Raw genomic sequence first — 62427 nt, 5'->3', positions numbered from 1 at the left:
TCTTTCCTTCCTTAATGGCTTGCAGGTACTCTAGGAAGCTTCTCTTCCAATGTCCTATCTTATGGCAGTGGTGGCACTCTGCCTCCTTTGGGTTAGGGCATGGCTTAGCAGGATCAACTTTGGTCCCACTAGAAGAGGCACCATCTCGGGCTTTAACCTTACGATAGTTCTTAGACGAAGCCTTCCTCTTCTTTCCCTTTCCTTGACCAATAGCCAAGACAGGAGCAGCGGGTGGATTGGGAGTTGGTGCAACAGACTTGTCTTTGAAGTTGCTCTCAGCGACCCTCAAGAGACCTTGGAGTTTGCTTAAGGTGACCTCCTCTTTGTTCATGTGGTAGGTCATCCTAAATTGATTGTACATCAGAGGCAAAGAGTGAAGCACCATGTCGATCGCCAAGTCTTCCCCAAAGTCAACATTTAACTTGTGAAGGCGGTCGACATACCTTTGCATCTTTTGCAGGTGCACGGTAAGAGACTCTCCATGACCCATCTTAGCGGAAATCATGTTAGTGAAAATCTCATAACGCTCTTGTCTCGCGTTTTGGTGGTATCTCTCCAATAAGTCTTGATGCATCTCGTACGGATACATGTCCTCGTAGGACTTTTGGAATTCGGAGTTCATGGTGGCTATCATGATGCAATGTACTTTCGTTGCATCGCGCTCATGAGTTTCAAAAGCGGTAATTTCAGCCGGGGTAGAGATTTTAGGGTTGATTTTCTCGAGCTTCTCATCGAGGACATACTCCTTATTCTCATAGCGAGCAATGGTGCGAATGTATCTTATCCATTCGCTAAAGTTCGTTCCATCGAAAGTGACCTTTTGGCAAAGGCTCATCAATGTGAAAGAACTAGCAGCAGCGTTGTTTGTGTTTGACATCTACAAATAGAAAGGGACAAAGATAGGTTAGAATATGAATCCCTAATTATCACCCAATAAGAAAAATTAGGGCTAGGATCCAGCAACAATATTTACATATTAGAAAAGGGATGCCGTAATCTAACATGCAAATAATATGAAGGTAAGTGAATGACGATTCACTAATTCTCCACCATAAAACCTAACTATAAGTCCTAAATGTATTGAAAATTCCTAGGTTCGGATGAGATTCATTGAAACAATTCAATGGCATGTTTAAATCTTGATATGCCCCTCTTGTTTGTGACTGGGATACCGAGGATCACAAAGCGGGTGTGAATTACCATGCAAATTCACATGGTGCCTTCATTGTAACGATCACCTATTCGATGTGCCGGTAAACCATACACGCTCCATCGAACTATGATAAACAATGAATCAACCTTTGCCACCTTTTCTTAGAACCAATTAGTGTGCCGGTAAACCACACACGCACCACTAACTTCTTAGCAAGGGTGCAAAGTGTAATTTCATGGGACCGCATCAATTCACTTTTCCTAAAGTAACTAAGATTGAGAAATTTAAAAAAAGTGTAGTAACTTTGTATTACTTATTATACTTTTAATGAGAGGATGAGGTTGCCCTATCCTACCCGTTCGGCTAACGACCCTCCACCGATCAAGCAAGCGGTGGGTGTGAGTGTACACCCATTAAGCGCCATTTTATAGGCCGCAACCTTATACCCACCTTATAGATCGGCTTCGTGAATGAGGCCTACTAATTGTAAGACTAGCATTTTAGTTATACATATATATATATATATATATATATATATATATATATATATATATATATATATATATATTAATCTTGTAATATTATATTAGTATAGGGTTGTATTTTAAACTTTTAAAAATCTAGGGTTTGAAATTTAAATTGTCAAAACTAAAACTTTTAATCACAAAACATAAATTTCAAAACTTGAGGACAAGTTTTAAACATTTAAAACATGGAGGATCAAATAACAAATAATTTTAATTAACAATTAATTTCCTAATTATCTATATTTGATTTATTCAAGATTTCTTGTAAGATAATTACCAAATAAATCAAAATAATTAATCAATTATCATATAAGGAAATTAAATATTTTATTAGTTGATAAATATCTTTAATTAGATCAAGATTATAGTCATATATATCAAAAAATCGGATTAGGGTTGATCTAATATGATTAAGGTAACTTTCCTTAAGATAATCATGAAGAAATCCCGAATCTGGCCATTCCTGACGCTTGGACTCGCCGAGTGCAGCAAGTGACTCGCCGAGTCAGGCCAACTCGCCGAGTCCATGACTCAAAAACACAAAAATCGAATTTTGCAGTTAAGTTTAAAACAAATAAGCAACAATTTAATGAAAACCAAGCTAGTCTCTGATATCACTGATGGGTTTTAGCCATAAGAACTTTCCTATGTGCGCATGCAAAACCCTAATGCTTGGATTTAGACTTTCTAATTAAACATGCTTTGAATCCAAGACTTCTAATGACTAATCAGGTATAAGAACAATACTAAATCAGATCCAGAATCATACCTTTGAATCTCTTGTTTGATCTTGTTGTCTTGAAGCTCTAGAGTCACAATTGTCACTCCTCTAATGGCTTACAAACACCAAATAGCAAGGAGGATGATTTGAGAGAGAGGAGAGAGGAGGAATTCGGCCAGGGGTTCTCTGTTGGATTAGTGTCTAAGTCCATAACTATTTTGGTATGTACTTGACCCGATGGTGCATGGTCCTTTTGGGTTGCCTTCACCAAAGCAACTTGATTGGAGAAATAAATTAAGAGAGAGGTTATTATGATTTATTAATATGTTATAAGAATAATATATTAAAGGAGAAATCAGATTTGTTTAATTAATATTGGTCAATAATTAATTAAGAATTAATTTTGTGATCAAGTGTAATTAATTAAACTAGAGGGGCTGAATTGTAATTATGTGATAGTTACAAAATAAGGTAAGGATTATCTTATTAATAGGTTGGACGAATTTAAGGCGATAAGGCCTTAGAATTCGACTATGATAAGGATTCAAGGATTATCTTATGGGTTGCTTGGTGGACAAGCAACTAGATAAGGATAATGACTGAAACCCTATCTCTACACCTATATAAACACCCCTTAACTCATGAATTCGGCCAGACCTTCCCTAAGGCTTCTTAGGAACGAATTCAATACCTCCCCTCTCTCTTTATACCTTCTCCATTTGCTCTTGGTGTTTGTAAGCCATTAGAGGAGTGACACTTGTGACTCTAAGCCTTCCAAAGTCAATTCAAGGAGGAATTGGGATTGTTATTGCTACATAACAATCAAGGTAATACCTTAAACCTAATTATATGTTAATATCGATGTCCATATGCTAGAATTAAGGTTTATAGTCTTGGATTCAAAGCATGTACAATAGAGAAACCTAGATCCAAGCATTAGGGTTTGTATGAGCACATAGGATGTCTTATGACCAAAACCCATCATTCTCTACTTTAGATCAAGTGCCGATTTCCCTTTGCCATAGGGTCTATTTATACTTGTAGACTCCTTAAGGGTTACAACTTAAACCCTAATTGGATAATCTTCTCTTAAAGCAATCCAAATCCATTCCTTAGATAGCCTTGGACGATTTTAAGCTATCCTTAGCTTCTAGAATTCGTCCAACCCATATCCAATATGGATTTACAGTCTAAAGTTTAACTATCAAACAATTGACAGTTTATACCCTCTTATTTAATTAATCTCTTTAAGTCACCAAATTAATACCAATTAATTTATGACTTATATTATAACAATATTATTATTCTTTATATTATTCTCATAATATATTAATAATATTTATTCTCTCTTAATAAATCATCCTATCAAGTTGCTATGGTGAAGGCAACCCAAAAGGACCATGCACAACCGGGTCAAATACTTGCCTAATATAGTTGCAGCCTTAGACACTATTCCAACAGTATCCTCCCATTTCCATAACGGAATCTCCAACGGTTGCATCTTGTCGTGAGGTCGTCGATGTTCGGCCTTGACCTTCCTGCAGGTCAAGCACCGCTCTACATACCATGCCACATCCCGCTTCATGCAGGTCCACCAATAATCAGGACGAAGATCACTATACATCTTCGTCGCCCTGGGATGGATGGAGAAGCTTGACTTGTGAGCCTCCTCCATTAGAATCTGGTGCACGCCGCCCCAATACGGAACCCAAACTCTTCGATGCAGAGTCAACAATCCACAACTATCATAATCAAAGGAAGCCACCTGACCCACAATAAGATCGCTCTTTTGGTGCTCTTCCTTCATAGCCTCGACCTGAGCCTCACGAATCCGCTCCAATAATAGAGTAATCACGGTCATCCTCAAACATATATCTCTGATCAGAGTTGCGACCGTCTTGCAGCTGAGAGCATCGACCACCACATTAGGCTTCCATGGGTGATAAAGGATCTCGCAATCATAATCTTTCACCACATCCAACAACAGTCACTGCCTCATATTCAAATTCGACTGATCCATCAAGTACCTCAGGCTCTTGTGATCTGTGTAAATAATATAACGGACCTCATAGAGGTAATGCCACCAAATCTTGAGGGCGAAAACCACGGCCCCCAACTCCAAATCATGTATCAGATAATTCGCCTCATGTGGCTTCAGTTTCCTCAAAGCGTAAGCGATCACGCAACCCCTCTGCATCAAGACTGCCCCAAAACCTATGATCGAAGCATCACAATAAACCACAAAATCATCAACACCCTCCGTCAGGGTCAGAATCGGCGCCTCACATAACCGTTGTCTCAAAGTCTCAAAATTTTCCTGCAGCCCAGACCCCCAACGAAAAGTAATCGTCTTCTTTGTCAATCAGGTCAAAGGAACTGCTATCTTGGAGAAATCCTGGATGAATCTTTGATAATAACCCACAAGCCCAAGAAAACTTCGAATCTCGGATGGAGACTTCGGAACCTACCACTGCATCATGGCCTCAACCTTGGCGTAATCGACCAGAATACCATTATGGTTGACAAGGTGCCTCAAAAACTGCACCTCACGCAACCAAAACTCACACTTTGAGAACTTTGCGAATATTTTCTCCTCCTCAACGTATCTAGAATTTCACTCAAGTGCTCCTCATGTTGCTCTTGATTCTTGGAATAAACCAAGATAGCATCAATGAATACTATCACAGACCGATTCAACATCGGTCTGCACACGTGGTTCATGAGATCCATGAACGTGGATGGAGCATTGGTGAGCCCAAAATGCATCACCACGAACTCGCAATGACCATAACGAGTCCGAAAAGCTGTCTTTTGCACATCCTCATCCCTTACCCGCATATGATGATAACTTGATCGGAAATCAATCTTGTAGAACCAAGATGTATCCTGAAGCTGGTCAAAAAGATCATCAATCCTCGGGAGTGGATAACGGTTCTTCACCCTTACCTTATTCAGCTCCCAGTAGTAGATACACATACGATGAGACCCATCCTTCTTCTTTACAAACATAATCGATGCTCCCTAAGGCGAATTGCTCGGTCGAATAAATCCTTTATCTAACAGCTCTTGCAGCTGTGTAGACAACTCCTGCATCTCGGGAGGAGCCAACTAATATGGTGCTTTGGATATCGGAGTTGCACCTGGAACCAGATCAATCCTGAACTTTACCTGCCTATCCAGAGGCACCCCAGTAAAATCCTCCGGGAATACATCCAAGTAATCCCGCATAATCGGCACATCATCCACGGTCACCTTACCTTTATCTCGCGTATCCATAACATAGGCGACATATCTGTAACAAACCTGCTGAAAATAGTGTATGGCCCTCGTTGTTAAACACAAAACCGGCCCATGCTGAGATCTCTCCCTATGAACCACTAACTCTCCCCCACTCGGAGTCTGAACCTGTACCAACTGATGCTCACAATTGATCATTGCCCTATTATGGCTCAACCAATCCATGCCCACAATAATCTTGTTCCCACATAACGAAATAGGAACCAAATCCAACAGATACTGCTCACTGAACAACTGAAGAGTGCAACCCTGATAAACTCTCGCAACTTGAACAGACCTATCATCAATCTCTACATCAAGAGGACAATTCAGCTCCCACGGAGCCCCATCAAATCTCTTGCTAAGCATAAATGATACAAAAGATTGGGTAGCCCCCAAATCAAACAATACCAAAGCAGAAATACCGTTCACAAGGCACGACCCTAAAATAAAACACATAAACATAAGCAAACAATTCAATATAATTAAAAAGGTGAAGAGAATATACATACCCGTCACCACATCGAGAGTTGTACACACCTCCTTGGCCATTAACCGGAAAGCCATGTTCTTCGCCACAGGCGCGTCTACCTAGCTCTGGTGGCCGTCGGTAATCCGGAGAGTTGCAGGAGCGGGTGCTGACACCGGTCCTGCTGCAGCCAAACTTAGACAATGGGCCTTCCTGTAGCCCATATGATTGCAATCAAAGCAAATTAGATCAGATCCCTGGGTGGTGGTAGCAGTACAATCCCTGCTATAATGACCCGTACGGACGCACTTGAAGCAACTAGAACCACCAACCCTACATGGTCCCTCGTGCGATCTGGCGCACTTCCCGCAGTGGCTCCGACCCTGATGGCCCCACGGTCTAGACTTAGATACCTTGGTCCACTTGCCAAACCCTCAACACTCGACACATAATTTGGTTTTCTCTTCTTCTCCGTCTCCAGATCAATCTCCTTCTCCCAAGCTCACGCTATCATATCCTCCAGCGTCTTGCAGCTGGACCGGCTCACAAACTGCTGAATGTCACTCCTCAACATCTCATGATATCAGGCCTTCTTCATCACCCTCATCCACCACATACAATGGAACCAGAAGTGCCCTCTACCGAAACATCGTAGTGATCTCAATCACCGTCTCTGTAGTCTGGCGGAGATCCTGAAACTCTCGCACCAACTGGTGCACCTCAATCACTGGTGCAAACTCAGCTTGGAACCTGGCCGAGAAATCATCCCATGACATCACATCAACATCATCATCACCCACTGCACGTCCTACCTCCTCCCACCAGTCTCATGCCTTGTCCATCAAAAGGCAGAAAGCTAGTTTTACCTTGTCCCCCTCGTGACAATGGATATTGAGGAAGGTGTTAGCAACATCTTCTAAATACCGTCTACTCATTATGGGGTCCTTCACCCTGTGATAGTTCGGAGCTCCACATGCCCGAAACTCCCTGAAGGACAAGGCTCCCAACATTAGATCTCATCCTAGGTTTTCCTAGGGCAAACTCCACACCACTCTCCGACATCAGTTACAGAAGGAACTCCCACTAACTCCCTTTAACTAGCTCATGAATACAATTACATATAACTAAAACCAGATAATTCTTCGAATGAGAGGTCTCACACAACAATGGTTGGACTCACACACCAAAATGGACACAATGAGCTCAAAACACAAAGGAAAGGTTTAGGGTTTCGTGTATGTGGCTATAAGGATTGTGGAGGCTGAGAAATGAGGGTTCCATGAGCCATAAATGTGTTTATATAGTTTCTAACCCCGAAATTAGGGTTTTCATTAAAGTACATGTACGCCTCACGTACATGGATGTACACCTCACGTACATGGATGTACGCCACGTATACGTATCCGAAATCCCGTCATGGCCTCGCATGAGTACGCTAAGCATACCATGTAGTACACCTCGCGTACTCGCTTTACAGCTTGTATCTCCCGCGTACTCGCTTTGCAGCTTGTACGCCAAGTGTACCATGTGGTACGCCCCACGTACTACACAAGGACCAAATTCAACTTATAAATACACAAAGGGCAAAAATGAAACATACCAGGATTCAAGTGTTACATAAAGTTTGTATATATAGAATACCCAAAAATATAATTTACATAGTGTTTTGATCAAAATAACTTTAATAACTTTGTAACCAAATTAATAAGATTGTATATATATATATATATATATATATATATATATATATATATATATATATATATATATATATATATAGTGTTTTGTTGTTAAAGGTTTAAGAGTTTTATTATTGCATGAAGAACTAGCATTCTAATTTAAGTGGTTATTATTGATGTGAAGCTATAGAGGAGTTCTATTTTGTGTTTTTCATGTCATCACTCTATCAACTTCCAACCACCCATTAAGGAATCAAAAACTTCAAATGTTATAATTTTTTCATATGGTTGTGTTAATCTTTCTATATATGGAATTTAATCATTGATGACTATAAAATAGTTCTATATTATTCAAGTTTTAAATGCTTTCGTTGTTATATTTATTGTTTTTGAAACTACAATTTTGAATAAAACCCAACAGATATACAATGAAAACCTTTAATTTTTTGGGATCTACAATGTAAAACTTCGGAAGGTAACTAATGTTACTTTGCCTTTATGACTTTTATTAGAATAAATAGAAAAATTACAGGTACAAACTGATCGAGAGTAATATGAGTACGAGCTATTGAGAGTGTTCAAGTGTACGTAAGTGGGTAATCCTGTGTGAAGATAAATTAACTTGACTTTTTTTATACATGTATAACCTAACTAATTATACTAAATATTCGGGATCATCATTTATTCTTTCTTAACAATGTATTTTGGGGAGACTCGACGTTTATTCTCATTGACCTCGTGTTTGATTGACCTGGTTTATACCTTGTGAAATAATCTTTTAATCTTGCATCACAAAATATAAATATACAATAACAATTCCAAGATGTTGGTTTCCTTAGTATCTTGGATCATTTAATATACTAGTCAATGTTTAAGATGTTAAGTATAAAAGAATAAACAGAAAATATCACACATAAACATAACATTGTATTTATATATAACATATAGAAAACTATAAAAAAAAAAATAAAAAAAAAAATAATTCGTACACAACAGTTTTTTGTCATACACAATAACTTATGCATTATATAGTTGTACAATACACATTTTAAAGCACCGATTGTTATGTATGGATAAAAACTATTGTGTACAAATCAGTTCCCCTATAAAAATGATTTAATTACAAAAGGGAAATGATATGAAATACATTCATAAATTTGAAAGTACATTCATGTGTTGCGAAATACATTGCGCATTGAAAATATTAGATTACACGATATTTCTAGTTTGTAAAAAAAAATGAATATATCATTCTGCACATTATGAAATAATATTTTATTCTTGCATCACAAAATATAAAGATACAATAATAATTCCAAGATGTTGGTTTCCTTAGAATCTTGGATCATTCAATATATTAGTCGATGTTCAAGATATTAAGTATAAAAGAATAAAGAAAAATTATCAAACATAACACATAGTATTATATTTATATATAGACAAAACTGCAAGATTGGTCCCTGTGGTATTCAAAAAACTTTGGATAGGATCCAAAAAGTTTCTTACTTGCATAGAAGGTCCAAAATCAAGGATTTTCTATGTTTTTTGTCCAAAAAAACTTAAAATGACGATTATACCCTTTATTTTCTTTTATATATATATATATATATATATATATATATTAAGTTTTCAAATACTATTTTAATTTAAAAATAAATAGAAAAGGAAATAATTCTCTCTCTCTCTCACTCTCTCTCTCTCTCCCTCCATTGGTTTGAGACTTTTACAATACATATTCTTATAACTTCATCTTCCCCAAAAAGCCAAACCCACTTTGACCTTGAATAATTATCGTCTCCATCATATTGGACAAAGAACAGACAAACGAAAGGCTAATTGACGGGAGCTGAGGTGTAAATGGGAAATCGCAAGGAGGGGTAAGGGGGTCTGTCAAGACCGACGACCCTTTGTGGGTTTACTCTTCGTCTTCACTAATTGGGAGAAGTAAGAAGGAACACAAATAGAAGCAGTCAAAGTGGTGATCTGTTGGTCAAACAGACCGCGAGAAGGAGTCGATATCCGATGAACTCCCCAAGGTTCTTCACTTGTCGTCGGCGGCCCCAAATCGAGGGGGAAAGGGAACCGACTGGATCGAATGGAGAAAGAAGAAGAGCAAAAGCAAAAAATGGGTGGTTCAATTTTGTCTATCGCCAAAATAAAAGAAGAAAACGAAGGTGGCTTACGCTGTTGGGTGACTATTACAACGAGGGGGCTGCTCCGGTGGCCTCCTTGGTTGTTCTCCTTCTGTTCCGTTGGCAAAACACGAGGGGTAAGGGGAAAGAAACACTGAAGTAGCAGCCGAGGGAAGTGACAATACTCAGGGGTGTTTGGTTATTTCCGATTGACAGGAAGGAGGGGTGGAGGAGGGTTGCCGGTTCCCTCTTTTTCTCACCGATGGTGTAAAAACGAGAGAGAGAGAGAGAGAGAGAGAGAGAGGGTGGAGGAGGGTTGCCGATTCCCCCTTTTTCTCACCGATGATGTAGAAACGAGAGAGAGAGAGAGAGAGAGAGAGAGAGAGAGAGAGAACTATTTCCTTTTCTATTTATTTTTAAATTAAAATAGTATTTGAAAATTAAAAAAATATAAAAAAAAGAAATTAAAAGGGTATAACTGTCATTTTAAGTTTTTTTAGACCAAAAACACAGAAAAACCTTTGGACCTTCTATGCAAGTGAGAAACTTTTTGGACCCTATCCAAAGTTTTTTGAATACCACATTGACCAATCTTACAGTTTTGTCTTATATATAACTTATAGAAAACTTTAAAAATGATTTAATTACAAATGGGAAATGATGTGAATTACATTCATAAATTGGAAAGTACAATCATGTACTAATAAATACATCATGCATTGAAAAATATTTGATAACACGACATTTCTAGTTTGTAAAAAAAACGAATATTTAAAAAATAATTAAATTTATGTATGCTTTTACAAACCTGTATGCATAAAAATGAATATGTACAAAAAAAAAAGTTTAAAAAACTACAGAAAAAAAATACTGTTAAAACGAATATTTAAAAAAGTTGTAGCAAAGTAATTTTGTAAAACCGAATTCGTGAAAAAGTAAATTATAGAGTAATATGTAAAAGAAATTAGAAAAATATATAAAAATAAAGTTGAAAAAACCTTGTAAATTTTTTGTTAAAAGAGTTTGGACAAAATTCAAAAAAAAAAAAAAAAAAAAAGGGGGGGGGGGGGGGGGGGGGGCCTAGTTGAGCCAGAATTTTTGGCGGGTTAGGTTTTAGACAAAATTGCAAATTTGGTCCCTGTGGTATGTCCAAACTAGCATGTTTGGTCCAAAATGGGTTTGGCTTGCAAAGATGGTCCAATAGTTTCTATTTGTTGCGAGTTTAGTCCAATGGCTTAACAGCCGTTACCAAGCTCCCGTTAATTTACCCATGCCCATCTCACTTAAGGGTATTTTAGTCCATTAATCCCTATAACCGTTCCCGCTAAAGCTCAATAAAAGCAGTTCGTCTCCTCCTCAATAAAGTAGACCGTCGTTCTTTACCAAGATCAATAAAAGCCCTAGACACAAAATCAGTTCTGTTAGTTAAGCTGCGATTTGTAGAGATTATCGGTGGATGAACATAACAATGTGGAACGTAAGGTTGTTAAACACACCCTTCAACCCCAAGGTTGTTTATGGTACGTAATTTGGCCTTTTTCATCTTTTGATTTCTTGATTTTTTTTTAAGTAAGTCCAACTGAGGTGTTTTTTTTCTTGTTTTGAAGATGGACACCCAACATTGTTTACCATTAAGTTGTACCATGGAGGTGAGTTCACCAAGTACCCTGATGTTCGTTACATTGATGGAACTGTAAACTATGTTGACATGGTAGACATAGATGAGTTTTCAGTTCATGAGCTCGATGCAATCATGAAGGGTTTTAGATATGGGGTTCCTCCTGTTATATACTACCTTTTTCTTGTGCCTGGTGGAGACTTCCACTTTGGTCTTCACCCTTTAGGAAATGATCAAGATGTTGCAAACTTTTCTCAATATGTCAGTGAGCACAAAGTGATGAAGGTATACACAGAGCATGGTGAAACAAGACTACTCACCTATTTCTTGAATCCTAAGCCTGTTACCAAGGTTACCCTTGTACAGTTAGATGAACCACATGAGGATGTGCAACACATTGATGAAGCTCCTGAAGACCAATCAAAGGAAACACCTGTGATGACTACACCTACTGATAATTTAGTTGATGTGGTGCCCACTCAAGCAAACCAACCTGAAATCCAAGTTAATGAAATAGTTCAAGTCGTATCCTTATCACCTGGATATAATAGGAGAAGGGGTATGAGCAAGGATGGAGTGATGAATACAAGGAAGGTGAGAGCTGCAACAACGAAGTTTATGTCCAAACAAATCATGGATCAAGTAGAATCCAACCCTACTATCCCAGTTAAAGCTCTCCAAGAACAATTACAGAAGAAGTATGGAGTGGGCTTCTCAATCCATAAAGTTTTTAGAGCTAAAGCAGATGCAAAAAAGATTGTAGTGGGTGATTACAAAAAAACAGTATGAAGTTCTGAGAGACTATATCCTTGAGTTGCAGTCAACCAATCCTGATACCACAGTCAAATTAGAACTTGGAGATGTTTCAGAATCTAATTTGGTGAATTGCACTTCAAGATGTTTCAAAAGAATTTATGTTTGTCTAGGGGGGATGAAGAAGGGATTCAAAGCTTGTTTAAGAGATTTCTTGGGGCTAGATGGGGCTCATATGAAAGGCCCTTATCCAGGCCAGATCTTAACTGCAGTTGGATTAGATTCAAACAATGGCATATACCCACTTGCATATGCCATTGTAGAGATTGAAAACTGCGAATCTTGGAAGTGGTTCCTTGAATGTCTTGGTGATGACTTGGATCTACATGCTATGTATAATTTCACTTTTGTTAGTGACAGACAAAAGGTAATGGTTGTTTATTTATTATTGTTAATGTTTATTTTGTTAATCATGTGTAATTTGTTGCCAGGGTTTGCTACAAGCAGTTAGTCAACTGTTCCCATGTGCTGAGCATAGGTTCTGTCTCAGACATATACATGAGAACATGAAGAAACAGTGGAGAACTAAGGAATATAAAGATCACCTTTGGGATTGTGCCACAGCTACAACAGTGCCAGAGTTTAACCATTTCATGCACCAATTCAGTTTATTTGACAAATCAGCATATGAATGGTTGAAGTCAATACCACCACAACATTGGGCAAAAAGCCATTTCACAGGTAAGCTATTATGACCCTTTTACCATTTTACCCTTCACATAACATTATGACACTTTTACCCTTTTCTATATAGGGAGAGCAACCACAGACATGCTGTTAAACAACCTTTGTGAGGTGTTTAATGGCAAGCTAGTTGATGGGAGAGACAAACCAATTATTAGCTGCTTGGAGTTTATTAGGGAATATATGATGAAGAGGATATGCAATGTCCTCAGGGTGCAACAAAAGTGTTTAGGCCCACTCACCCCAACAGCAACAAAGATCATGGAGAAGAATGAAGCAGCTGCTACTCAGTACATTGCAGAATGGTGTGGTGATGAAAAATACCAAGTCAAAGGCCCATGGAATGATCAACATGTTGTTGATATGCATGAAAGGGTATGCAACTGCAGGAAATGGGAATTAACAGGTATCCCTTGCAGACATGTGATTTCTGTGTTGTATAACAAAGCAGATCATGGTGAGTGTGTACAAGAGCTCCATACTTATGTCCACAAGGTGCACTGGCTACAAACTTGGAAAACTGCATATGGGTACAAGGTGGAACCAATTAAAGGTCGGGCAATGTGGCCTAGAAGTGAGTGTCCAATGCAGATCACACCTCCCCCACACCGTAATCAACCTGGGAGACCCAAGAGGAAGAGAAGGCAATCCATGGAGGAGAAAAGTCAAAGCAAGAGTCAAAGTCAGAGTCAAAGGTCAGATGTTGGTCCCAGTGAGATTCATGGTCATGGTCCACATGGTGGTGGGAAACTAACAAGAAAGTTTGTTAGTGTGACTTGTAGTAAGTGTGGAAACAAAGGGCACAACTCCAGGACATGCAAAGGTCAGGGAGGGACTTGATGGTCTATGTTGGTTTTATCTTTTGGTTTGACTGTATTGAACAACTTTGGTTTGATTCCTAGATGCAGGATGTCGTTTGTTGCAATAACTTTTTTTTCAATTAACTTATGACATGTATTTTGAAGATGGTAATATGTATTATGTCTTTAGTATGCTTTTGTGTTAACTACATATGGATGCATTATATGTTATCTTTAGAAGGTTATGTATGAACAATAGAACAAATCCATAATTGGTCAATAGATACCAAATTTTCATTAACCATTACTTTGCATTACAACAATGTTCCACATTAGCAAAAAAATACTTAAACCAGACACATATACCCCTATCCTATTACAAAAGATAACCACAATCAACCTGTGGACTTACAACAAGAACAGCAACACAACAACAAAAAAAATCCAACTATAGACTAGGTAATACTTCAACATAGTTGCTTGTTCTTTGATCTTCTCCATTGCTTTTTCATGCTTGCTTGCTTGTTCTTTTATATCATCCATTGCTTTTTGTAGCTTATTGATTGTCCTAAGCAACCCTGGTATTATAACTTTGGAACGAGCACACATGGGTTCATCATACCACCCAATAAACCCACATGATGAATTCTTGAAAAAAAGAAGAAAGAAACATTAGATCATCAGGGAGTAGTCTTCAAAATAAAGTTTAACACACTTACCAGGTCAGGACATCCCCAAAATCGGCGCCCTGGGTTGTTATCTGTCCACGATGTCCGAACTATCGCCCACTTTCTGCAGACGCACATCACCATTGTCGATGGAGAAGATGAAATCACAGGGGGGTGATCGATGGAGAAGATGAAATCAGAGAGGGAGTAACAGTTAGGGCTTGTTGCTGGAGACGAGAATAGAGACGTTGTAGTCTCTTTATGGACTAAATAATAATAAAATAATAAAGGGGCTAGATGAATGGACTAGAATACCCTTAAGTGAGAGGGGCATGGGTAAATTAACGGGAGCTTGGTAACGGCTGTTAAGCCATTGGACTAAACTCGCAACAAATAGAAACTATTGGACCATCTTTGTAAGCCAAACCCATTTTGGACCAAACATGCTAGTTTGAACATACCACAGGGACCAAATTTGCAATTTTGTCTAGGTTTTATGTTCGTTGGGTCGGGTCAAGGTCGAATCTGAGGCAAGGAGAGTATTGCCTGCTGGCATAAGATAAAAAGAAGACATGGGCTAGGACTAGGACTAGGACTAGGAGTCGTACTCCCCACCTCAAGTTTAGAGTTAACACGCTAAACTAGCAAGACAAACTTGAATCATCTTTAAACATTGGCACAATATATTATAAAGTAAACTTAGAAAGTTATTTTTCATACTTTGTTAATCTAAGAGTTATATAACTATAGAAAGTTGTCATTAGTATTTATTTATTTATATATTTTTAATCTTATTTATTGTAGTCTCGGTTCAATTTGAACAATATTTATATTAAATTTTTGGATCAAAAGAAAAAAAAATGTTTGTTAAGACCGGTTGAAATAAGTAAAATGTCATAAAAAATATTAAAAAAGTAGTTTTTTATAATTAATAAAAAGTATATTTGAAAGAATTAAAAAAAAAATAAAATTAAAAAGCTTGTTGAAAAGCTAGTCTGAATAACTTTTAGAAGGTTAGCTTATAAGCTATTTTTTGGTTTATCAATTCCAAAACTCAAAAAGTATAAGTTTGCTCAAGTAGTTGTCCGATGTCAAAGATAGCCTAATTAGCTTGTAACAATTATTAGAGAACGAAGGGTGTAATAATAGTCATTAATATATGGAATTCTTTCTAACACTCCTGTTGATTTTGATAAATTAAATAATGAGGTGATGTTGAGTCGTATTGATTGATCTTTGGAGTTTTTCTCGTTTGCGATATGTTTTCAAGTTCAAGTGATATTTTTCTCTCATGTTGGCACTTTGTTTGGTTCTTCTATTTAATGGACATGGCACACTATAAGTTGACACACAATCTATGTCCTTCCTACTTGCTGCTTTTGCATTTAGCCCAATTAGTCGGCGAAGCCCATTTGTCAAGATAGACTGATGATAAAGTGTCCCTTCACATGGCCCACTTAGTGATTCAAATTAGAGAGCGTTTTTGACCTTGGAGCACAACTGCATCTGCATGTGTTGTGATAATGACTCTGAATTCCAATAAAAAAATATGTAATTTAATAACGTGCTGATGCCATCAGATTGTCATACCATAAGGATATTTAATTATCGGTAGTAACACACACTGGGTACTGAGATACATGTATATAATTGAAATAATAATTTCTTAAAAGTACTGTGATTATCGTATTGTTTTTGATAAAAAAAAGTCTAATAAAAAATGCTTGTTTTAATTTCTTGCAGAAGTTAAAACCATACAATATGATTTCATGTTGATCCAGTTTAATAGTCTAACTTAATTAAGCGGATAGATTAAGTTGAAATCTTGGAAGTTGATTCACAAAATGATAATATAATTGATCATATTAATGTTAATAACAACAGTCTTTTGGGGAAAATAAATAATTATAATGGAATTCAAATCGATGGAGTTCATCATCCCATGACAAAAGCAATGACATTTTTGTTTAATAGAATTTATAATTCCGAAACATTCAATTCCATGGAAATGGTGAAGACGATCGAGCATGAAACTTGGTAAAATGAAAGGAGTGATTGCATCCGGCCTTTTGGAACATGATTTCTGACTTTCTGTATCTTCTTTAGAACAATTTTCAAATGCAGAAGGTGTTGCTGATCGGATAGGATCGGATCGGATTGAATTATGATGAACCTTAGAGAGAGAGAGAGAGAGAGAGAGAGAGAGAGAGAGAGAGAGAGAGAGAGAGAGAGAGACAGAGCTTGTGTTTATTCGAATTGACGAAAAAAGATAAGTTGATTAATCAACAAACCCTAGCAGCAGAAGAACTAGAAAAAGGCATCTTCGATCCTCTTTTTAGAAGCATTAATAGCGTGAACATGTTTCATAGGTGTAGGAGTGACCTGCATGAACAGATAATTACCAGCAAACAGATCACCGAAATGAGATTGACTTTCCTTAAGCCTCTTCAAAACCTTCTCCAATGACGCCATTACCACCCGAGCTTTTCGCCTCATGAACTTCCTCAAACTTGGGATCTTCATCTTCAGCCTCTTCCTGATGTGCACCTTCTTCAACCTCAACGACCATCGGATTCTCCCCTTAATCTCCCTCTCAATTTCCTTCTCCTTATCGCCGCCGCCTTCGTTTCTCAGCCTCTGGTACGAAAATCCGGTGGCCTCCATCTTGATTTCGATCGAACAAGCAAGGAGAGAATATTTCTGGTGGGATCAGATAAGGAAGAAATAATACGTACGTGTTCGTGTTGTTTCCATTCCGACGTCTTTGTTGATGTGGATGGTAGGGTTGGGTGGTTTATGGAGTTTGTCAGCTGTTGGCGAGTAGAGCATTCAATACATCAATGGCGGATAGTAAGGAAAACGCTGTTAATGTTATTTACGGTTCCTTCCCAGAAGTTTGTTTCTTTTTATTCAAGACACGAAACCTAATTAAAACATGGTTTCTTAATTCTTATAGTATCTTTAGTTATTTTATAGGTAATAGGTTTTTATACGAGTGTTTTGTTATGATTCAAGACAATAGAGAGTGGGGGGAAATTTTCAATAATACGGATACATGATTAAAAATCATAGTAGGAGTGATAAGGGAAATTTAAGTAATGGTACAATATTAGAAAAAAAAAATCAAAAATTTTTGCAGACGTTGTTGGTGTCACTACAGACACCCATACAAAACCGACCCCGATTGTTTCTATTACTAGCGGAAAGAATGAACATAACAATGAATACATGACTTAACCAATGCTAACTAACTTGAACAGCTTTTAACAACTTATACAGCTATAAAGCCGTGTGACAAAATACAAGATGATCAAACTAACATCTTTTAAGCTAATAGTATTTGACTATAAACTTAAAACATAAACTCCTAAACGTTTATGTACATTCTTTAAAATACAAATGACATAAAATGTGTTTTTAAATAAGTTTTACTTTTTCTTTGTTTAATGTTTTAAATTAATCAATTTTGTTTATGTAGTCTGGTTAAATATATGATAGCATGGTTAAAAAAAGAAAAAAAAATCATGTGATATATTTAAAACTTAGTGACTTTCTAAGTAGTTGGAACTAAGAACGAATATTGCAACTTTTAACGTCGTTTGGATCACTTAAATGTACCAGATGTGAATTCAATTCTTATGTTGTTCTACCCAAAAAAAACATATCAATATTATCACGTAAATTATAAAGAATGTTTTGTTCAACAATCACCATCACGACCACATCGAAAAATACAAGCATATGGACACTTGATCTTTACAAATTGTTGGCTATTTCAACTATTGTTTATTTGTTTTCATGGCCACTTGCTTCTATAAAATTGTCATCATCGATAATGGTATTTCATGTTTTACATTTTTGAACAAGATAAGCGTACCTTCATGTCAAGCATCTTAATCTCAAGTTGAATTATCATATTTGCATGTTTTCCAAACCCACTAAGGCCCATGTCATAGAAATCATTATCATATTTGTATTTTATTTGACATGCATTGCACTCACACTAGAACTAACTTCAAGGTGGCATATTAACTTGCTCTCAATTCTTTATTTTTATTAAAAGACATAAATACCCTTCTTATCCCATGCTCATCACCATAAATAGCCTAAAAAGCTTTTCTTGTCCAGTATAACCAATGGAGTTAAGAGAGCACTTTTCCACAATATAACATCTCCAATATAAGAACATCTCCAAAATTTATCAATAAATAAATAAATAACAAACACATGAATTGATTTACATTTTATAATTTAATTTACATATCCAAAATCCAAATTAAAGACAAATAAATTAATAACAATATAACACATCACCACTCTGAAATTGTAAGACTTGAGCCACTAACCAAAACAAATTATATCCAATAAAAAAACCCAACGTTAATACAACTTTATTCTTGTTTGAATCTCACTCCTACAAATCGGACACAACTTGAGTGTTTGTCCACAGTCACAACATGTCTGCAACATATCATATCATAACACATTATTATTATTATTATTAAACTCTACTCATAAATACAACACACAAATAGAAATTCAATAACCATACCTGATGTCCACAGCCAAAGGCCATATCCTTTGGGTTAGTTAGGCAAATAGGGCATAACTGTAAAAAAAATACACACAAAATATAAACATCACCAACTTCTCATAAATACAAAACACAAACCATACTTTTGTTAGAAAGTACTGGACTTGACAGAAAAAAATTAAAATTATGTCCCATCTACTTCACATCAGTGTAAGTCTTGGTCCAATGGGCCCTGTCTTGTCCTTGTCTCGTACTGTGTAAAAAAATGGGGCATTTGTGTAGCATCAAAAAATAAATAAATAAATAAACGGACCTGATTTTCGTAAGTAGAATTTGGGACAGGTGGCGCCGTGCGATGTACACCACTAGTCGGAGGATAATAAGGAACAGCAGTAACAGGGGTAGTTTCGTCATAATAAGATTGTGATGGTTTTGAGCTGATAAAAGATGGTGCAACATGAACCGGAGGAGGAAGGGCGACCCTTCGTGGAGAAATTCCTTTTCGGCTACTGTTAATTCGAAAACAAGAAGGTCAATGCAAGGTCAAACTTAACTATGGTTGGGTCAAAGGTAGGTGGACTATAAATTACCCGAGTATATTGAGTTCGATTGTTGCTTTATATTGAGTAGGAATTTCCATCAATGCAGCAAGAGCAAATTCTGTCTCCTTACGAATTGGAGCCACATTTTTTGTCATAATTTCCGTGAAGTTCACAAACTGATGAGAACACATAATATGATTACAGGGAGAAGTATCTCACAAATAAAATGTTGAGAAATAGCCTTGTGTATTTTACCTGGAAATTGTCAAAGCTGCGGGCAGGGATATTATCGTCAAATTCCCTCATTGTGTCCCAAGGCCCATCTCCAACCCCAACTAATACAATAGAGAGTGGAAGCTTACTGTTGATGACAAAATTAATCTTTTTTAGAGACCATAATACAGTTTTCATATCATTTATAGATATTTTCAGATGATTAAATTAATTACCTTGCTTCAACTATAGCATCTACAGTTTTCTGTTCTTGTGGACTCAATCGACCACGTTCAGTATCCACACTTCTTGTCACCTATATATAATTACACGATATTAATTTTATATACACTACTAAATGACAATTTTATCCTTACATTCAAAAAAGAAACAGAATCCTACCTGGCCATCAGCAATGATAACCAAAACATGATATTGGCCTCCACTTTCTTCAACGGTTGTCATGGCCTTTTCAATGACAGGGGCGAATGATGTAGGGCCTGTGTAAAAGTAAAAGTAAAACATATATTAATATATTTAATATGCACCCAAAAACTAAAAATAAAAATAAAAAAGTTGAATTAGTAAGAAAATGATTTCTAGACCTGCAAGCTTTAGATGGGGTAGAATCTCTCTGTACCTACTCAAGACTTCCTCAAATCCATTACAACACCTCTCTTCCGGATAAAAACTGAAAACATCTTGATCATGTGTGGATGCTGCAAGTTACAAAAAAAAGACTTAAGATATTTATTTTAGTGTCTTTAACCATTATAAAGTATAAAGAGTAGCTTTTCAAAAACTATACCATCTCCAAATCCATAACAGGGAATCAAATTATCCTCATCAAAAGCTGCTAGGGTTTTTCCAATAATAGTGATCGCCTGTTCGTAGGGATTCATACCATCTCCGATGTGATGTAAGCTTTTTCTGTGGAAGGATCTTGAACCTGTTTAACCAAACTATGGTTAGCATGTTCTAGAACTTCAGTAAAACATTGAAACAAGTGTCAAGGATGATAATATCACCTGTCCACTCATTGCTCTTGGTGAAGTCAATACCAAGAATGAGGTTAGAAGATTCAAGTCCTGCACGTGCAAGAGCCTCACTCACCTGAACAGAAATTAAATCTCTCATTTAATTAACAACAGACTTTCTAAAAGAACCAGGAAAAGGAAGGAGTTAACAAGAAATTCACATCAATTTTGTAAGACGTGTTCCAGAAAAAGATTGACATACACAAAGGGATCATAGTATTAATAAAACATATGTCACGATCAACAAGTTCAGAATTCAATAAGATACTGTATTTGATGATACCTGTTCCAACGAATGGTAACTATCAGCAATCGTTGAATACCTCCTGTCAAACTTATTTTGAGGTCTATGGGGTGGTGGACCTCCATAGGCAGGGGCTGGAGCCGGGGTTGCAACTGCAGGTCTGTGGGGTGGAGCTGCATAGATTGGGGCTGGATCTGCTGCAGGTGCAGGTGCAGCCGGTGGATATGCTGGATACGCCTCCTGAACAGGGTAATTTTGTTCGTATTGGGTAGGATACGAATAAGACGGTTGAGAATAACTGCTCTGTTGATTTCCAGAAAAAGATGAAGATGGTCGATAAGATGCAGAATTGTAACTCGCGTCCTCCTCCCTTGACGTGTTGGCACCCATCCAATCGAATTCAACCAATTGATACGCAAGGTTCCAAGCTAATCTTTTCTAAAACAACCTTCTGTAAGGTAAACCCTGATGATTTAGACACAAAAGCTTAAAAATTGTATATATCACAGAACTATTCAACTCGATAACAGGATACAGAATAACACGAAAAAAAATAATAAACGTCGTTGTTTCTAGGAACCTAAGAACTAAGAAGGCGGTTAGAGAGGAAACTTCTCCGACGCTAGATTATCGGTGGAGTTACTTATCCCTGTGTATTTCGTGTAGCAAATACAAAAGCTTTTAGATAAACAATCTTTCCAAACAAGTATGTCAACACACGGCACCGGAAAATAAATTATTAATATCTTGTTGCTACAGTCAAAAAAGTAAATTGAATTCAGGAATCATGGTCAAACTAGATCAGCGAAATTCGGTAATTCAGCTTAAATCTGGCACCCCGCCTAGAACGGAGGCGGCGCGGCTTATATTCGTAATTTTGATCTCTGATTCCCACATAAACGGACGTAATCTGTAATTAAGCCTATTCAGAATACAAGATCAGATGAACTAATGATTCAAAGAGACAAACCTGATTAGATCTTGTGATTGTATATACTTAAAGAGATTCAATGGAGGAACCTGATTCCGAACTTTTTCGATTAGGAATGAAGTCTACTGGATGGTCTTTCTAATAATTTTGATTTGGGATGAGTGCGGAATCACATGAGTTAGGTGGATGTTGGGTATGCGTGGGGGAATACACGTCAGCAAAGATATATGCTTTCATCCTTAAATTATGCAGCGGGAAAAAATTAAGCATGTGCAAGTAGATGTTTATTTTGTCATTTTTTACTTTTTGAATAGTTCGAAAATGTAGTTTTAAATTAAAGGGTAAATTACACCGTTGGTCCCTCGTGCACATGCCAGAAAGCATGTTTAGTCCCTATTTCCAAAATTTAACTCGTGCAGTCCCTCGTTGTTATTTATCTTGCACGGTTAGTCCCTATGCACGTTAACTGTTAAATTCTTCCGTTTAAGCTACCCACGTGCCTTGCATGTAGGGGCATTTTCGTCTTTTCAGGGTTTGTATACATGAACCAGTATGGCGCGACTTCGATAACCGATCATTTCTCATTTCATCCTCCGTCGACCCTTAGCATTGCACAAGAAAACCCTAGTTTTCTACGATGGTGAACTGGAGGATTAGGCAAGAATGGGAGGAATATGATCTCCAAAGCTCATACGGTAAAATTTTCTACATTTTCAGTTGATCATCCATTATACGTTCCTAAAATGTAATTTTTTTTTTGGGTTCGCAGCTGACAATCCATCTATGTTCTCGATACGATTGAACTATGGTGGAGTTTTTACGAAGTTTCCAGGCCGCAAATACATAAAGGGGAAGATGAAATATATTGATGGCATTGATAGTGACTTGTTCTCGGTGCATGATATGGACGAGGTAATGGAATTGCTTGATTGTGTGGAACCAGGTAAAAGTATTTATTATCATTTCAAACGACCAACCTGGGATTTAGATTTTGGGTTGTATGATTTGGGTTGTGATAAAGATATAAACCACTTTAGGTCATACGTGTATGAACACAAGGTGATAGAAGTGTATACAGAGTTTTGGGAAACCAAGCTGCATACGTATCAAATGTCCCCAAACCCTGCAAAGATAAAGATACACGAAATTCCTGAGTCCCTTTGTCGTAAAAGCTTGTTATTGACATGGTCAAATTCAGGGGATTGTCCTAGTGAAGAAGCCCCTGTTTTTGAGAATGTAGAAACTATGGACGAACCCCCTAGTACATTACTTGAAACAACCTTGGAACAACCGCTTGTTACATTGAGTGAAACAGTTGAGTCAACCCCTGCCTATATACCAAGAATTGAAAGCCCTTTGACTGAACCAATGATAGGAAGCACATGTCGTAATGTTGATGGTTGGGATGATACATTTGAATGGTGTGAACCTTTTGGTGGGACTCCTATGGAACAAGATGAACCAAATAGTGAAAAAGCAGGTGAAGACAGTCAAGCTAGTAAAGACAGTCATGACAGTGATGACAATGAAGATAGTGAATACAGTCAAGATAGTGATTACATAGTTGATGAAGATAATTTGTTAGATGATCCAGAGGTTGATATGAAGAACTTTCACCTCAACATTGACAAAGAGGTGGAGTGGGTTGGAAGTTTTCCTGATGATCGAGATGAAGCAGTAGAAGGTGATGAAGAATTAGAGGTTATAAACACTGAAGAATTTGTATCTGCATCTTCATCAGATGAGGGTGAAGCTAGTAAAAAAAGGAAGAAGATAAGAGATTTACGAAGAGCACATAAGAATGAAGCAGCTGCTGTCAAAGATCCATTTTACATCCACCAGACTTTTAGCACAGCCAAGGAAGTTAAACAACAAATTTATCTTCATTCCATATAGAGTAGAAAGGAGTTAGACTTCGTCAAGAATGACAAAAACAGGATTATAGTGGTTTGCAAAGGGACAATACCAAACCTTGGGATATTAGAAACAGGTGGGACCAGCAAAAGTAATGACAAAGTGGGACCAAGTCAAAAGAAAAAGAAAGTAAAAGATGGTTCTATTCATAAATGCCCATGGGTCCTACTAGTGAGTAAGTGGAAAAAAGACATTAACTGGACTGTTAAGACCTATGAAAAGCAACATACATGCCTTCAAACAAGGAAAATTAGGGCATGCAACTACAAGTTTCTCTCTGAACAGATTGTTGACACAGTGGAGGCAAACCCAGAAATACCACTTAGAGCATTACGTGAGATGCTTGAGAAGAAAATACCAACTTGGATTGTCAGACATGAAAGTTCATAGGGCGAAAACGAAAGCCCTGGAATCAATTAGGGGAGATTTTGCTGCTCAGTACTCATGTCTAAGAGACTACTTACAGGAGGTGCAGAGTAGAAATCCAAACACCACAGTCAAACTTCAAGTGCAAAGTGAACCATGTTATGCATCTGAGACCAGGGTATTTGAACGAGTATACATTTGTCTTGGTCCACTGAAAAGTGGATTTGCAGCAGGGAAAAGAGATTTACTAGGGCTTGATGGTTCATTCATGAAGGGTCCATACCATGGTATGATCCTGACAGTAGTGGTATGTGCATAATCATATTTTAGTATTGATTAATGTTTGACCATAGTTAATTGTTTGCTTATTACTATGTTTGACATGATAATTCAGGGTTTAAATGGGAACAATTGCACATACCCTTTGGCATATGCAGTTGTTGAAGCAGAGAACTTTAATTCATGGACCCGGTTTTTAACTAACTTAGGAGATGATCTTGGTTTGTATGCAAACTACAACTTCACTTTCATATCAGATAGACAGAAGGTAAATAAAGTTCTCCATTCATTTTCACATGCATGTTTTACAATTCAATAAGCAACTTCACTCTTTTGATGATTTAGGGGTTATTGCCTGCACTTTAGAAACTTTTCCCAGCAGCAGAGCATAGATATTGCCTAAGGCATCTTCATGAGAACATGAAATGTAAATGGAGGGGCAAGGAATTCAAGGATTGTCTTTGGAAATGTGCAACATGTACCACCATACCACAATTCAACAGTGCCATGGAAGAACTAAAGAAACTTAACAGTGAAGCATATGACTGGCTTAATTCTATTCCACCTAAGCACTGGTCCAGATCCCACTTCTCAGGTATATAATATTATGTTTATAAGTGTATAATTTTTAAATATAATCTAATACAATTGTGTTTTATTAAGGAGGGCACATTGTGATGCTTTGTTGAATAATATGTGTGAGAATTTGAATAACAAGATAGTGAAGGGTTGTGATAAGCCAATTATCAGTTGCTTGGAGTTTATTAGGGAGTATATCATGAGGAAATTGTCATGGTTCAAAAAGAAATTGATAAAGCTAATGGCCCATTAACTCCTACAGCCACTAAGACCCTTGAAAAAATTAAAGAAAGGGCAGTACAGTGTAGGGCAATGTTTTGTGGCAATGGGAAGTACCAGGTTACAAGTGAAGGTACTAATCAGTATGTGGTTAATATAGACCAACAAACTTGTTCATGTAACAGGTGGGAACTGACAGGCATACCCTGCAAACATAGTATAACAACTATATGGGATATGAGGCTCAACAATGAAAATGTTGGAATACCTGAGACATGGGTACACCCAACTTATTGGCTCAAGACTTGGAAAGAAATGTATGTCTTCAAAGTTGAACCTATTAATGGGAGGCTTTTGTGGGAAAAAAGCACATGTCCTACCAAGTTGATACCACCAAAGTATCGTGTCCCTATTGGCAGACCAAAAAAAAAGAGAAGAAGATCTGCAACAGAAGATGATGGAGTGTCCACAAAATGGAAATCTGTAACATGCACAAAATGTGGAAATGTGGGCCATAATGGAAGGACTTGCAAGGGACAATCACAGACTGGGAATGGAACAGGAGAAGGTGTAGCAGGGAATACAACAGGAGAAGGTGCAGCAGGTAGCAGTGGTGGTGTACAAAATGGAGTTGGGAACAAAGGAAAAAGCCCCATGCTTTGAGAATTTGTAGTTTGGTATCATGATCATGAAGGATAACTATGTTTTTGTTAGGCATTTATTGCCATATTACATTGTTGTTATGTTTTGTATTTTGATACTTTGTTGCTATCTAGGATAACTATTTGTATGCCATAACACTATGTTGTTATTTTGGATGTCCCTTTATGTTAATGGTCAATGGTTATCTTGGATATTTTAATTTTTGTCCTTTTTTATTGTTATATTGGATGCTACATGTATTGAATGGTATATTGCATATGTTGCAAATACCACATTTTCATTAAATTTGAACACCAACTGATAACACCACATTATGATTACACAATATATTGTAACTAAAATTGAAGTTTTTTTGTTAATACAAATAACATTACAAAATACACATACCAAAATACTAACAACTTCATTACTAAACCTACACTTTATATATAAGGACTTAAACAAAAAAAAACCCAGCTAATAACTAGGTAAAGCTTCAATTTGCGATTTTGTTCTTCAAGTTTCATCATAAACGCCATACAATCACAGTCCTGGTCATAATCATTCACTCATCCTATGAACTTGCATAATGGTCCCTGAACCAATTAAAGTAGATGAAGAATTAGGGCAAAATTAGAGAAGACGAAGAACGAAATTGAAATCATTAACCTTACCTTTACTGTACAAGCATAATAGAGTTTCCCAGGGTTTCTTTTGCTATAAGATGTGCGAATCACTGCAGTGGCTCCACAATTGCATTTAATATCGATCATTGTTATCTGTTTGGAAGAAATCGATTGAACGAGGGGAAGAGACGAACGAGAGGATAGCAGAGGAAAAGAGGGTTGCAGTATTTTATAAGATTTAAGGTGTAACGGCATTAAGAATGGACACAAACCCTGAAAAGACGAAAATGCCCCTGCGTGCAAGGCACGTGGGTAGCTTAAACGGAAGAATTTAACAGTTAACGTGCATAGGGACTAACCGTGCAAGATAAATAACAACGAGGGACTGCACGAGTTAAATTTTGGAAATAGGGACTAAACATGCTTTCTGGCATTTGCACGAGGGACCAACGGTGTAATTTACCCTAAATTAAATAATAAGGTATTTTCAAAGTTTTTAGGAATTGTAGCTTTTAAATTTCTAAAAGTTAAATTAAAAAATCGTCTGAAAATGAGTTATAAAGTTTTATTAAAAAGACTTCTATGTGTTTCGAATAATTCAATGCTTTGTTTATTGCTATGTATGTAAATTAATAATTATATTTTTAAAAATAAAATTGCATGTAATTCTAATTCATTAAACCGTTAAAATTCAATAATATAAAATATAGTGTTTTGACCATTGTTTCGAAAACATGAAGAACAAAAATAATCAACATACAATACTTTAGTAACTATTAAGGTGTTGTTTGTTTTTTGGAAAAAAGCTCTTCAAACCTCTTATTGTTGCGTGGCGCAGCACACACGCAACACTTTTCATCACGCAACACTTTTCATCTCGCAGTTGTTTGTTTTTTTAGAAGTCTTCTGAGTCAAAAACCTCTACGCGTGCTCTGTTTGGCGCAACACTTTTACTGCCTCTTCCAACATCTTCTTCTTCTTTTTTTATTGCTGAAATTTTGATTATATGTTGTTAAAATTTTATTTCACTTTTTTTTTTTCGTTTATTCTTGTTGAATTTATTTTTTGTTTTTTTATATTCAATAATGATAATTTCTTGATGAAATATCATTATTTTTTACTAAAATGTCTTTATTTTTTGTTGAAATATCATTATTTTTTACTGAAATATCATTAATTTTTACCGAAATGTTATACATTATTAAATTTTTCGTATTAAAAAGCTATTTTCGGTTTATAAAATTAGTTTATTTTAATTTTTTAGTATCTGTAGCAGTATGCAGATGTTAAAAAACAAACACGCTTCTTATTACAGTCTGCAGCCGTTTGGTCCACCTCTTCTACTGCAGAGGGTTGCAGAGGTGGTCCGTAGACTTCATGAATTTTTGCTTCAGAAAATCAAACAGCACCTAAGTCTAAAACTGGTTCTGATATGAAAGTGGGGTTTGATGAATATAAAGCATACTCCTTCGATAAAGGAGATGACAATCGAGATTGATTGGTGCAAATCCAGCTAACCACTAGACTTTAAATTTTGAAAACCCACCCCATTAGTAAGGTTACGGGGGAGTGGCGCGGTTTTACCGTACATTAGCCATAGTTTTAAGGAGGAACACAACCATCTGACCACGGTTTCGAGTGCGGTTTGACTGCATCTGATACATGGAAGTCATAGTCTCTCTCTCCTCCTTTCTTTTCTTCCAACATTTAACGGTCTTTTTTCTCTCATATAAAATAACCTCACAAACCTTATTTATCCAAACATAAATTCAGTTCTTATATCTTTCTATATCTATTTCTCTCTAAATCACTAGAAAATGTCGTCATCTTCATCTTCCGAAGAATTTCAGTTTATGTTTGATGTTGTTGTCTGTGCTACTAAAATAGTGGAGTAAATGTATAACGCTTTACACAACGATGAAGCCACAAGTGCGGAACAGAGAACACGAAGATATATTCAGAGCGACCGTGAAGCAGCCCAACAACGTTGGGAGCAAGTCTACGTTCACGATAATGCCACTTTTCAAGGATACTACTTTCGAAGACGTTTTCAGAATGTTCAAACCTTTATACGAATGTATAATCGAAGATTTAACGAGGGAGTGTATTTTTTTCCAACAACGTCTCGATGCTAGAGGTACACCCGATTTCACTCTCTTATAAAAATGCACATTTTCACTTCGTTAATTAGCATATGACACCTCTCCTGATGTGTTGGACGAGAATTTAAGGATATCCGCCAGGACCTCATGAGATAGTCTACATTATTTTTGCAAGTATGTGATTAGGATTTATGGTCTAAAATATTTACGTAAGCCTACACACAATGACATCTTACAATTGCAAGTTCATCATGCTAGCGTACATAGCTTTCCTGGAATAAAAGAAAGTTTAGATTGTCTATATTGGCCATGGGAAAATTGTCCTACCTCATACCATGGTCAATTTACTCGATGTGATCATGGTCAACCAACGGTCATACTTGAAGTGGTGACTTCACAGGATACGTGGATTTGGTATGTTTTTTTTGCTTTCCTTGGTTTGCTTAACGACATCAACGTTCTTAATCCTTCACCTATATTTAACAACACATATGATGGTCATGCATCATATTCTTCATTTCAAATGCATGGAATGCCATATAAGTATCGTTATTATCTTGTTGATGAGATCTATCCTAAGTATGTTGTGTTTGTTAAATCATTTTCATGTCCACATGATTTCTAGACACAATAAATTCAAGAGAGTTCAAGAAAGAGCTAGGAAGGATGTCGAACGGGCCTTTGGAGGTCTTAAGAAACGTTGGTACATACTGAAAAACCAACAATTATTTTCAGCGAGTGAAAACTTAAAGAAGTCATGTACGCATGTATCATATTGGATAATTTGATTATTGAAGATGAAGGAAGACCGATGTGTGCATATGACGAGCATAAAACCAACCCCGAGACACAATCAATAAAAATTAGTAGTGAAGAGTACATGGATAGGAGAACAGAGATACATACCATTGAAACATTTCACAATCTTCGCATGGACTTATTGGAACACGTCTACGGGATTCAACACATTAACCTCAATTTGGATCCCCTGGATGACTCAGAAGATGAGCCCTCGAATGAAGACTTCATGTAGTATGTTTTATTTTAATTATAATATATTTTTTCTTTATTTGATGTGTTTTTTTTAAGTTTGTAAGTTTATTTCTAGTTTTTTTCTAAGCGTTTTTGATTTTTTTAATGTAATGTTATGTTTTTTAAGTAAGACAATGAAATGTTTTTTTTTTTATTTTGAGTAATGGTATGTTATGTTTTTTTTTATTAAAAATGAAGTATTTATCTGAATTAAACTGTTAAAAAAAATATGGCACCACTCGTTGAGTTTGACAAAGAACCACACTTTTGTAGTAAAATCCAACATGAGGTTTACATGGTTGTGGATGGAGTGTCGTAAGAATAACGTCACTCAATCCATATTAATTAACTAACACAACACAAGGTATTTTCAGATCATATATTTTAAAGTATTGGAATCCTTCCATGTAGCAGATGATCGAAATTGATTACCACAATATGTATCCATATGAGCAAATCCAACTATCCAATGGACTCTCAACAAATTGTCGACCACAAGAGACATACGGATGAGGGAGTTGTCAAAAGATAGGAAGGAGAGATTAGTGTTTGTCATTATGTTTCTTCTTTAATTAATGACCACAAACATCCCTAGAGATTAGTGTTTGTCATTATGTTTCTTCTTTAATTAATGACCACAAACATCCCTTAAATATTTATATTGTTGGGTAAGGTTTTTTAAGTCTATTCGAATCAACTAATAAAGTAAACTTAGTCCATTAATAAACAACAATATTATTTTTTATTGTTTTAGTTAATAAATAATATATTTATCGTAAAAACATATTATTTATTTTGGATTTTTTATCTTTTAATATGTGACCCTATAACATCACCGATTATTAGCAATATTTTCAACAAAATTAGGTATATAACCACAAAGGTTTCAAAAACTATTACATTATCTATCGATTTCATTCGGTGTTGGATAACAGTTAGGCTGGACGGAGAGGGGTGCGGGGAGAGAGGGCGGGACTCTTCCCGCTCACCGGAACACCATATCGTCAGTGGGGGAAAGGGTGTGCGAGAAGGAGGTGGAGGAAGGGCTGCCGCAATCTCTCTCTTCCTCCTACCGGTAAGAATCCGATTTTTTGTGACTTGACCGTTTTTTAACGGTAGGAAATTAAAACACACACACACACACACACACACACACACACATATATATATATATATATATATATATATATATATATATATATATATTTGGTTTCAACGGCTATATGCCAAATTTATTTATTTTTTAACCTCTACAACATCTATAAATACCCATACCTTCAAACCCACACTTTTTTCTATCAATTTCTCTCTACTTTCTTCAAAAAATGAATTCCGACAATCAAACTTCAATCTCTGATAGAAGGAAAAAACCCAATGTTTCGATTTTAAGCACCCCAACTTGAAACATTTTCACTGTCGATTCATCACAAGGGGTTTATCGTCCCAAACTCGATGCTCCCATTCAATATCCACTACAATTCTGATACCAAAATGTTAGGCAATATTACCCGATCCAAGTTCCAAATGTAACTCCTAACATGTTCTCAAACTTTGTTGTTTTGCTCAATCAATATTCGCCTAATCAACCACAAACCCAAATCTCACTCTTTCAATATCAAACCCAAACCCAAACCCAAACCCAACCCCAATACCAACACAGAACTCTCTCAATCTCAACCACAATACGAAAACATCGATGAGTTGGATGAGAGATTGTACAGGAAACTCAAATCACACCAACCCCCAACGCTGCAAAGGAAAAAAATGCAGGGGGGTGTTACACAATCGGGAAGATATAGAGCGATACCATGACTTCCACAAGAAGAGCTAATTGTGGTAAAAGCTTGGATTGACATTTCAGAGGATTCGAAAATTGGAAATGCACAACCGGCAGATCATTTTGGCTTTGCATTCTAGAGAGGTTTCGGGCGGAGATGGGAAAAGGTGACGAGTACCGTACCAATCATCAATTAAATTCAAAGTTTCGAGATATAGCGAATGCCATTTCAAAAATGAACAAGCTATACAACAATCTAAAAACCCAACGGATAAGCGTCCAAGGAGATGAAGAAATACTTCAAGAAACTTTGCATTTTTATCTAGAGGAAACGAGAAAATCATTCAAGTGGCACGATTGTTGGAAAGTATTGATTAAAAGTCCTATGTGGAAAAAATACGAGCAATGGTTTATATTTGGAGTACAACAATAAAAGTAAATGAAAACGGGCTCTAGTAGTTACACAAATTCTTCCGATGCTCGGGTCGGTCTAGATTTTAAATGAGGAAGACGAACTCGAGCTAGAAGAAATTGTCTGGCCAATGAGTAGGGACAAAGCAAAAAAGAAGGGAAAGGGGACTTCTTCAGGTGCATCGGATTTCAGCATGGACGCGGACAAGATGCGGAAATTATCGGAGACATTTGATCGATATAATCTTAATTTCGCTGAACGTTTGGCGTTCGACAAAGAAAAAAGGAGCGCGCAGAGAAACAAGAAATTGAGGATATGAGGTTCTTGTTGGAAAACACCGATCATATATCAGGACCGGCTCTCAAGCTCGTTTTGAAGAAGAATGAGAAGATTATGAAAAAAATATTTTCTGTAGATCATTATGTTTTTTTTACAATGTAATTAGTCAGTTTTTATTTTTTTTTATTATTATTTTTTTGTGTGTGTGTTTTTCTAGTTCTTTAAATCTTAGTTGTTTTATGTAATTTGTATTTTAATTAATGAAGTGGTTTTGTAACATCCCAAAACTCAAGGCCAAAAATTTTGTTTTTAATTAAGTTATTACATAAAACCCAAGTATCAATAATCAAAGCATTTTATCATAAAACCATATGAGAGTGTAATCCCAAAGATCTCATATGCGGAAAACATAGTGTGATGCACTGCAATCGTGTCGGCTCCTTTCCTTTGCAAACAAAGTACCTGAAACCAAAACTGTAAACCGTAAGCACGAAGCTTAGTGAGTTCCCCCATCATACCACATACCACATAACACCATCGGTATCTTTCAACCGGTATCTGCCATCGGTATCTTTCAACCGGTAACCGAGGACTATTTCACCCCTACCACCATCACATAATCATATATCATAAACATACTGATCACATACTAACATCATAACATATCGATCACATACTAACATCATAACATAATGATCACATACTAACATCATAACAAACAGATAAGCATTGCCTGGGTTCTGAATACCCCTTCGGTATCTTTCAACCGGTAACTGCCATCGGTATCTTTCAACCGATAACTGTCATCGGTATCTTTCAATCGGTAACCGACATCAGTATCTTTCAACCGGTAACTGTCATCGGTATCTTTCAACTGGTAATTGGGGACTATTTCACCCCTATCAACAAGTCATAAACATATTGGTTCCATGATAACATAACATAAACATATTGAATCACATAATGACATATCATAACCATACTGGTCACTTAATAACATATCATACATGGGTTATGTTTACCTCTTCGATATCTTTCAACCGGTAACGGCCTTCGGTATCTTTCAACCGGTAAATGGGGACTATTTCACCCCTACCACTATCACATAATAACATATCATAATCATACTACTAGGCATGCATGGGTACTATCTACCCCTTCGGTATCTTTCAACCGGTAACTATGGGCTATATCACCCCTACTACTACTAACACATATGTCATAGCATCCTAGCACATAAAGCATATCAGATAACAACACACCAGATAATTATCACAAAGATAATCATCTAACAAATAACTCATACTAGTGGGTCGGCATTGTGGCCGTAGAACCACTCATACTGGAAGGTAACTCACCTCGCACTATTGAAGTCCCGAAGACTCAACCCCACACTGCTGACCTCCCGTAGACTCAACTCCAGCTGCTGGATGACAGATTCCCGGTCTGTCAATATCAAAACGTTACCCAATTAATAATTGGGTTCCACTTCATAACCATAAGTACATGCTTTAGGTAATTACTACATTACCCCTATCTTGGCTTATTTAAGCCCAAAGCCCAATCCAAAGGCCCAAAAGTCCAATTATGGCTCAAAGCCCAACATATGGCCTAATTTTCCAAATTGGGCCCAAACCTTTACATGGTCTCATTCTAAGGCCCAACATCATATAATCATTAAGGCCCAAACAATGACCCATCTATGGCCCAATTTTCCAAATTGGGCCCAAACCCCTTACATGGACCTTAACCTAGGCCCATTAAATATTCTAGTCCATTTGTTTGACTTTGGATGGCCCATTAATAGCGCAATTATCAAGGCCCAATAGAAGGCCCAACAATGCACCCATGTGAAATTAGGGTTTCACATGAAATGACGATTAGGGTTAAGTGTTTCTCACTAAACCCATTAAGGACTTAATCCATTAAGTCCATCATTCTTCTAATTAAGTCATATGGTGTGATTGGGCTTAATCACACAATTCCATTATTCCAATGGCTCACAAGTGGGTCTCAATTAGTCCAAGCCCATAAATCCAATATTAGGGTTTTCTAAACCCTAATTAAGGTTTCCAACCCATCTTAGCCCAATAGGCCCATTAGTTAAGTCCTTAGACCCATTAGGGTCCATTAAGCCCATTAGACACATGTTTGGGCTTTTATGCCCATTAAGCCTCATTGGGCCCATTAGGTTTTAGTCCCTTGAACAAACATCCCCAACTAGCAATCCCAACACAACTAAGCACACCGCCACCCGACACGGCGGCTGGTGGCGGCAGCCACCACCCTACGGTGGTGGTTTGAGTTCCACTTCATTATTCCAAAATTTACAATTTACAATGAAATACAAATGAGCACACACTACACTAACTAATACACATACACGACGGTGCATGGCAGCAGCCACCACCTCACGGTGGTGGTGGTGACTTTTCTGTGAGCTCTGGCTAAACACAACACCCAAACACATATTGTTAATGGAGATACAACCACACACACCTAATCACGAAGTAAAGCACGCACACAGCCGCATCCCACGGTGGCTGGTGGCAGCAACCAACGACGCAGTGGAAAACCCGACAAAACAGTTGCAGTGGCGGCGGCTACCTGGCAAAAGGGGCGGAGGAACACGTCCGAGGGTGGCAGCGTACCGCCATGGCGTCGTCTACAACACCCTTGGCCTCGTCAACAGCACCAGCAACGACGATGGTGGTGGTTTACAACCACCACAGCAGCAAAACCCACTCGATGGCGGAACATCGAGTCCTTCACGATGGCAGAAGGCAGGAGGAGGAGAAGAATAAGAAGATACAGTGGGACGGTGGCGGTGACACTGACATGCTTAAAGTCTGATGACGATTCACGGCTTCACCACCCGCCGGAGAAGGCAATAGCAAGGTGGAAATGGCGGGGTCTAACGGCCGGAGATGGCGGCTGCAACTTGCTTCTCTCCGCTATTGACTGAACCACATCATCACACGATGGTCTCCGTCTTCAGCAGCGACAGAAAGACGCCATGGAGGCTCGGTGGTCGGAGAAACAAGGGGGATAGGGTAGTGGCCGGCGGTGGGAGGCATAAGGGGGGAGAAATGGCGGCTGCAAGATGGGGTGATGCTTTTAGGGTTAGGGTTCTCTTACTCTTATATACCAGCTCTCACACGAGTTTCCCATAATGGCGAAAACAACCCCTCACTTCCCTTTTTGTTTAAAAAACAATCCAATATTTACCCTTTCAACCCCAGCATTATAAATCCATTACAACTCAGGTCCAATATTTACCAAACATCCCCTTAGCCCCAAAATCTCTTTCAAAAGAAGTCCCAACAATTACCCAATAGCCTCACTATCCTATAACTCACCGCCTTCGATCCTTCCTCAACCCTCTTCGTCTCCACCGCTTCTCCCTTTTTCTTCATTACCCATTCATCTTCTCCATTTGATACCTTCATCGACATCCTGCTATTTGGTCGTGAATCGTCTTCATCGACATCTAACCCCCGATATCAACACCGCTTCTGACTCTGTTCATCTTCTTTGGTTGCAGCAGTTTTACTCTACCCATTGTCTTCCATAGAACAATTTCTTCATTGAGATGTTGGATGAGATCGAGAGGGAAGAGGGAGAAGCAATAGCGCACGTCGGCTTCAACGTAGTCGAAGCCTAAAGATAATAGTTTTTTGTGGGGGAGAAGCCTGAAGATAATAGTTTTTTGTGGGGGGATTGGGCTTTCCATAGAACACCACCACTTCGTATCTGTTTCGTGCCCTACCCATCGCCGTCGTGCGTCTCGGTTGGAGGAATCGTCTTCTCCTGCCCGTTGTCCTCAATTATAATCACATACCTGAGATTTGCTGCACCGATTGGAAAATGAAGCAGATCGTAGGCGCTTATGTAGATAGATGAAGGAAAGATAGGAGGTGAAGCGGTGGGCAGTGGGGATCGAAATTGCAGAATAATAGAATTAAAGGTATAGGATCAAACACGTGTCTACCAGTGTCAGAAGCAAAAACGGAAGGAAGATGCACGTGTATAGGTATGTGATTATAATTGAGGACAATAGGCAGGAGAAATGGATAATTCACTATGTGGAGTCAGTTTCTTTTTTCTCATATTCTAGAGTTTGTCTCTTACTTAGTTGTTCGACACGAACAGCTACCGCCATTGCACCAGGGAGGGGAGCAGGTGAGGCTGGTGGCAGAGATGGTTCAACCGGCCGGAATGATGGGTGAATAATAGGCTCACATCCCCACCTTTTTCTACATATGTTCGCTCAAATTCTCGCTGCCATCATCACAGGAAGTAGTAATACACACCAAGGTATCCCCTTTTGCAATTTTCCCAATTTCGTCTCCCCCATTTCGTCTCCTTTCTGCCTCTGGTTGTTGATGAGAGTGATTCGCAATCAGCATGAAAGAGGGCCAACTTCTTACGCAACAGTAGTTACCAATCTCGCTCAGGTTCGTCGCGTTTTCCAATCTTCCTCTATTTTCCTTGAAATTATTCGAGAAAACAGATTGAATTTCAGGAATATGCTTTCATGTCGTTGGAATTTTTAGTTAATTTGTACTTAGTTAACATTATCGAAGATTTTGAGTTACAATTGGTATTTTTCAATATGAATATGGAAACAAATTAACCGATGTATTTGCATATGGGCTGATAACCTCACTTCTAGGTAAAGTCATAAGTCGTTGTCTTCATATTTCATATTTCGCATGGGAAAGTACCGGTTTCCAAGCTTTGTTCCATGAAAAGGTTATCAGCCATAGGTTGGCGTAAAATATCTTCCAAGGTATGTAATATGTTCAGAAATTGTTCTAAACAAAAACTGTTTGTCATGTCATATATCTGATACAGATTGTTGGACTCAATTTTGCAGGACAAGCCAAGTAGTTTTGAAGTTTCCTTCAAAACCGTTAGTTTCTGCATGAATCAACATTGTTGCAGCAAAAGAAAAAAAAACAAATTTGATTTTCCTTGATGTTTTGGAAGACAAGGTTAAATAGATTATTACAATCTTTTATGAGAAATGTAACACCCAAAGTCAGATAGGCCAAGAAAGGAAAGGAAACCCTAAGTTTAAGGGACGACTCGTCGAGTCCAAGGAGGAACTCGGCGAGTCCGAGCGGGATCTGGGTCAAGGAGTAAGTAACCGACTCGGCGAGTCGGCCAAGGAGACTTGGCGAGTCTGGTCTGAACGAGGAAAACCCTAAATCCGGGACTTGGAGCCTATTTAAACGTCTCATTCTCTCCCCTAGGGTTCCTTTACTGCCTCTTTCACCCAGAACACCGAACCCTAAGCCCCATTGTTGCTCATTCAAGCTTCCAAGCCATTTTTGGGTGATTTGAAGGAAAAAGGAAGAGGGGAATCATTGAAGCTTCAAGGATTGGCCTTAGATATGGAGTTTGTGGAACCTTTCTGAGTTATTGAAGGTACTAAGTCGTCTCCTTCATGTAGATCTATTCTAGTTGGGAGTTTTGGGGCTTTTTAGCCATGATTAGTTATCCATTTGAGTTAGAAGCCAGATCTGAAGTTGCTACTTCGGATCCAAGCATATTTTGGCCTTGTGAAGCATAAACTAACTGCCCTTGGGCTGATTATGGAGCCTCCTTGCCTTAAACCCTAGTTTATGGTGTATTTAGCCTAGATCTCCTTCTCTACACGTAAAGTTTGCAACTTTACGTGAGGAATAGGCTTGGGAAGGGTAGATCTATAGTTTGGAGTCCATGCATAACTCAAAAGTCCTCTGCATGTATGAAGATCTGAATGGACACGGTGAGTCCTTTGAGTGGACTCGGCGAGTAGCATGAAGATTAGGAGCAACTCGACGAGTGGGATGAACAAATCGTTGAGTCGGATGAAGATTGCCTTGTACTCGACGAGTCTGTTCTTGGACTCGGCGAGTCAGGACGCAAAACCCCCACACCCTTCGAGTTGAGACTCGAATCAGTAAGTCGAGTGGAGACTCGGTGAGTTGGACAGGTCAGGACTCGGAAATCGGTAGACTCGGCGAGTCGAGTCGCGAATGGAAGGATTCTGAGCATATGAACTCGGCGAGTCAGTGGGTTGACTCGGCGAGTAGGGTTGACCTGGAATGTTGACCTTGATCAGGACTTTGACTTTGACCAGCATTGACTGGGTTGACTTTTGGGGGTCAATTAGACTAAGTGTTGTATTGATATTGGTAGCTCGGGGAGCTAGTGGAGCAGGAGTTCAGGAAGTTGTCGGGATCAGCTAGAGGGGCTATCAGCAAGTTCAACAAGTGCAGGTGAGTTTCCTTTTTGTGTGAATGGGTCTACGGCCACAATGTCGGTCCATGTAGTTATGAGTAGAAGACCCGGGGGTTAGCCCTAGGCACAGTATGCTAGTATGATATTCAAGACGAGGTCCAATGATAGCGAGCGGGTGCCCAAGGAATGGTTTATGTGATAGTTTATACTTGTTGTCTGTGTGATACTTGTATGTGCCTGGTAGGGAGGTAAGTGTGGGCGAGGTCCCGTAACTCACCAATAGCAGAGTGTGGATGGTGTTCCACATCTCATTAGCAGCAGATCAGGGTAAGGCCCAAGTTAGGGAAGGAGTGAGGGTGGGCTGGGCCCGTACCTCACTATCAGCAGGAGTATGGACGGGGTTCCATGACTCATCAGTAGCAGGAGAAGGGCGAGGCCCAGAGACAAGCGAGGCCTTAGGACAAGATCCGTTGGTTTGTGTTTCACTTATGTGTTGTGATATGTTTATGTGCTATTATATGTTAGCGGGAGAGGCCCTGTGATAGGCGAGGCCTAAGTGAAACAGATATGTATCCGAGTAGGGCTTGAAGCCAGGCGGGGCCTGGAGCGGCGGGGCCGTTGTAGTGGGCGAGGCCCGAGGTAGGGGCGAGGCCCAGGATAGCGGGCGTGGCCCAGTATGTGCAGTATGTGGTTATGCATGGTATGTGGTAGGGTGGGGAACTCACTAAGCTTCGTGCTTACGGTTTTCAGTTTTGGTTTCAGGTATTTCCGGTAGCGGAGGGAAGAGCTCGGGGTGATCGCATGACACACACCATAGATTAGACAGCCTGGGAATGTTTACTCTGATAACGAACATGTGTTTTTGAAATTAATACTCTGATTATGTTTTGGAATGATGACTTTGCTTTAAGTAATGTTTTATTAAAATAAATTTTTAGTTTTGATTTTTGGGACGTTACAAGTAAAGTCCACGCATTTGACTTTTTCAAACTCTACCACTTATTTGGATAACATTCTTGAATCATAGATTATCAATGCAGCAATATTCAACATAAATAGTTCTAAGTTCCAACTAAACATCATTGAATTATATAAAAAAAAATCCTATTTAGCTTAGAAAATATATTACTTTTTAGTTTTTAGTCATTTTATCCTCAAGTTATTTTTCACATCTTTTTTCTGATACCTATGTGCAATTGCAGCATCTTATCTCAATGTATGTGATTAAAAACTCTTAACCATCATAAAAAGGCACACGAAATTGGGTGGCAACATTGCAATAAGTTATTGAATTAGTTTATAAAAATTTAACAATTTCATTGTAAATTAGGTTACTGATGTATGCTTTTATCCTTTACTTGGTATTAAGGGCTCATAAAGAGGGTGTGAGCTCATTACCTGGATATATTTATGGATTTACCCTTGGGTTAATTTTCGCATAACCTAAATCTGTAATATTTGCAATTTGATGTTACGGATTCTTATAAGGCTAAATACAATAAGTAGCATCCTACTTTCACTCTTTCTATATTTTTCTTATTTTATTAAGACACTGTATAACATCTTCTTGAATGTTCATTTCAGATTTTAGCACACAATGGGATGGAAAGCAGCTCAGAAGCTCATACACCACTAGAAGTTTTTGAGAGGAGATAATGTAAAACAAAATATGTTATTCTTTTATAATAATAATAATAATAATAATAATAATAATAATAATAATTGGCACTCTTTACATTACTTTTTTGCTGATGGATTAGGTAATGATTATTAGGGGAAAAGACAGGGTATTAAACGTGTCATTCGCTCTCAGAATCGTGTTATTGTTGAGGGGAAGAAGTTGGATAACTTAGAATTTAGTACTCTCATATTATCTATAGTTTTATTTTATTTTTTCCATAATTGACCTTTAATCTTTAATCTTGATAAATAGATTTGCAGGTAAAGAAGCATATAAAGCAAGGGCAAGGGCACGAAGGTGGAATTTAGCATTTCTCATATTTTATATTCAGAAAGATCTTGATTTTTACTGTCTCTTTTCTTTTTCTTTCTGAATTTGAATTTCAACAAACCATAATTCCATCTCTTATTATCTTATATCATAAGAGGTCAAATTTGAGTTTGGAAATTCCACCTGATCTCTTTGATATTCGAAAATCGTTCGAAACAAATTTACCTTATTGACTTTGTTATGTTCTTAAGTTGAAATTATCATTGATCTTTAGCTTAAAGCAAATATTCTTTGCTAAATTTCACTTTTGAAAGGTGGATAGATTGACCTTTAAAATAGCCAAAGCTAGAGTTTTTTTGGTTGAAAATTTATGTTCTTTCTCTTTTTCATGACTCAGGAGAGATGAAATCGGAAGAAGAGTGCATTTACAACAGAGAATTTCAGTCAATGGTGGACGGCAGTGGCAGTGGCGGCGCCGATGGTGAAGATTACGGTGGAGGACAATTTAGTGACAAACAGAGAAGATTAAGTAATCATCAAGTGAAATCACTGGAGAAAATATTTGAAGTCGATAACAAACTTGTCCCATAAAGGAAAGTGAAAGTGGCGCAAGATTTGGGTTTGCAACCACGGCAGGTGGCGATTTGGTTCCAGAACGGTTGTGCATGGTGGAAGACAAAGCAACCACATACAATTGTACTTACTGAAATTTGGGCAACGGTATGCATCTAATTTGTTAAGCAATATGCACTTATTTTTGTTGTCATTTGTTTTTTAAGTAATAAAACAAATGCAAGTTCGAAGCAATATATGCGAGTATTCACCGGTTAATTGTCCCATTTCCTTTATTTTTTTATATATCTTTTTTAATTTTTTTGTTTTTGATATTAGATTATTGCTTAACTCTTAACTATTGATTTAAAGTCTTCTTTTGATATGTTGCTGATATTGGGTTCAATTGTGTTCTTTTCATCTTAATCTTTCCATTAATTGGGTAGAATTGAAAATAGTCAGGGATGTTTTTAAAGTTTTTTATTGGCAGGTATAATTACCTTTCTACCCTCTGGATTTTAAATGTTGGTTTGTTTTATGGATCTAGCTTTTAAATACTTTTATAACATACAGAGTGAGAGTCGAGGTGGTTCGACACTTACCTACAAAGCTTTTTAGTAAAACTCCAGAGGATGCAATCCCCATGTATCTGAAACAGCTTCACCAACAGAAAAGCAACATATCATTCCTTCAGTTTTCTTAATTTTCATAATCTATTATAAAATGTAGACTTGAATAATGCATTGTATTTACATAATATGTGGCCTTTTTCATGTAGGGTTTAGATGGGGTTGGTGTACAAATGAATTTAAATTGAATGCAAAAAAATGATTACTAATAGTCAACTGATTTTTAGAAATTTGTATTGAAACATTGTCCATATTTTTATACTGCTTATGTTTGTTTTATAGGGTCTTCGTATTGGCCATAACCTAGCCTTAGCCATTGCTTTATTTAGTATTCGAGAGGTAATACTTTACTTTTTTTTAACAGGGTGTTGCTTTCGCACTTGCTATTTACTTTGAAACACAAAGGGGTCATTATATTATAGCATACTACAACATATTTGTATATTTGTAAATGGGCGAAACGTAGACAATAGCAACATACTTTATTGTAGCTACCAATTAGAACAATGTACTATACTTCCACACAAAAGCGACACCTTCCGACCCCGGCATGCGGGGGTCACCTTTCTAGTTTATATAAAAAAAGTTATAAATCATCAAAATCAGTTATTTTTATTATAAAAAAAAGCGAAGGAAATTTATCACACCTGGTGAAGAAAAAAATAATCGTGGTAGAAAAAAAATGAGAAAGGTTTTCACGATACACCCTCCATCTTTAATCATGGATAATTTATCACAATGTAACCTCTATGTATATCCCTACAAAACCGAAACAAAAGTTGCTAGACTAATCATGACCTAAATAACTCCCTTCAATATTTGGACAGTGGACTTTTTCAAATTTCTTTTAATTTACATACTAAAAGTCAAACTCATATTCACTCCAACCAACTAAAAACTCAAACCCATAACTAATTCTATTATTAATTAATTGGCTTTTCAAATTTAATAAAATATTTATTAAATTTTTTATAAACAAACTATTTTATTTTTTATTCCATTTTTCAACAATAAATAATACACAACTTGTATTAATTATTTATTCCATTTGGTAAGTAATAAATCCATGCATTATAAATATTATTATTTATTTATTCATTAATAATGCTCTTCATCCAGATATCCTACCTAGTAAATGAAAATACTTTTGCCATTTGTCATCTTCTTCTTCATTTTGACAAATATCATTTTATAGGATTTTTAAAATTGTGATTTTCTACTTGTCATTTTTTTGGGGATTTCAATTTTCTTAAAATAAATTTCCAAGAAATTCTAATGGGTTATATATATATATATATATATAAGGTTATCATTTTATTAATTTGATAATAAATTTTCATAAATTCTCCAAAAGATTTGATTTCTTTCATAAATGCTCCAAAAGATTACATTTTATTATTGAAAAATATTATTTTATTAAATATTTAATGTTTATATATTCATATTAAATTTTTATTTTTAATAAACCCGTGTAATACATGGATGTTACACATAGTCGATTAATAAATCAACATAATCGTTTCTTGAGATCTTGCAAAATAGTTGTCACACTAAATTGTCTCAAGCTCTTGGAAAGCTCACCAACACATAATCACCAAAGTAATCTTGCATGAACACACTAAATCCACTCGAGAATCGTAACATTATCCATACATCATATAAGGCTATATGATGGGGTGGTATTTTATCATGGAGTGAGTCCTAAGCTCAAATTTGATTGCTATTTTCTACCTCGAGACGAAGTTGGCTGACAATTCTGGAATTCAGGTGTCTTTTTTCTCTTCATGCGTTTTTTTGATTGCCTTTTTTGGGTCTTGGGTTGCTACTTGGTGTTTGCAAAGCTAGTGTCACTCTTTCATCACTCTCTTCATGGGATGTATTTGGTTCAAACGAAATTGGTGTTGTTTATTCCTGGTCTTTGTGCTAACTTTGTGTTGTCTATATATTTCCTGTTTTCTTGTTGTACTCTAAACTCTATATTTTGTCCAGTTTCCCATCGGCTATTTTTATTTTATTGAATCCTTTTGCACTTCAAACAAAATACAAGGATACATAATGATGTATAACTCTCCAAAGATCCTATTCTAAAATTCGTGTCAACATATACTTTAATATATTGACTGCTTTCTCTTTATTCTCAAAATGATCGATCAATTATATTTCGGACGAGACTTAAATTTACACCCTCGTAGAGGGCAGCAGACACATTCTTCTTGTTGGCTATTTTTAGTCTCGACAACATCATTATAGGCCCAGTTATATACTCATTGGTCAACATATTAGTCCAACTTGTCCAATTTATTTATGATTTGGCAAACTAATTAATTGTTCCACAAACAAATGAACAATCCCATTTAATCATCTCACAAAAATGGTCCACCTCTTTGAGTCCATTTTACAAATTACTAACTAATCTCATTTAACGCAATTTCACTTCCACAAAGAACCAAAAAAAAAAAAAAAAAACAAAACAAATCGAGCAATAACCGAAACCGATCTAGAAAAAAACAATTTTTTCAAAAAACTAAAACCGGTATATCTGCACCTCTAACCCCACACCATCACCCAAATTTTATTTTATTTTTTTTATTTTGCAATGGTATCCAGATATTCTCATTAGGCTCATTCCTTATTATATAATCAGTTTTAGAAAACAATCTACAAATGGGCAGGGATGTATAAATTAACACATTACACTTTCATCTTTGTATGGCTAAAGTGATATAAAGATAAATGATGTCTGTCTCAAGCAAACGATGCATAGAAAAAAGCTATTTCTATTTTGGACTTAAATTGATCATCCTAACAAAAAAAAAATTACCAATTTTACCTTTCCGTTTAAAACTAAATAAAAACAATTATTTAGTCATAAAGACAGTTATAAATAACTAAAGTTAAAATATTATGCTATTGTTTAAAAAAATCTTGATTTTATGAGAACATTTTATTTAATACCTACGCTGGGCCTTTTTGTTAATCTTGAGGTTAACTTCATATCTAGAATTTGGACTGCATAACCACAAAACATACTAAATTTCTTGGATGTGTTGTAAAGCCTAAGATTGGGCTCCAAAGATTCGAATCTATTTCTTATACAAGGAAAATGCAAACTTCAAACCTAATGCAGAATCATAAAATCATCATTAGCAAAATTTCTTCATTCACCAAAGAGTGCCAAAAACTCGTGCATTTCCTAATGGAACGTATTGACCAAATGCTTACAAACAAATTCATTAAGGAAAATAATAATTAAGAGTTCAAAAACACAAACAAACAACACAAAACTGCAACTTCAAGATTATCTCATACCGATTACCATGGGGCTAAATATTCATGTGGATTGGATCTTTTTCTTCTTCTTACTTGAAATTGGAGCAATATCACTTGCTCCAATTTCAATTGACATTCTCTTTGTCCTAAACATAATGAAATCACACTTCTCATGTCAGAAAGAAAGAATGGTCAAACTTCAAATGGTACCAAAACAGTCGAAAGGAAGCAAAAATAATACCTATTAGAAAGCTCATGTGTCTCATTGCTCTCTTTAGCATCTGAAACATGTTCAACTACCCAAACATAATTTAGGCAAAGTTACATTTGGTTATACTGATACATTATCTTAATCCAAATCTTGAAAAACAAAGAATTATGTATATAAATATACCTGCTTCGTTTGCATCATCACTTTCTGGATCATTTTCTGATTCTGAACCAGAAGCCCATCGATCTTTTCCATCATCAAAGTCCCAACGGTCTCCTACTGGAGGCATCCAGAACTCCATTTCCTCTGATTCACTATCTTTTTCTTCTGGATCCCTCACTTCAGAGATGATCTTACTAACATCTTCCTCCTCCATTTTCTTCTTCTTCTTCTTCTTCTTTTTCTTTTTCTTCTTCAGACCATCTTCTTTGCTATCTGAGGCCTTTTCTGGTTTCTCCTTGTTTTCATCTTCCACCATATCGTTTGATGCTTCTTTACCAGCTTCAGCTTCCTCTTTTTCTGTTCAACATTGATCATACTTAATATTCGAAATTTCACACACACTCAGGATACAATCAAATCAAACAATCCATGAAAAATTTGCAAAAGGTCATTTCAGAACCAAGCAGAGCACAAACCTAACATGTTGAGGAAACGTTTCCCATTGATATGCTTCCATATATGTTCCTCAATTTTATTCACAGTATGCCCTGTTAGCTTGCAAATTAGCTTAGAACTGTCATACAGCGAAAAAGGACGTAATCAGAAAAAATTAAAGAAAGGGTTGTATCAAGTTCATTGAGTAAAACTGTAAACCCTAATTTTATTTAACAAAAAAAGGGGAGTAATGATACCGGCAAAGAGGGTCTTGGTTGAACATATTGAGAGGAGGCTTATTACGAGCCAAGGCGGAATCGATGAGTCCGAGACGGCAGTGCTTGGTAAGTGCGTAGGATTCCCTGGCATCAGCCGGCAATTCGTGGCCGGTTTCCACGCATTTGTACCTGCCGTTTTCGAGCTTTTTGAATTTGGGTTTGCCTAGCAGGAATTTACCTTCGATCTCTTCTTCCTGTTGGTTTTCCTTGTGTGGCAGTTGTTTACTTTCACTGTTCTTCTTCCCCATTAGTCAATTCACAAACCTCACTTCTCGATTCCTACAGTGTCCTCCTGTGGACTACCCGTTCTTGATTGTAGAAGAGAGTCTCTTCTAGGGCACACGAGTGTCACCTTTCAAAAATCTATAAAGACATATCTTAATAAACGGTCCCCATAGTTTCTTAGAATATCAATTTTGGTATTTTTTTTTCTAAATTATTATTATTATTTTTGTATTTAAAAATGGTGGTAGTTTAAATTTTTTTGATAGATAGTGTTTATGGTCAATACTGTCGTTTTTGGTCCGTTAAGTTCAAACATACGAAGGAAAAATCATCTTTTACAAACTAAGGGACCGTTCATTAAGTCTACTCTAATAAATAAAAATGATTTTGTCACATGTCCTTCTTTTATTCAATTTACCACATGTCATTTTGTTATAATTTAAAAATATATTTATTTTCCACTTGTCATTTATTTCATTTTTCATATCTAATATTTTATTAATTAGTTTCTATAAATTAAACCTACCATAATGATATTAATTTCAAATTTTAAATTTTAAATTTCAATTTCAATTTCAAATAAATTTACAGTTTAAACATTTGTTTTTAACATTTTGTTATAATTAACCTCTTTAGTATACGCGTCTGATAACTAAACAATAATTTTTATTTATTTATTTTTTGCATGTTTTTTTCTCATAATTTTTATTTATTTCAAATTTCGAATTCAAATAAACTTCTCATTTAATCGTTTCTATTTAACATTTTGTTTTAATTAACCTGTATAATATACGGGTTTCACAACTAGTTTTAAATAAAGAAAGAAAAAATATTCATAAATGGTCCTTATAGTTTTCCAGAATATCAAATTTAGTCTCTATTTGAAATATTCTTATAGTTTTAATTTCTATCATGGTTGGACCATAACTCATATGAAATGACTTTTTGTTACCCTTTTTATATTATTTTTCCATTTTTCATTGGAGTAATTAAAAATAAATAAATAAAATGTTGCCCTACCCCTATCCTACCCAAACCCCTCTCTTTCCTGGAAATATCCATCTATAAGACTATAAGAGACCATTACTACTGATCAACGCCACGTCACCAGAACTTCGACTTCACTAGACCTTCACCGCCACCAGACCTCCGTTGTTGGAGCACTTGCCACTCAGACGTCTCTTACTCTCTTTCCTTCTTCCACTTTAGTTTTCGACGGTAGCATTATCTAATATGAAAACCTTAAAGTTAACAACAATGTTTTGCAGATCCAAGGTTCTGATGGCGTTGAAATTAGTATATTTTATATTTTTGGTTAAAGTCATAGTTTTTAACGGGGTAAATTTAAGTGAATCAGGACATTAGGTGCATAATCTATGTGGATTTAAGAGGTCTTTGAATTTGATTTTAAAACAAATTTCATTTTTTAATAAAATGTTTAGTAGTTTATTATGGAGTACTAAACAACGTTGAAAGAAAATAAAAAATGTTTGGATTAGTTGAAAGAAAATAAATAAAAAATCGTCTGGATTATTTTATATATATGACAAAACGCTATAAATTGATAATCACTATTTGGGATATTTTCAAACGGTTGTGTTCAAAAGAGATAGAGACAATGTTGAAGATGCATCAAAAAAAAAAAAGATGAAGTCGATATTGTGGATGCACAAAACACACAAGCAACCAAAAAAAACAGACATTAAAGATGTAGTCAATGTTGAAGATGTATCAAATACAAAGGAAAAAGAGATGTTGTCAATGTTGAAGATGTATCAAATACAAACGAAAAAGAAAATGAAGAAGTGGAATTATAGAGATGGTGCAAGGGAGACAAAAGAGAGGAAGAAATCGATGGAGCATAGGATCAATGATGACGATCTTTTGGTTTAATTACAACAAGACATCATTTGAAGTTAAACTGTGTTGAAGATCAAACTCATTATATATAAATATGCAAATGGTGCCTTTTAACTTATATTAAATCATAGCTTAAAACTTCATTGTCAATTCGTTTAATTCTAAGTACACTAAATAACAGTCGCACTAAAAGTATCGACAATAATTCCGTGCAAACCATGGAAAATATTTATTTTTACAAGCCTAATACCCAAAATATGCAAAAATGAAGGTTTATGCCATTTGACGTCTTTGATAATGTGTTCTTGCATTTAAGAATAAACAACAACAGATTGCCGCAGTCTCCAAAATCCAAAGCTCCAGCAGTCATAAATAAAACCCTCTGCCGGTTAAAATTTCTGAATTTCCCTCTCTTCCATGGAAATAAACGAAGAAGACTGGGAGCTTGTCAACGACGATGGTTTCGTCTACAAGCGTCTCAAACGCCCCCGTCTTGATTCCACCAGCGCATCGGCTGTTCCGCCTCCGGATCCTGCAGCTGAAGCGAAAGCACGCACAGAAAGAAAGAAGAAGGTGTTATTAAAGCTCAAAACCAAGTATCAGCAAGAGATCCACCATTGGGAACATTTGTCGAACACCTTGAAAGTATTGCAAGACCGTATGCAAAATCAACCATCGCCCACGGTACTGTCAGATCAGACGGTCTCCGTTTTGCCGGAAAATTCGTCAGATTCTCCTTTCCAGGATCTTACCGACACACTCCTTGCTCAGGTATTGGCCCAGCCTTCAATAATTACCGTATTTGGATGTTGGATTGTTGATGTCGTTACTTGTAGAATTCAAAACTACAACGGATTTTATTGCCCAATTTCCACCAATAATCTTCTATTTCTAGCCCTAGTTGTCAAAATTTTCATCAACATTCAAAAGTTCATTTCAATTCTAAGTTGAGAAGTTCTCACTTTAACATCCAGCGTCAAGATTTTAGCGCTTTTTGGGAATATCTTAATTCTTAGGGCACTGAATTAGAGATTCAATCTATTTCTTGAGGGTTTTGGATATAATTTGGGGGAATTTAATAATTTTGTAGGTTGAAGCTCAGGAAGCCACTATCCGTGAGGTTTCAAGACTATGTGATGTTGCTGAAGCCCTCTGCAATGCTGAAGAACAACGGTTGAAACAACCGTTTTTTGATTTGCCAATCTGGGATCCATCACCAGGAGAGCTAGTTACATCACTATTGGAAGAATGAGGTTTCCTCCGTAGCTGTAGTCTAACTTTGAGCTAGAAGTAAGGTTTCGGATTCATTTACATAGAAGAAACCCTTGATCATAGTGTAAAAAGTGGGTAAACCTCTCTTAACCAAGAATCATTTCTGTAATTTATTTTTGTTTACCAGTGATTGATAGATTCTGCAAATGTCCAATATATCAACCATCCTTGAGCAAATATTGGGCTGATTAGATGTAAGAAGCTAGGTTAGGACTATTGGTTGATCTTGTACAAGCGTTTGAATGTATTTGAGATATTGTACAAATGTCGATTTAGATATTGTTTCTAATGAATCAAGTTTTAGGGTTTTGGAAGGTCTATTTTCTTGGTTTACAGTGGCTGTAATTTGGAAATGTTTATTATTCCCCTACTCTCAAAAAGACGAGGGTATCATTATAATGAGTATTATTACGAGTAGGCATGTGATCCTATGAGTTTAAAAAAAATGGTAAATCGCAGTGTCTCAACTGACAACTGCCCCTGTAAACCCGTCTCAGGGCCCACATGGTTTTTTTAATCACCGAACACTAGCAGCGGCCCGGTCCATGTGGGAGGTTAGTCAAATAACATTAATAATATTTTGGATGTGTTGGGTTTGAACATTAGATCTTATGTATAGAATTACGCACCTCAACTGTTTGGCTCTCGCAAGGACAATCGTACGAGTTTGAAAATAAGAGAAATGAGGTTTGATATTAGGATTTATGCCTAATAAGTATTTGATGATTTAATATTAATGACTTATTCACTAAAGTGATCATATTTTGAGGTAACATATATTAATATGAAACCAATTTTCAAACTTTAACCAAAAAATCCACAAATACTACAAAAGTATGAACGTGAACTCGCAAGAAACCTTGATATGGCATAAGGCAAACCAATAAACGTTAGCCAACTCAATCTATGCTTTGTGGTGCTATGTATCCTCTATATTGACATTGTTATAAAACGTAGTCACTTAAAAAGTAAAGAAATTAATTAAATACAAATAATTACAACATTAGTTGGATTTCTTTTTCTTGAATCAATAGCAATCCGTGTAACATTTTGTTTCGAGAAGTTTTTTATTCCGGGATTGTGGATAATAAATAAATCAAGTAAAAGCCTTGAGCTTCAAGGAAATGAGGTTTAGACCTTATTGGATGATGATAATGTAGAATAAGTGATTAAAGTCTTGGTTTGTGTCTTGGAGTCAAAGGGTAAAGTAGGAAAAGTGATGTTTCAGACTTTTTTTATGAATTAAGGATTTTATTTTGATGTGTTTTAAGTCAAAAGTAATTAGATAGAGTTATGGGGTTCATAAATACATTTCCGTGCATATAAAGAACGTTGAAAATAGAGTTGAAACAAAAAAGTTATGATTGTTTGACGTTGTAGTGAAATTGGGTGAAAACTCGTTCTCACGAGGTGAGAAGTAATTTTCACGAGGTGAGAATATATTCTCACGACATGATAACTATGCAGCCCAAAGTCCGCGAAATTTTTAGGGTTTACAAAGTATTTAAAGATAAGTATTCATGTTTTAGGGTATTTTCTTAGCCTCCATCATATCTAGATCCTCTTGGTAGAACCCTAGCCTTCATTTTCAAGATTTGAGCCTCCCCTCTCCTCTCTCATCCTTTTTTTTGGAGTTTTTGGTGGTTTTGGAGCAATGTTTTCATGCAAGATTGATCCTTAAAGCTTGAAAATTAAATATCTCAACTTTCATCTACCTTTTAGATCTTTGTAAGTTATATAGTCCCAACTTTTATTGCATTTCATCTTTGGATCTAAGTGTATTTGGTGTTTTGGTTCATTCAATGAGTTTTAAGTGAGAGTTGGGAATAAAGTTTGCAACTTTATTACTTTCCAAGGTCCCAAGAACATTGTATGTTTCAAATCTAGACTTCAACACCTTTTGATCAGTTTATAATGTTTTCTTGGACCTCATGGACTAGGAAAGTTCTGATCTTTTGTCGTCCCTTTAAGCATGCAAGTTATTTTGGTCATTTAGGCTATTTTAGTGTATTAAAGTTTAGATCTTGAAAGCTTGAGACATTATTATGGATAAAGTTGGAAACTTTATCCACCTAAACATCATGTTGATTCATATCTGAAGGTTAGAGTCTTGGACTTAATGGATTTAGCTGAAAAAGATGCATTCTTGGTCCCTTTGAGACTTAAAGACTAGATCTTGGTTGTTTGGACCATCCTAATGGATAAAGTTGGAAACTTTATCCATTATGAAGCTATTTAGGATCTAGATTTGAGGTTATGGGCTTTGTTCTGAAGAGATTAAGCACTTAATGAAGATTTTGACCCTCTAACCAAAAGTCACGGCGTGGCATAGGATGTGTCACGACGTGACGATGTCCAGAATCGTGATTGTTTTGTCGTTGCATTCTCAAGACGTGACCAGGAATAGTTATGGCGTGACGTTGACTTTGACTAAGCTGACCATTGACTTTTTGACAAATTTGACTTTTGGTCAAACTTGGGTAGAATTGAGTATTTGACTAAGGATTGGTCTCGGTTTGGTTTTAGGGAGTTTGGGTTGGCTGTTCTGATGTTGAGGTGGTTGTTGGTCTTCTGTTGAGTAGTTTATGTAAGTCTTCTCATGGTACTTGTGGGTCGAAGGCACCAATGTCGGCCTACTGGATTATGTTATGTAGAGTGCTAGTTGTCTTTGTGACTCTTGCATGATTGATTGGGTTGAAATATACCTAGGGTTGGGCCCAATATTGTATGCTTAGGTTGAAATATACCCCACGACGGGGGCCATCGATATGTATTGGGTTGAAATATACCTCAAGGCGGGGCTCATCGATATGTATTGGGTTGAAATATACAACAGGGCGGGGCCCATAGATATTTATTAGGTTGAAATATACCCTAGGGCGGGGCCCATTGATATGTATTGGGTTGAAATATACCCCAAGGCGGAGGGGGGGGGGGGGGAAATTTGTATGATATGTAGTATTTTGGGGAGAACTCACTAAGTTTTGTGCTTACAACTTTGTGGTTTAAACATTTTCAAGTACTTCCAGTTTTAAAAAGAAGAGCACGACTTGATCGAGCTGCATCCCATGAAGATTTATTCTGCAATGATTGTTTATGATTTTATTCTGATGTTTTGAGAATACTTTTATTCTGGTCGTATTTTGGGATAATGTATAAATGGTTTGACTTATTTAAAATGAAAATTTCACTCGGTATTTTTGGGACGTTACAATCCGTTTGGCAGCTAATACAATAGATAATTTGAAGAAAAAAAATGATATATGTACCTATCTCCCATCTTTGTTTCTATCTTTCTCTTTATTCTAAAAGGATATAGTTTTGCAGGTCGTGACATTACACAAGATCGATTGGTGTTGTCGGGAGAAAGATATGGTAATTAGGGAAATGTTTCATGAAATAGTATATTTTTCCATCCATATTATACATATCAATGTATATTCATTGATGCGCGCATACCGTTTATCTTGTGCTACATTAGAACTTTTAGCTTCCTAGGAACCAATCGAATGTTGTATGGGGGTTGATGTTGGAAACATGTGTCCAATATCATAACTAACTGATGATCCTTTGAGATTTTGGGAATCATGACAAAGTTCTTTTTGGGTTGCCCTCAAGAGCAAGAATAACTAGAAACAGTTTTAGGAGATTAAGGAAATGGTTTATTAATTCATTACATGTTAATAAATTAATTATAATTAATTTAGAATTAATTTTGGATTAATTGGAATTTATTTGAATGTATATGGGTTGAATGTTAATTGTTCAATAGTTGAAAAAAAGGAATATCGTGGAGCTCCGTTAGGGGTGCACAGTTTCTGGAGCTTCTAGAAGGCTTCCAAAATGTTTCCAAATAATAGATAAGGAAAAGATTTGAATCTGGATTAAATCTTAATATTTAATTAATTCAAATAAGTGTTATCTGGGAAATACCATAACTATATAAAGGACCCTTAGTGTAACGTCCCAAAATTTAAAACCAAAAATTCCGTTTTCTTAATAATAAAGCCATCAACCAAACATGTTTATAAAGCTATAACGGAAAATCAGAGTACATCAATCAAACATCTCAAATACGTTCGAGTCAAATAAGACAAAATCATGGTGTGTGTGATGCGATCATCCCGAGTTCTTCCCCTTTGATATGGAAGTACATGAAACATAAACTAAAAACCGTAAGCATGAAGCTTAGTGACTTCCCCAAAATACCTCATACCATACATATTAAACATACAATGTGATGGGTTTTGAGCATAGCAAACAATCCTATGTGTGCATGCAACCATAATTGTTGGATCTATGTTTTCTCGATTAGACATACAAGCATTGAACACAAAAACTAGAAACCCTAGGAGGCATGTATAATTTTTGAAATTAACTAAAATAGGGTTAAGATAAATACCTTAATTGTTATGTAGTAATAACAATGGTTTCCTTAAAGATCTTGAACTCTTGAGAGCAAGTGTCACAAGTGTAACACCTCTAATGGCTTACAAACACACCAAGCAAGAGGATGAGAGGATAGATGAGGAGGAAGCACTAGAATTCGGCTCTTCTAGGGTTTTTGGAAGCATATCACCGAAATATCATGGGGTCGGGGCTCTTTATACAGTTGTTGGTTGCTTAGAGCCAAAGCTAGGGTTTGCTGGTGGAAACCCTAATTTCCAGCTTAAGGCCTAAGCAGCCCATGTACTCCTGATCCTTAAGGCCTTGGACGAAAATTCTTAGGGCCTCCCTAGAATTTTCGGCCAACCCTGTAACATCCTGTTTAATCATATATGAGTTCTAAGCTTTGGTTCGTAGAGCCTTAAGTTTGTGACAAGTTTATTGAAGCGTAGAGCTTCTCGTCACCTTTCCGTGGAAGTAAGAATCGCTGGAACCGAACTTGTAACAAAGAAGCTATGCTAGTTTGGAAGATATGGCAAATTTGGTCCTTATTAAGAAATGGGTGGAAAGCGGGTACGCTGGGCATAAGTATGGGAACGCTTAGCGTATCTATGAGCGTGGAATGGACGCGAGGACCACCTAGTATGCTGGGCGTACTAGGCTGTGAACGAAAACCCTAACATTTTAAGTGACCCTATATAAAGAATAAGATGGCCTCATTCCTGGCCACCTTCTCATAGAACAGACCCTCTAAAAATCCTAAGTCTTCGTCCATATGAGCTTGTGAGTGCCTGAGAGCCTTTGGGGTGACTTTGTGCATCCTTGGAGTGAAGAAGGAGCATAAAAGGGGAAGGAGTTGGAGTCCAGGCTTTGGATCTAAGCTTTTATGAGGATGGAGCATCAATTGAAGGTATAAAGCTCAAAGCTTTCGTGTTCCTTTTTGATTTGTGTATAGTATGGTCCATTTTAGGGTTTTTGGTCCCAAAGCTTGAAGCTTTATGAGTTGTTAAACTCCAGAGCCCATTATTTGTCCTTTTGAGTGTTTTTGATGGAGTGGTTCCATAAAAATGAGATCTTAGATGTGAGAATCAAGTCATGCATGAAATAAGGGCTTAATGAGAAAAGAGAATGAGTGTTTTGTGTGTTTGAGACCACATCAACCATGCAAAGGCTTAAAGTCCCTGAATTTATGGAATAAAAGCTATTAATAAGTCTAGATCCAAGAGATGAGTTAAGATCTTAACGGGTTAAGACCAAGAAAAAGGACTAAAGCAAAACTGGGCGTACGCCCAACGTAAATCCTAGTACGCCCCGTGTACTGGGTTGGTTCCCCGATCATTCTTAGGCATGAGTGTGTACGCTGCGCGTACCAAAGGGGGTACGCCCCGCGTAACCCACTGTGGGCTTTTGGGCTAAGGATCGTGTTGGGCCTGGATTTTGGGCTTGATGTAATAAAGTCTTGGACCAGGGAATTATATATTTATGCTTTGGGCCCTTGGGTTGGGCTTTCCATTTAGTTTGAGAATTGGGCCTTGAGAGGGCCCATTTATTATTGAGCCTTGGTGGGCCCAATAGGTTTAGGACATTGATGGGTTGGTTATTGATCAACCTCTAGTCCCAATGAGTGATAGTTTGGACTTAGATCTAATTGAGTAATTGTGGGTTTGGCACAGAGTTAGTGGCCGGTGCGTAGCAACAACATTTTCAAGGGTTGTACATCATCCAAGGTGAGTCTTCTCACTATACGTTACCTATAGTGGTATTTAGGTGTGACCGAAAGGTCTTATGTGCTTACTTGAGTTATGCATCTTGTTTATGTGATATTATGCTATGAGATATTTAGATCGGACCTGAAGGTCCAACGATATATGAGGACGGAAGGCTCAACCAAACCGGACCAGAGGGTCCAACGAGCTAGATCGGACTAGAGGGTCCAACAAGCTACGGGACTGGAGGGTCCCACTGAGACACATCGGACCGGAGAGTCCTACAGAGTTATAGCCTCGAATGGTTAATATATGTGTGTGGTATTTTGGGGAACTCACTAAGCTTCGTGCTTACCGTGTTATGTGTTATGTGTTTCAGGCTCTTATCAGGATTGCGAAAAGGCGGCGACTTGATTGTACACACAAGAGAGAAGAGTCATGAACAAGGATCCTGGATTTGAATAAAAACTATTTTGAAAATATGTTATGACATCGACACTTGAGATTTTGAGAATTATTATATGTGATTATGATTTTTAAAATTAAAAATGTTGTTTGAAAATTTTCAGTGTTACAAACCCTCTTTAGGGTGATCCAAGATCCCAAACCACAACTATTAATTAATTACAAAACATCCCCTATACTTTTAATTAATTCCTTTAATCCCAAAATTAATTCCAAATTAATTTCTGATTAAATATTAATTAAACAACATGATTTATAATTATTATATTATTTTCATAATACATTCATAAATCATTTATGCCAAATTATTATTCCAAATAATAAATTCAATCTCTCTTTCTAAAAGTCATCTTGTCTGGTTGCTAGTATGAAATAAACCCAAAAGGACTGTGCTACTATCAATTCAAGTACATACCAATTATAGTTATGGGTTAGACACCTAATCCAACAGTCTCCCACTTGGATAAGTCTAATAACTATAATTGCAAGTATAACTTCAAAATTGACTAGCAAATTGTAGCTCTCAAAAGCCGTTGTCGAACTCTGACCCAGTCAGTAATGTGTCCTAAGATAAGTGATCATTCTGCAAGATATCATGTGGACAAATGACATGGAACAGAATCATTCTCATCGTCCAACAATTTGTTTCCTAGTTTCTGATTTGTAATGACAAAGAACTTAATTGAACACATCAATTCAGTCTTGACTGGGCCCGACACATAAGTCAACACCAAATCATCGAGGGGCCCAAGATATCGCTTTTCCTGTTAGGGAAAAAGGAACAGATAAACTTTGACTTATATGCTTGCACTATTTACTTATCAAATCATGCATGACAATATGTTTTATAACATCAGGTTACTGATGCGTTTACACATTATCAATGCACAACCAACTCATAAACAACAACTCATATATGTTCGTTTAAAGATTATACGATATTATCGTCTCAGAATTACTCGTGAGAAAGTCCATGAAGTAATTCACTGAGCTTGGGTTTAATCCAATACTTAAATCCCCATTTCAAAAGTATTCATGAATGTTGCAGCGAACCATTGCTATGTCTAAACACTTAGACAATCTACAACCCAATTCATGACAGTCTTAATTCACTACATACTTCCAAAGTATGATCGACTGTGGATATTTGAATAATCCAATTATTCGAGAAGTAAAACATGCAAAAGTGAAACACAATGATAAACAATTGACAAAAGATAGTAAACAATACTGATAAACAAATCTCCATTTATTTAATCATCAAATGTCAATTACATTTATTTGTTACAAGTTGCTAAATATCTATCTAATCACTAAAACTAATATCATCCTTCAGAACAATGCTCATCGCATTTTGAACGTGCTTAACCCTACTCAGACCCTTTGTGAGGGGATCTGTTGGATTCTCTTCAGATGATACCCTCTTTACGACGAGGTGTCATTCTTCTACTCGATGTATGATAAAGTGGTATTTTATATCGATATGTCTAGATCTCCCATGATCTTTTGGTTCCTTGTTCAAGGCAACCACTCCTTCATTATCGCACAAAATATCCATCGGCTCCTTAATGGTTGGCACAACTCCAGGGTCTCCAATGAAGTTCTTCAACCATATAGCCTCCTTTGACGCTTCGCTCGCAACTATATGATGGGTTTTAGCCATAAGAACATCCTATGTGCTCATGCAAACCCTAATGCTTCGATCTAGGTTTCTCTATTGTACATGCAATTCATCCAAGACTTTAAACCGTAGTTCTAGCATACAATTAATCATATTAACATAAGAATGGGGTTTAGATCTTACCTTGATTGTTATGTAGCAATAACAACCTCAAATCCTCCTTGTAATGACTTTAGAAAGCTTAGAGTCACAATTGTCACTCCTCTAATGGTTCACAAACACCAAGAGCAAGAGGATGAAGAATAAGGAGAGAGGAGGCTGCCCAAGAACGTCCAAAACCCTAGAGGAACTCTTAGCCACGTTTTTGGGGCTTAAGGGTACTATATATACATGTAGGCTATTAGGGTTTTTCAACTAGGAAACCCTAATCTGACTGCTTAAGCCCTAAGCAGCCCATTGACCCTTTTAGAATATCCCTTGGACGATTTCTAATGGGTTTCCCCATAGAATTCGTCCAACCTATTATTCCAAGGTGATCTATAGCCCAAATGCAATTATCTTATAATTACAGTTCCATTCCCTTAAGTTTAATTAATCTATTTTAGCCACAAAACTAATTATCAATTAATTCTTGACTAATATTAATTAAACAATATGATTTCTACTTTAATATATTATTCTCATAATATTTTAATAAATCATAATTAATCATTTCTCTCCATAATTCATACTATCAAGTTGCTTTGGTGAAGGCAACCCAAAAGGACCATGCACCATCGGGTTAAGTACATACCAAAAATAGTTATGGACTTAGACACTAATCAAACAGTCTCCCACTTGGATAAGTCTAATAACTATTCTGCGTATGACTTCAGATCCCAATCTGCAATCGTAGCTTTCAAAAGTCGCTGTCAACTCTGATCTTATCAGATACGCGTCCTTTAGATAAGGGATCATATAAAAGCGTCCTTCCTTCTCAATGCCCGGGCATCCATCCAATGCGCCATTCTAGATATCGTATAGACTGAGACATGGATTTAAATCATTCTCTCTGTCTATGTGTTGTTTCTCGATTTCCGATTTATGACGACTGAAAACAGACTACAATTGAACACATCAAATTAGTCCCGGCTTGGCCAAGCGCTTAGGTGTCACCACTAAATCATCGAGGGGCCCACAGATATCGCTTTCACCCTACTCTGGATAAAAGGAACGGATAAACTTTGATTCAATGCTTGCTTGCACTCACTCACCGAATCACACACAACAATATGTTTTATGACACCAAGTTACTGGTGCGTTTACATATTATCAATGTGTAACCGACTCGCAAGATACAACTCGCACATCTCGGTTTCAAGAATATAAGATGTTATCGTCTCACCCATCACTCGTGATAAAATCCATGAAGTGATCCAAGTGAGCGTGGGTTTAATCCAATGCTCATATCATATTCATAAGCACTCATGAACGTTGCAGCAAACATTTGCTTATGTCTAATACACTTTAGACAATCCACACACACCAATTCACGACAATCTTCATTCATACCTACTTCCAACATATGAACGACTGTGGTCCGTTCGAATAATTTGATTGTTCTGAACCAATTTAATTATTCAGGAAGTCAAAACATGCAAAGTGAAACACAAGAATAATACTAATTCCATATGGCCACAAACTCTGGGTATAAATAAACATTTTATTTAATCACCATATTGATTACTCATTATTTGTTGTTTCGGGTAATCAACTTCTTACTTGAATTATTACTACACTTGTCCCATGCTCTCAGCATGCACACAATGTTTACCTATGGTCCTTACTTTATGAAATAGATCAAATGAACACATTTCCAATCATACTCATTTCACAACTCCCAATCCTTATCATAAGTATAAGAATATCAAATTCTTATTACTTATGCTAGATTCTAACATTTTATGCAATGATTCTTTCGTAAAGTCATAGCTCAAAATCATCAAGACTTGGCTAATCTCTATCAGAAACAATTCTATAGATATGATGTCTTTCACTCACAGTACATTCCTTTGAACATCCTTCTTGCATAAAAGTTTCTAATCTAGATATAGATTCTCATTATCCAACTCCCAATATGGAAACATTTCCATATTTGCCATATGACAACTCATTCTTAATAGAATCTTATCTATTCATAATAATGTTAATATGGTCCATCCAATACCATACTTCCAACTACTCACAAGCGACCAATCCTCTGCGAACTTTCGATCGTCCTTTGATAATTGTTTAATTATCATAGTCAAAACCGATTCTTGTCCTTTTTCCCTCTAAATGCGCTAGACATTTGGAAAATTTTAGAATGGTCAAATATTATAGCATCTGCAATCGATCCTTTACCCGAAGCGTATGGGATACGATACATAATGTCTTACATAAATATACGATACTTTATCAATCTTTTGCCATAATATTTTATGTGTCACATTCTCACAATTCGAACTATGAAGAGGGATGCCACAATCATAATCGAAATTTTGAGAACGCACTATGTACTCTTGACTAAATTTATTAACATTCCACAACCTAAGCCTTTAGATTTGAAATGAAGCATAATATTCTCTCCCTTAATTATAGCAAAACAACTATTCAACCCTTACGACTTTGCAAAGTATAAATCTTGTTTTCTATAATTAATATTGCTAACTTGCAATACTTGCCTTAATAATCATACAAGCACACCATTTATGCTCCCACTATCATGATGATTATTATCATATAAGCATAACACTTATGCTCCCACTAGCTTTGACATGTATTTAGAAAATAGCTTAACTTTCAGAAAACAATGCTTAGTGAATTTCTTAAGTTCATATTTCTAATACCTAATGCTTTGATAATCCTTTATCTAAGTTTCTCAAACTTATACACCTTTGCCTTAGATAGCTCATATGTGTGTCTAAACAATTTAGACTAATTGCCAAATCTCACAATTCGAATCATGGAAAGGGATACCGTAACCATAATCGAATTTGAGAATACAATTTCACAATCACTATCTTCTTAAAATCTCTCTTAGTGAAAGCATTTCCTCACAGTCATCTTCATGAAGGAGAAAATCTTATGACACTTAGATTTTAATGGTGTATGTGTTCCTATCCATGCGAATTCGTCAAAACCAAAGTTGCGACAAATCCAAATTCATATGGACCGAACCTTCTCAATCTTGATCTCTTGCCTTATGGTAACACATCTGCCCACCATGTCTTCCAAGTAGTTAAGCAGCTCACCCTTTCTTATCAATGTACTTTTCATTGATCAAGGTGCTTGCCTTTAATGCATTCAAATGAGAACTCATTGAACTTACATGCATAATTAACTCAATTGGAACGACACAGAAACAAGATAGTGTCAACACGATAGGTTGTAAACCTCAAGTCGTGTGCTAGTGATGATCGATAAGGTTTATTCTTGATTAGTTCTTGAAACTTTTCAAGACCATTAAGACTCCCACTGGCTCCTTGACATATAAGATTCTCTTGTCAATAAACATTTCTCGACAAACAAATATTCAAGAGTTAGTGTAGCTTTTATCAAGACTAAACATTTCACAAAATTGGTCCTAGTTGGTCTTTGTCTTACCTAAGACATCACAACTTTCCAATTTCAAATGTGCAGTAATAAGAAAACCTTTTTTCAAATTCCACATTTGATGGATGTTATAAACCTTCTTAAGACTTGTCACTCATTGTCACAATCTTAACTCTAAGACTTGGTTTTGGAACAAAGTATGATTGACTTCTTGATTTAACCATTCCTTCAATTCTTGATTCCTCTTCTCATACATACAATTGCACTAAGACTCACTTAGAGGATCAATTGAGATATGGTTCTTAATCATTAAGACTTATCATAAAACATAATAAAGGTACTCTCCCTTCTTCTTAGAATAGAGAAACTTTTATCTTTCTGCCTACTTGATTCTTCTTATTCGTTTTGCTATTGATTTAAACTCTTTCAAATCAACTCGGAATTACACTTAATCTTATAAGTATAATCAAATCCACTAAACCTTTAGTAAATCATGACGAATATCTTTGTCACTCTTGTGGTGGACTTGATCAACACACAACCTTGTGTACTTGATCTCCTAGTCCTTCACTTGACACTTTGTCAACGAATTAGTCTAATTTCCAAATATGAAATTTCTCATTCATCATGCAATACTTGTTGTATGATTTCAAGTTTCTATCCAATTGAAACTTGGGCGATGAGAAACTTTCCCTATTTGGTATATTCTTGACCTTTCCACAAATAACATAATTAAGAATCAAATCTATTATTGCTAATAATAGAAACTTTCAAACATCAATTTTTCATACACGCCATTGCAAGGATAAATAAATAATATAAAAATCAAAATTTATTTTATTGCGGAAAAAAATTGTCCTTACAATGCAATTCAATTGAAAAACTATGTTAATACATATTTCTTAGCAATCTTATTCTAACTCCAAGTAGTAGCTCAAGATTCTAATCTTCAAGTAATGCGATCGAAATCCATTTCTTCACGATTAGATTCCACTCACTTCTTCCCTCAAGCTTCCTCTCTTTTCTTCGATCCTACAAGACATCGAAATGTAATCTTATCACATCATGTATTAAGAATCTAGAATAGGAACTTAAAAGAGTTAGTTAATGGATTTTACCTAAAGCAGAGCCATACGTTTTGACTCTCCCATCTCTTAGATCTCTTAGGTAAATAGGGCAGCTTCGTCTCCAATGCCCCTTCTCTTGGCAATAAAAGCAAATTGACTCTTTTGGAACAGCACACGGAACTACTTCTGACTTTGCCTTTCTCTTATGATCAAACTTTTCGATCATGGCATGCCTTTCGTTGCCATTGCCTATATCCATAGAGGT

The 62427-nt window shown here is 36.6% G+C and overlaps 5 protein-coding genes and 1 long non-coding RNA gene across 9 annotated transcripts; 4 read left to right on the top strand and 2 right to left on the bottom strand.

The window, feature by feature from the left end:
• Nucleotides 1-18753: 18753 nt before the first annotated feature.
• Nucleotides 18754-22244, bottom strand: LOC145087770 (E3 ubiquitin-protein ligase RGLG2-like). 3 transcript variants are annotated; one of them, XM_079025834.1, is made up of 13 exons: nucleotides 22081-22244; nucleotides 21691-22020; nucleotides 21150-21575; nucleotides 20858-20942; nucleotides 20638-20778; nucleotides 20435-20548; nucleotides 20232-20329; nucleotides 20066-20145; nucleotides 19872-19977; nucleotides 19665-19792; nucleotides 19388-19583; nucleotides 19093-19149; nucleotides 18754-19001 (listed from the first exon to the last, which is right to left on the bottom strand). In XM_079025834.1, exons 3-13 carry the CDS (start codon nucleotides 21498-21500, stop codon nucleotides 18921-18923), a joined length of 1437 nt encoding a protein of 478 aa, XP_078881960.1. In that variant the 5' UTR covers nucleotides 21501-21575; nucleotides 21691-22020; nucleotides 22081-22244; the 3' UTR covers nucleotides 18754-18920. The 3 variants fall into 3 exon arrangements, with proteins under 3 accessions (XP_078881960.1, XP_078881958.1, XP_078881959.1); XM_079025832.1 differs by lacking the exon at nucleotides 21691-22020; XM_079025833.1 differs by lacking the exon at nucleotides 21691-22020 and having other exon boundaries at nucleotides 21150-21561.
• Nucleotides 22245-24331: 2087 nt separating this feature from the next.
• LOC145089863 (uncharacterized) lies at nucleotides 24332-25289 on the top strand. The gene is made up of 4 exons (XM_079028254.1): nucleotides 24332-24628; nucleotides 24716-24868; nucleotides 24967-25195; nucleotides 25264-25289. The coding sequence occupies exons 1-4, from the start codon at nucleotides 24332-24334 to the stop codon at nucleotides 25287-25289; spliced, it is 705 nt and encodes a 234-aa protein (XP_078884380.1).
• Nucleotides 25290-25392: 103 nt separating this feature from the next.
• LOC145089862 (uncharacterized) lies at nucleotides 25393-26061 on the top strand. The gene has a single exon (XM_079028252.1). The coding sequence runs from the start codon at nucleotides 25393-25395 to the stop codon at nucleotides 26059-26061; it is 669 nt and encodes a 222-aa protein (XP_078884378.1).
• A 14165-nt stretch (nucleotides 26062-40226) lies between these two features.
• LOC145087769 (uncharacterized) lies at nucleotides 40227-42160 on the top strand. Its single transcript, XR_013700874.1, has 3 exons — nucleotides 40227-40477; nucleotides 40848-41170; nucleotides 41914-42160. It is a non-coding gene; the product is annotated as an uncharacterized LOC145087769 (long non-coding RNA).
• A 2614-nt stretch (nucleotides 42161-44774) lies between these two features.
• LOC145087768 (uncharacterized) lies at nucleotides 44775-46350 on the bottom strand. 2 transcript variants are annotated; one of them, XM_079025831.1, is made up of 5 exons: nucleotides 45967-46350; nucleotides 45751-45848; nucleotides 45296-45631; nucleotides 45143-45182; nucleotides 44775-45047 (listed from the first exon to the last, which is right to left on the bottom strand). In XM_079025831.1, the coding sequence occupies exons 1-5, from the start codon at nucleotides 46233-46235 to the stop codon at nucleotides 44963-44965; spliced, it is 828 nt and encodes a 275-aa protein (XP_078881957.1). In that variant the 5' UTR covers nucleotides 46236-46350; the 3' UTR covers nucleotides 44775-44962. The 2 variants fall into 2 exon arrangements, with proteins under 2 accessions (XP_078881957.1, XP_078881956.1); XM_079025830.1 differs by having other exon boundaries at nucleotides 45143-45197; nucleotides 45967-46349.
• A 2002-nt stretch (nucleotides 46351-48352) lies between these two features.
• Nucleotides 48353-49664, top strand: LOC145087767 (uncharacterized). Its single transcript, XM_079025829.1, has 2 exons — nucleotides 48353-48843; nucleotides 49163-49664. Exons 1-2 carry the CDS (start codon nucleotides 48490-48492, stop codon nucleotides 49322-49324), a joined length of 516 nt encoding a protein of 171 aa, XP_078881955.1. The 5' UTR covers nucleotides 48353-48489; the 3' UTR covers nucleotides 49325-49664.
• Nucleotides 49665-62427: the final 12763 nt, after the last annotated feature.

Source organism: Lactuca serriola, chromosome 2 (assembly GCF_051521515.1).
Source record: "Lactuca serriola cultivar US96UC23 chromosome 2, Lser_US96UC23_V15, whole genome shotgun sequence".
NCBI lineage: Eukaryota > Viridiplantae > Streptophyta > Magnoliopsida > Asterales > Asteraceae > Lactuca > Lactuca serriola.
This window is presented reverse-complemented; position numbering and strand designations above follow the sequence as displayed.

Bases quoted from the DNA above. Each gene is read 5' to 3' on its own strand.
- LOC145087770 (XM_079025834.1), bottom strand. From the start codon at position 21,500: ATGGGTGCCAACACGTCAAGGGAGGAGGACGCGAGTTACAATTCTGCA. The intron at 20,943-21,149 runs GTATCATCAAAT...ATTTCTGTTCAG, and splicing joins GTTACCATTCGTTGGAACAG to GTGAGTGAGGCTCTTGCACG. The intron at 20,779-20,857 runs GTGATATTATCA...TTGGTTAAACAG, and splicing joins CAAGAGCAATGAGTGGACAG to GTTCAAGATCCTTCCACAGA.
- LOC145089863 (XM_079028254.1), top strand. From the start codon at position 24,332: ATGAAAGTTCATAGGGCGAAAACGAAAGCCCTGGAATCAATTAGGGGA. The intron at 24,869-24,966 runs GTAAATAAAGTT...CCTGCACTTTAG, and splicing joins TCATATCAGATAGACAGAAG to AAACTTTTCCCAGCAGCAGA. The intron at 25,196-25,263 runs GTATATAATATT...TGTTTTATTAAG, and splicing joins GTCCAGATCCCACTTCTCAG to GAGGGCACATTGTGATGCTT.
- LOC145089862 (XM_079028252.1), top strand. From the start codon at position 25,393: ATGGTTCAAAAAGAAATTGATAAAGCTAATGGCCCATTAACTCCTACA.
- LOC145087768 (XM_079025830.1), bottom strand. From the start codon at position 46,235: ATGGGGAAGAAGAACAGTGAAAGTAAACAACTGCCACACAAGGAAAAC. The intron at 45,849-45,966 runs GTATCATTACTC...GCTGTATGACAG, and splicing joins AACCAAGACCCTCTTTGCCG to TTCTAAGCTAATTTGCAAGC. The intron at 45,048-45,142 runs GTATTATTTTTG...CATTATGTTTAG, and splicing joins ACACATGAGCTTTCTAATAG to GACAAAGAGAATGTCAATTG.
- LOC145087767 (XM_079025829.1), top strand. From the start codon at position 48,490: ATGGAAATAAACGAAGAAGACTGGGAGCTTGTCAACGACGATGGTTTC. The intron at 48,844-49,162 runs GTATTGGCCCAG...ATAATTTTGTAG, and splicing joins CCGACACACTCCTTGCTCAG to GTTGAAGCTCAGGAAGCCAC.